Source organism: Cucumis sativus, chromosome 5 (genome assembly GCF_000004075.3).
Source record: "Cucumis sativus cultivar 9930 chromosome 5, Cucumber_9930_V3, whole genome shotgun sequence".
Classification (NCBI taxonomy): domain Eukaryota; kingdom Viridiplantae; phylum Streptophyta; class Magnoliopsida; order Cucurbitales; family Cucurbitaceae; genus Cucumis; species Cucumis sativus.
Genome location: NC_026659.2, coordinates 16,100,103 through 16,172,191, shown reverse-complemented (window position 1 = coordinate 16,172,191; position 72,089 = coordinate 16,100,103). Strand labels below are relative to the sequence as shown.

The following is a 72,089-nucleotide window of genomic DNA, read 5'->3' as shown; positions in this document are numbered from 1 at the left end:
TTGGGGGGTTGAGTTGTTTGGGGTTTGTCATTAGAGTATTGGTAAGGGTGTGAGAAGGAAGTTGTGGTATGTTCTCTGGTGTGCTACGATTTATTTTATGTGAAAGGAGCATAATCATTGTCTCCATGGTGGTCAAGCTCGTTTGCTCATTGTTCTGTTTCAGCTTATTCCATATTGTATCAGTGCTCGTGTTGTTTATTTGCGTGAGGATGCTTATGGTATTATTTAGCTTGTTTTCTTTTGATTTTTGTTTTATCTGCTTGTTCTCGGGCTGTGGGGTTGTTTGGACTTTTTATGTTTTTGTTGCTCTTAATTTTGTTGGGTTTATTATTGTTCTTTCTTTTGATACTCTGGATTCTTCCTGTTTTTGTGAGCATTGTTCGCTCTTGTGAGGTCATCCTTGTTGTATTATGATATTAACTTTTCAAAAAAAAAAAAAAGATAATGCAATTCAACTTTAGATAGAAACATGATTCGAATTTTCATTTCAAGAAAATACAAGGGGACAGAACTCAAGGATTATGTGGATCACAAAACTTGAATTACTAGAATCTAAATTTCCATATGTTAGATATCATCAGAAGCAGTTAGACCAAAAGTTAATTATCAATATGTTAGTTCACAGGAACTGCATAATCAAGCACATAAACATCCACATTGTCATTCATTGTAGGCAGCTTTGATACACAAAAAATATGGATATTTTCAGAAGTTCAAGCATACACAAAAAACATATCCTTGTCAGAAAATAGCCAACTAAGAAAGAGAAGTTCAAGATTTATATACAAAGTGCAGCTGCAAAAGGACAAGCAAGATGCCATAATCTATATATTATGCAGTCGGATATTAATTGGCAAGTACTAACAGCAAAGGTACCAAAATAAAACTGTATCAATTTATCTTGTCTAAAACTAAACAGTATATGTAAATCTTGCAAACAAACAAGTTTTTTGAATCAAAACTGTCAAAAGATTTTGATTCAAGTGATAAGTGGATTGTGATCTTTTGTGTCACCCATCCATTCCTCCTGTTTTAACCATTTAAATCAATAAATAATTTTATGTTCAAACATAAGTTGGACAACCTTTGTTAAAGAACTGCTTCCCAAAACAAATAGCATTAACCACCCTTTTTTAATTCAACACATGGGAATAGAGATCGAATCTCTAATTTTTTGGTCTAAGGTACCTTTCCTAAACTTGTCGAATTCCATTTTCTACACCAACTTTAATTCGACCTCCCACGAATTCTCTTCTTCTAAGGATTAACTTTTCTCTAAGGCTCTGCACTCTACTAAAAAGCCTTGATCTTCTTCCCCCCAATGTTTTCATAAACTTCTTAAGACAGACCTTGGCCTTGGTTAGGCTCGGATCTCCTTGGATTATCACCTTCTTCCCCTGATATGTAAATGTTAACATCAGATTCTTCCAATTCACTCCAGTCGTTCCCAAGGAATACAATCACTGCATTCCAAGTATGGCAACTACCCCTCCCAACTTCAAGGATAAAAACTCATTCACTACCTTCTAGTCTCCCAGCATTAACTCAACATCTTCACAAATTACCTTCCCTTTGACTACAGTGCCCGAGCCCAAAATGACTCCATAATTTGACGTTTCTCTTGTACTCAGTTACAACTCTTTCACTATTTTTTTCTGAAATGAAATTGCGTGTGACTCCACAATCAATTAGTATTATAGCCACCTTCCCTTGTATCATCTCTTTTACCTTCATTTTCCCTAGGTTGGATAATCCCACCACATAATTAATGGATAATTCCACCATCATTTGACTCTCCTCTACGATCTCAGGGGCATTCAATTCTTTCTGATCAATTCCTCCTTCTTCAATAATTTCATACTCCTCGCCTTCTTCCTTCACAACAATCATTCGCAATTCCCTTTGCTCTTTCATCTTGCATTTGTGGTCATGAGAATATTTCTCATTACAGCGAAAGCACAATCCCTTCTTTCTAGATTGAAATTCAGCATCAAATAAGCGCTTCGTCTGTCCCTCTTTCCGTACTTCCTCTTTTGTTGTTCCTCGTAGAGTAATAGTTCTCATCGGCCAATTCATTCCTCCTTTACTTTCTTCTGTATTCGCAATGGTATTAGCCTTGGTGCTATTATGGGAGTTTATCACCTTTTCTCCAGAATATCCAAAAAGATTTGCTTCCTGACGTATATCTTCCTTGTTCTCTACCTTTTGCGCAATTCGTATCATTTGTGCTAATCCCTTCGACTCACATAAATCCATCTCCGCCTAGATCCACAGTTTCAATCCCGACATAAATGTCTCTTTTACCACCTTCTCTAATAGGTCCGACAAAGGAGCTACGCACTTATCGAATAAATTTTGATATTCCTCTATCGTTGTCTTTTGTTGAATTTGCAAGAACCTTACATACAACGATTCCTCCCTAACGGATCGAAATCGCACCAATAATCTTTCCTTCATATTCACCCAATCTACAAAGTTCTCTCGTTCTTCTTGAGAACGGTAAAAGTTCAATGCTAGTCCCTCAAAACTAATAGTGGATACAGTCATTTTCTCAAATTCAGTAAGTTTATGAATGTTCAAATACCTCTCTACGCAAAACAGCCAAGAATCGGGATCATCTCCATTGAATATCGACATCTCCACCTTCTTAAACTTATTGCAGTCACTATTACTTTCATCATCTATTTTCTTTCCTTCCTTCCCTGTTTCGTTCTCCCATCTTGGTCACCCTTCGCCTTCGTCCACATTCTTCGTCGATGAATTGTGCATTGTTGTCGATTCCATAATTCGTAACATCATCTGATTCTACCTCTCCATATTTTTGGATATTTTGGCCAACGTCTTTTCGATCACCAGTATCTTACTAATCTCTTTCTTAATGTCTTGTATTTCCTGGTCAAACGTCTCCATCTCTTCGATCCGAGTCTGAACCATTTGCATTCTTCTTGCCCGAGATCAATGCTCTGATACCAATTTGATGGAAACCACTCTTGGAATGAAATTGCTACTATATTATTAATGATAGAATAGGAATGAAATCCTAATTACATTATGAAATCCCACTCCTGTTATCCTCTCTCTCAAGGAAGAATAGAAATTCACTTTCTCAAACAAAACCTAACTTTCCCGCCCACGATTACTTTTTATTTATACTAACAATAAGGTAACTAACCCTCACATGCTATTCATGTGCACGTGATATATTTTTTTTAATTTCTTTGTCCCTCTTCCGCTGTACAGATGTAATATAGGGGGTCTATCAGATTCCTCCTCTTTTCAAAGCCTCCAATCAAACTCAATGCTAAGTTTGACTGCTCCCTTCAGAGTGACGACCCTCATTTTCCCCCTTCCGTGGTTTGGGGAGGATTCCTCCTCTTTTTAAAGCCCTCAATCAAACTTGATGCTATGTTTAGAACGCTAAGAATAGGTGGTCTAGTTTTGGTTAGGCCAAAAGTGAAATTTTCCCCCAAAAGCACTAATAGTTAGGGAACTCAACACATTCTACTTGACTTAATCGACTTGACTCTCTAATTTTTATGAGCTTTTTTCAATGCATATTGCATATGTTTTTTTTATAGTTGTTGATTGTCTCACATTTTTATGGTTTGCATTTACAAGCCTCTTTTTTCTTTCTTTGGTATGAAATATGGTAATAGGCCTTGCTAGAACCGGTGGGGTAATCTCTCTATGGTTCTACACTTAGTTTCAAAGTTTGATTACTCCCTTCGAAGTGACAACAAGCCTCGTTTTCCCCTATTGTGGATCAGAGAGGATTCCTCCTCTTTTCAAAGCCCTCAATCAAACTCAATGCTAAGTTTAACTGCTCCATTCGAAGTGACAACAAGCCTTGTTTTCCCCTATTGTGGATCAGAGAGAATTCCTCCTCTTTTCAAAGCCCTCAATCAAACTCAATTAGAGTAAAAAAGGAAAAATTTTCATCTCGGGCGCGTGTACCTCACACGCGTCTCTCTAGGATTTCCAAGTTCTCTCACTCGGGTGGTGAAGGAGGCGAACGGCTGGTGAGTGCTGCGGTCAGCAAGGGATCAAATTCGAAGGTAATTCGTTCGGTTTTGGCAGATTGAATGTGAAAACTAATGTCATTTGGTATCCATTTCGAAATTGATTACAATTGATCAATTGAACCATTACGAATGATATTCGTTTTGATTCGGGAGAATTAACGTCTGTCTAGAAATTGTTTAAATCGATTTCCAAGCTGAATTGATTTGAACTATCTTGAAAGTATTGCGTGTGGTACGAATCGATTTATTGGCTATCAGTTCTGGGTTTGAAGACCGTGATTTAATTCACTCGCTGAAGGGATCTCGCATGAATCTCCTCGGTTGAATTTCAATTCTTTTTGAGTTCATTCGTGTTCCCAGATTGGGCCGAAAAGATCATCACGGGTGTTGGGTTGATGTCCTAAGCATGAAACGATGAAGAAATTATCCAGTGACATTGAGGAGGTGAAGAAACGTGTGATGTCAAGCCTTCAACGCGTACATGATATGGCGGCGAACGACCGAAGGGCGGCGACTGCAAAGGCTGACCTAATTTCTGTGAGGAAGAAATGGTCGGACATGAGTGGACCCGAACCGGTTTACGTGAACCGTGAAACATATAAAAACTGAAATACAGGAAATGGACCGAGCGGAGATGGTCCCATGAAGATTGTTGGCCCAAAGGCGTGTGGGCCGATTGTTTTGAATGAAAACGTGATGAAGCCCAGTGAGCCGGTAAAGGGGCTGAAGCCGAATGGTGTGGACACATTTACGAATGGAATTGGTCATGGATTTCTGGTTGATGGGCCATCGTTGAATGATGGGCCGCCCATCTCACACGAAACTGGGATCTCACAGAAGGAGTGCTTACCTGCTGGTGCTTCAAGTGTTCAGCATGTTGGGCAAATTGCAACAGCCGAAGGATATGGACCTGGGCTGGATGCTATTGCAAGTGCCCCAAAGATTGGGCCGGTTGATGGGCATTTGAATGATGGGCCAGCCATTAGAGAATCGTTTGGTATTAATTCAAATGGTGGGCCGCCTGTTTCGATTCGTGGGCATGAGGTGCAGAAATCTAATAATTCTGGAGGTGCAGGCAAAAATTCATGGGCTTCCTTATTTGGCTCAACAAGAGGTTTCTCTATGACCTATACACCTCTGACTACCGTGGGAGAGAAAATTGTGGTGACCCCGTTTGAAGAAGTTATTAGTCAAGGAGTTAGAGTGTGGGAGAACTCCCTCGTCAGCCAATTAATTGATGCAAAATTGCTGTATCTAGTCATCTATCGTCTTATAGAGAAGATTTGGGGTAGAATTGAAATGCCAACAATTACTCTGATGGAGAATGGGCTCATCTGCTTTCAATTCAAACATCTGAAGTCGATAGAGTGGATCTTATCCCGTGGCCCATGGCACCTTGGAGGCAAACCTATGCTCCTCCGCAAATGGACTCCAGGTATAGTTCCTGAATCCTTTGTCTTTGATTCAGTTCATGTTTTGATAAAGTTAGGGAGGATTCCGTTGGAGCTATGGACGGATGCTGGTTTGGCTGTGGTAGCGAGTGCAATAGGAAAACCTCTTTCAGTTGATCTTGCTACTAAAGAGAGGCGTCGTCTTTCTTATGCCCGTATATGTGTGGAATTGAATGTGGACAGTATTATGCCTGCCGAAGTAACAGTCAACCTTAGAGGAGAGGAATTTATTGTAACTGTCACTTATGAGTGGAAACCGAAAAAATGTAACTTGTGTCGATCTTTTGGACACTCGCAGAACACCTGCCCTAAGAAAAGAGGCAATGAAGATAGTAAAAAGGAAGCTGCAAGTAAAGAGGTTCCTGTTAAAGAGGTTGTTCCTACTAAAGAGGTGGTTCCAATTTGTGGGGAGTATGAAGATGTTGTGTTGGAATCCTTCCAACACATGGAAGAAGGAGAAATTATTACCCATAAACTGCCTGAAAAGGTGGAGGTAAATTGGGAGGAATTTACCCCAGTTGACAGGAAAAATAGGGGAATGATCTCTATTTGGGACAGAGGGAAAAGGGCGGAAGTGAGTATCACTAACTCCTTTAACAACCTCATGGAGGTGGATAAAGGAGATAAATGGCCTTTATCTATAGTGGATGCCTCCCCTCCTCCCTTACGAGTAGATGACTCTTCTATGGTCCTTTTGAGTACTGCAGGTGATGTAATTCCTATGGGAGAGGCGGCTCCCATACGACCTCATGGTTAGTTGGTGTACGTGGAACGTGCGGGGCCTTAATAGCCCTATAAAGTGTAGAGCGGTGAAGGACTTCTTAGCTGTGTCTACGGTGGGTTTCTGTTGCATCCTGGAGACTAGAGTTCGAGAGGAGAACTTTGTCTCGATATCTAGAAGATTTGTGATTCGTGGGGGTTCATTAGTAACTACAGCGATAGTGGAGCAGGTCGAATGTGGATTATGTGGAAACGTAACAGTTTTGTGTTCACGACTAACGAGGTTGTCGACCAGTTTATTTTTGGTGTAATAACAGATTTGATCTCTGGGGAGAAGGTAGAGGTTCTGTGTGTGTATGCCTATAATAGTAACATCGAGAGACGTGTTTTATGGAGGCAAATGGCTGAGATCTCTGCTGGTTGGAGAGGACCGGGTATGGTCTTGGGTGATTTTAACACCATCAGACTCCAGTCTGAAGCATTCGGGGGTGCTCCGAACGTGGGGGATATGGAGGAGTTTGACATGGCTATTCGAGAGGCGGACCTTGTTGAACACGCGGTCCAGGGGAACTGGTTTACTTGGACTAGTAAGATACATGGGTCGGGTTTGATGAAGAGACTTGATCGTATCCTAGTGAATGATGAGGGGCTTAGTACATGGCCTAACATGAGGGTTAACGTCCTCCCGTGGGGTATTTCTGATCATTCTCCCATACTTGTCTATCCCAGTAATCAGCGAAGCCAACAAGTGGTCTCTTTTCGTTTCTTTAACCATTGGGTTCAAGAAGCGTCCTTTATGGATGTTGTGTCCTCTGCTTGGACCAAAGATACTAGAGTTTCTCCAATTGTGAATATTGTGAGGAACTTAAGAAATCTCAAGTCGATTCTTCGCAGACATTTTGGTAGGCATATCCGGACCATCAGTGAGGATGTTCGTCTTGCCAATGATACCATGGACCGAGCTGAAAGAGAGATGGAGACGAACTCTCTGTCGGAGGAGGCGAGTAATCACGCGAGCTTAGCCACGGTAAACTTTTGGAAAGCGGTTAGAGTGGAGGAAGCCGCTATGCGTCAGAAGTCGCGAACCAGATGGTTGAAGCTAGATGACCAGAATACTGCCTTTTTTCATCGATCTGTTCGATCAAGGCAGAGCAGCAATGCTTTGAGATCAGTTATTGACCCAGATGGAAATCGGTTGACTAACCATGATCAGGTGACTCAGGTGGTAGTGAATTATTTCAAAGATAGTCTGGGTTCTCAGAATATTAGCTATGGAGAGCTCTCTACTAGTATTGAGGAGATTGTTCAGTTTAGATGGACTGAGGAGTGTTGTCAGGCCCTCCAGTCGCCTATTGGCAGGGAGGAAGTGAGACGTGTTCTGTTCTCCATGGATGGTGGAAAGGCTCCAGGCCCTGATGGGTATTCAGTTGGCTTCTTCAAAGGAGCTTGGACGGTGGTTGGAGAGGGTTTCTGTGATGTCGTCTTACACTTCTTTGAGACCAATTACTTCCCTCAAGGGGTGAATACGACTGCTATTACACTTATTCCTAAAAGGAATGGTGCTGATCGATTGGAGGATTTCAGCCCTATATCTTGTTGCAGCGTTATTTATAAGTGCATTTCAAGAATATTGGCAGATAGGCTTCGTGTGTGGCTTCCTTCTTTTGTTAGTGGAAATCAGCCAGCTTTCATCCCTGGGAGGAGTATTATTGACAATATTCTTCTTTGTCAGGAGCTTGTAGGGGCATACCATTTGCACAGAGGTAAACCTCGGTGCACTATGAAGGTTGACCTCCAAAAAGCTTATGATTATGTTAATTGGGATTTCCTCTTTGGCCTGCTGATTGCCATAGGTACGCCTTTAAGATTTGTGAGTTGGGTTCGAGCGTGTGTGACCTCTCTGATGTTCTCCATTATGATTAATGGATCGTTGGAAGGTTTTTTCCATGGGAGGAAAGGACTTAGACAAGGTGACCTTTTATCCCCGTTCTTATTTGTGATGGTCATGGAGGTGCTTTCTCGCATGTTGAACAGCCTACCTCAGAATTTTCAATTCCACTAGTTTTGTGAGAAGGTCAGATTAACTCATCTTACTTTTGTAGATGACCTGATGATCTTTTGTACTGCTGATAATCATTCTATGAGTTTCATAAAAGAGACTATTAAGAGGTTTGGTGAGCTTTCGGGACTGTTTGCTAATCTTGCTAAAAGCTTAATTTTTCTTGTGGGGGTTAATAGTTCGAAAGCCTCTCGGCTTGCTGCTAACATGGGTTTTTCCATTGGTCATCTCCCTGTTCGTTATCTTGGGCTTCCTCTCCTCTCTAGAAGATTGCGGAGCTCTGATTGTGATCCCCTTATTCAGCGTATTACCAGTCGTATTCGGTCTTGGTCTGCTAGAGTGTTATCTTTTGCAGGTAGACTTCAGCTTGTTCGCTCAGTCCTTAGGAGCCTTCAGGTTTATTGGGCTAGTGTGTTCATGCTTCCTATGAAAGTCCACAGAGACGTTGATAAGATCTTGAGGGCTTATTTGTGGAGAGGTAACGAGGAGGGAAGAGGTGGTGCTAAAGTTGCCTGGGATGAGGTTTGTCTTCCTTTTGATGAAGGAGGTCTTGATATTCGCGATGGATCTTCTTGGAATATAGCAAGCACGTTGAAGATATTATGGTTGCTACTTGTTAAATCTGGTAGTTTATGGGTTGCTTGGGTGGAATCTTATATCCTTAAAGGGAGATCGCTCTTGGAGATCGATGCTGGGGTGAGTCGATCTTGGTGCTTTAGGGAAATCTTGCGTAAGCGGGATATCCTTAAAGATCATGTTAAGATGGAGGTGGGCAATGGAAGGAAGTGTAGAGTGTGGTTGGTTCCATGGATTCAGGGTGGGCCGATTATCCAGCAGTTTGGGGAGAGGGTGATCTATGATGCAGGTAGTCGGTGGGATGCGAGGCTGGTGGATTTCATGGGTCGGGATGGTGATTGAAGGTGGCCGCTTGTTTCTTTGGATTTGATGGACATTTGGGATAGGGTTCAGGGAGTGAGGCCGAGTCCGAGTGTTGAGGATAGGTGGGTCTGGGTGCCGGGGAGTCATGATAGTTTTTTTATCACCAGTGCGTGGGAGACTATTCGTCCTCATAGTAGTAGGGTTGGTTGGTCGGGTTTACTATGGGGTGGGGGAAATATTCCTAAGCACTCCTTTTGTGCTTGGTTGGCCATCAGGGATAGGTTGGGTACTAGAGATAGGTTAAGTCGGTGGGATAGGTCGATTCCTTTATCGCGTTTGCTTTGTGGAGGGAACTATGAGTCTCGTGATCATTTGTTTTTTTCTTGTCATTTTGGGTGGGAGGTTTGGTCGAGGATCCTTTTGCTTATGTCATCTTCTCATAGAATCGGTTATTGGGAAGAGTGTGAGGAGAAAACTGTGGCGCCTTCTCTGGTGTGCTACAATTTATTTCATTTGGCAGGAGCGAAATCATCGTCTTCATGGAGTTGCTATTCGGGAGCCTATGGTTGTATTCCAGCTCATTCGGTCGTGTATTAAAGCGCGTGCTGCTTCTTGGTCGGATGGTGTTCATGGTCTTGTTTAATGTTCTTTTCGTTTGCTTGTCCCCGGGCTGTGGGGTTTCTCTTCTCTTTATTAACTTTGTTGTCTTTCTCTCTTCTTCTTTTCCTTTTAATGTTTGGAACACTAGTTGGTTTCTTTTGGTTTTAGTTCTTGTTCCCGAGATGTGGGGTTGTTTTGGGTACTTATGGGTTGTTTTGTCTAACTACTTGTTCTATGAGTGTTGTTCGCTCTTTTGTCTTGACCTTAGGCTGTGAGGTCCACCTTGTTGTTGTATAATATTATCATTACCTTTTCAAAAAAAAAAAATCAAACTCAATGCTAAGTTTGACTGCTCCCTTCGAAGTGACAACAAGCCTTGTTTTTGCCCTACTGTGGATCGAGGAGGATTCCTCCTCTTTTCAAAGCCCTCAATCAAACTTGACGTTATGTTTAAAACACTAAAAATAGATGGTCTAGTTTTGGTTAGGCCAAAAGCGATGTTTTCCCCCAAAAGCTCTAATAGCTAGGGAACTCAACATGTTCTACTTGACCTAACCGACTTGACTCTGTATTTTTTATGAGCTTTTTTTAATGCATATTGCATATGTTTTTTTTTATAATTGTTGATTGTCTCACTTTTTTATGGTCTGCATTTACGAGCCTCTTTTCTTTCTTTGTTATGAACTGCGGTAACTAGGCATTGCTAGAACCGATGGGGTAACATTTCTATGGTTCTACACTTAGTTTCTAAGTGTGATTGCTCACCTCTAATTTTCAAAACACTTAATTTCTAAGCACATACAATGCTCACCTAGAAAAAAATGAAAATTGTTGTAGTTAAGATCAAAACTAAATAATTATGAAATAAGACATAAGAGATTTGATTTTAACAACCTTCCCGTTGTACTTGGGATCCACTCTGGCTTTGTGCTGGAAAATTGGTTTGGAGCTAATCGTAAGCTTTCGGTTGCTCTTCTAAAACCTTTAGATACTCTTCAAAGCTATAAGCTTTGCTTCCTGACGAAGAATCTTCTACTATTACAATACATAAGAAAATTCTATTTCATAAACCCTGTATCATAATTGAGGCTGATAGAATGATTATTCTATAACCCTACCGATAGTTTCATTCTTAACATTCATAAACACGATGCATGGCAGCTATCCAATTCTATTTCATGTTCTCGAGAATGGCTCGGTTTAACAATAATGTTAATTTTTGTTTTCTATTTTAAAATAATAACGCTGCTTACTAATCTTTTTTTTTTCCATTTGGCATTCTACTTTTTCTACTCAGCTTTCTTTCCCTAGTGATAACAAATAATACGGGTGATAAAAAACTTAATCACTCACTTGTTTCAGCCACTGAAAGCCCTTCTGCTTTAGAAATAGAAGATGGGTTTGAGTAGGTAGATTTACTTGCATTGTATGTGCTGTTCATTGAACTCTCAATTTCATCGAGACCAATTTCTCACTCAAACATGGTCTTGCATTCTCTAGAAACGTCCTACAAACAAAAATGAAGAACAAAAAACTACAATAAGGTCTATGAAAAAGTTACAAAGGAAAATCTCAAAAACTGATATGTAAGTCATAACAACCTTAAGTCTTCTTATCGTGGGTTAAAATGCACGTAAGGTTTTTCCAAGAGTCCGAGCAACTAGCATGTAAATAAGTTAAGTCAACTAAATTTGCTATAAATTTACTCGTATTAACATTATCATTGTTATAGACTTGACAACTTCAAATTTATCAATATAAAATATGCTTTAACAAAACGTACCTTGAGGTTCCTCCAACCTTATTAAAAAAGCAAATAATCCAACAATTTAACAAATTTATAGTGCATATTATGTATATCAATTGATCACAACAAAATAAGATCGAACAAATACCCATGAGTAATATTTAGCCACCAAATGAATAATGATGAAAACCTGAAAACAAAACCGAGAAAAAAAAAGAAACAATTCATCAATAAAACAAATTTAGGGGACTAAAAAGTTGTTTACCTTATTACACACTTCAAAATATTAAGAAAAGTGGAGGGAAAAAACCAACCAATAATCAACAAATAAACTTCAACACAAATAGCCATAAATTTTCTTCTTTAAAGGTATCACAAATAAGTCCATCAGTAATAACAAAATAAAAAAGGGCAATGTGCAATTGAATTCTGCAGTCGTAAAGCTATGCTAAAGGCAGTATGAAATCAAACTTGAGCACTAACAAGAAAATTTGCAAAACAAAAATTACTAGACATCATTAACTAAAGTACCAGCACAACAATGAATGTGTAACCTCCGCAAGAGCAAACCCGAATGGAGAAGAACATGAAGAAATATATAAATAGAAGAAACATAAAAGACAAACATGAAACACATGGAAATATACAAAGGGGATAAATAAAAGTACAATTATAAAGTGATGAAGCACAAATATAGGTATCAACAGAACCAGAATACAAGTCTTACCCTATCTCGACTGTCGAGGAGTGTTAACCAACCGTCGGAAGGTTGGTTTATTTTTTAGAAAAAATTAATGTTGTCTGAATTCTTTTCCAAGCCACTAACCAGCCCCTCCTTATCTATGATCGGCGATCAACTCCTCAACCTCTAATTACATTTAAAAGAGTGATGCGAACATTGTGTGAAATCCCAAACCTTTGATGGATCCCACCATCACTCTCTTTCTATCCCCTTCAAAACCTCATTATTTTCAAGAGAGGCCTCAAAGCTTCTTCCAATTAACATAAAAGAAGAATGAAAGAGAAGGAGAGAAAGGGAAAGTGGTTCAAAAGCTATGGAAAAAAAAGTAAAAGAAAATGGTCTACTCATTGGCACATCTTACACAGATGATAATGTTAGGGCAAGGCAATGAGAGACAGAATGCTTTTGGAGCCTTCTCCTCTACTTTCGAAGATTTTAACAAACTAAAATATGCAAATGTTACAAGAAAGATCTTTGGAGATTTGAAATAATCCAAAATAAAGAAAAAGGAAAACCCCAATATGTACAAATTTCATAATCTAAAACTTGAAAAGTGATTGAATGATGAGATATGTTTGTACAATCAATTATAGAGACAGTGAAACATTAAAACAAAAATGAAACGTACCAAGATAAAAAGAATAGCAACTAGTATTATGACCTTTGTATGTCTTCAAAATACAAACATCAAAATGAATCAAGAGATCTACCACACAAATACTGGTATCAACACAAATAAAGCAATTGTTTTAGTAACAATATTTGAGTACAATTAAACTAAGCATGCTATTGTCCTTGACAAATTTACATTCTTCTAATCGAACAAAATCTGACCTTTAAATAATGATAGAAACTGAAGATGAAAGCAAGTTTAGCTACAACTTCAGACCGTGATATATATGATGGAACCTATAAAAAAAAAGAAGAGTACCTAACTATATATACACAGAGGAGATCTGATGCTTTCTAGCACATCAGAGGCTCAATCAATTTATATTTAATTGAAAAACAATCCCTATATTTTAATGCATACACATTGAATAGCCCCTGTTTCAATCCAATTTACAAAACTACCTCCATAAAATTACATAATGGGGGAAGTTCGACCGGATGCACTGTGCTTTACCAGAACCACATGAAATTATTGGAACATAGTTCATTCAATTAACTTTCTATTCAATAATTGAAACAAATGGAAAGAGGATAATTGAATATTAAATAAAGATGGAATTAATTGGGAACTCACGGAGTAATGCGATTTGTTCGGGGGCTCACCACTGGAGTTGGAAGAGAGACAAGGATTAGAAAGGAAAGGAAGAGGAGCGTCTGATAATCCAGCGGATTCTTTGATGAGTGGAGTACTAGTAGTAGTAGTGGAGGTTCCAAGGACATTGAAGTCAATCCGGTGAGACTGAGGGAATCCAGAAGGTTGAGGTTGAAGAGAGTAGAAATTGCAACCAAAATCGGTGACGATGGTGGAATCGAAATTGCGAGGGAAGAAGAAAAGAGCATCACAAGTCGAAGTAGAGGAGGAATCAACACTGGAGAAAGGAGTAAGATGAGGAGAACCTGCCATTAATGGAAGAGGGAGGAAGTGAGAGAGAAAGGAGAGGGAATTAATTAATTAAAGAGAATTAGGGTTTGAGAAGAGAAAGGGAAAATGGAGTGTACGAACAAAGAAAAAGAAGAAGAAATGGAAAGGACGCGCTAAGAGAAGAAGATGGAGATGGATCGGTGAAATGGGTATGATAGGGTTTCTTCCTTAAAGAAACGGAAATTGAGAGATAGGCCTTAGGGTTTTGAGAAGAGAAAGGAAAAATGGAGTGTACGAAGAAATGGAAAGGACGCACTAAGAGAAGAAGATGGAGATTGGATCCGCGACTAAGAGAAGAAGATGGAGATGGATCCGCGAAATGGGTATGATAGGGTTTCTTCCTTACAGAAACGGAAATTGAGAGATAGGCCAAAGAAGACAAGAGAGCAAGAGAGAAGGGGGAGAAGAGGGGGAAGAGGGAGACTTGGCCGTTAGAGAAGAGGAGAAAGAAACTTTAAATGAGAGAGACTGTACATGTAGGGTTTTTATTAGAATTTTTTTTTTTTTTGAAATCTTGCTTAATTGGATTTAGAGAATTTTGTGTATTCGGTTCACCGACTCGTATTAGCTGTCCATTGGTCCATTGTTTTGTCCTTTTTTTTCAACAAACTAAATGTTTTAAGCCATTTACAAATTAGATTTCGATAAATCGATAATCATATTTTTTTACAATATAGGACTAAAAAAGATAACTAATTTATATATATATATATATATATATATATATATATTATTAAAAATTAATTTTGTAGTTTGTGTAAAAAAATTACCTTAAACTTTGAAATGTTAAAAAAAATTGTTTTGAACTTTTAAAAATTATTCATAAATACATCTACATACGTAGGATGAAGGTATTGGCATGCTTCTCTAAAAAAACTTTCCAAAAAGATGTTGTGTGACTTTTGAAAAGAAAAATTACAAATGGGGTCGTTTTTAAACAAATTAGATATATCTTATATTTCTTTAATTTTTTTCCTTTTTTCACATATTATCAATCACATCTTACTTTTTTCTTTTTTCTTTGGAACCCTGCAAAAATAACAAAAACATTTATAATCACATGACTCATGTCACTACATTTTCTAAATTTTAAAAGTAGTAAATTTAAAAGTTGATAACTCTATGATTATCGTTTGATAGTCATCTAATATCACTAATTTTGTCATATTCGTAATATCCAAATAAGGTTTCTTGGTGAGTCTAGAGTCGAACGTGAGGACTTATACTAAAAATATATTTATATTTTGAAATGATCTTAAGGTGATTAATAACATACGCCTAAGAACCATAGCGGTATCATCCACTTGTAAGGGGGGAGGGGAGTCATCCACTATAGATAAGGTCCACTTGTCTCCCTCACCCAACTTCATAAGGCTGCCAAAAGAGTTAGGCATAATCACATCCACACGTTTACCCTTCTCTCGAACATAAACCAACTCTCTTTTCTTCCTAATAACGAGTAATTTCATCCCGATTACCTACCTCCTTTTCCTTAATATGCCTAATGGGGGAGCTATTAGTTTTACTTTCCTCCAATTATTTAACGTCTAACACCACATCCACAAGACACAATTGTCCGTTCCTCCTCTTTGTTTGAAACCACCTTGCTCACATCCTCCTCTCGATGAACTTTGTTTTCCACAATCTTAGAACTTACCACTAGAATGCCCAAAAGACCGGCACAAATTATACCTTCGAGGCTTCCACTCATAATTCACAGTCATAACGAAATCCTCTCCCCTATGGTGAATTGTAAATTCAGCAAGCATAGGAGAGTCCACATTTGATTCAACACATACTCAAGCATGTGACAACCTTCGTCTTTCCTTAGTAGCTAGATCTAAAGATAGAGGTTTGCCTATAGCACTAGCCACAACAGTCAATCTGACATCTGTCCATAACTCCATTGGAATCCTACCTAGTTTAATCCATATAGGAACATAATAAAAAACAAAGGATTTAGGGACAATACCTGGAGTCCATTTACGGAGGAGCATACTTTTGCCAGCAAGATGTCGCGATCAACGAGATAGGATCCATTCAACAAGTTTTGGGCATTTGAATTGGAAACAGATGAGTCCGTTCTCAAGAATTGTAATCGTTGGCATTTTAATTTTATCAACAATAACAACGAGCTAAACGAAATCCTCTATCCAGGACGCACTAATGAAAACTAAAATGTAAAATAAGTACGAAGTAATTAATTAAAACAGAAGACAAAAGAAACCCAAAGTAAGTTGACAAAATGCCCACAATAAGCTTCAAGATGAGTGAGAGGGAACACCAAGAGAAACATGAATAGCCTTGCTAACTTTTCACTACTAGCCAACTACATAGTTTTTTACAATACGTGTTAGGGAAATCTTTCCCTTTGCAAAACAAACCAATATATAATCAATCATTGGCTCCTTATGGGAAAATACAGAAGCCCTATACATGTCTGTTTCAAGCCTGTGTTGAACAACTTTTAATTCCCTAAGATAAGGAGATTTATCTGAAGGTTCGAGAATAATGACATGTCCTAAACTAACCCACCATTTCGCAACAGTGAACCAGTTTGATCGTTAGGGGACAACTTTTGATAATAAGCGCACAACCATGCCCCAATTCCAATGTTGCCCAAAAGTAAAGGCCTTTCTTCACAATGCTCCATAAAAAAAATTCGACTTTCACATAAAGATCTTATTTCTTTTTTATTGCTCCAAGAGATCTAATAGATCTATTTTCACCACGCAAATCCCTTTTGTTATCATGGAAAATGTGTTGGTTGTGCTCAAACCAAATCTCTGCTAGCAACACTTTTATCAAATTAACCCATATTTTTTTTTAAAAAAAAAGAGGATATGAGTTTCACTATTATTAATATTGAAAAATGAAGAGACAAAGCTCAATGTCATGAGGATTATACAAAGAGCAATAGGATGGAGGATCAACAGACGCACCTGGACATCTCAACTAGGTTGACACCCCCTTAGCGCCCTCATCACATCCAAAAAGCGACAACACAAGATCAAAACCAAAAGCCACAAATAGAAGGCTTTTTTTGTGTTTGTTTTGCCTTTGGACATTACTCCTTTGTTATGGGTTTTAGCTTGGTTGGATATGATGAGGGTGCTATGGGGGTGTCAACCTAGTTGAGATGCCAAGGTGCACCCCCTGATCCATGGTTACATGTTCATTGTATAACTCTCTTGTACTATGAGCTTTTGTCTAATTATTTTATTATTTTAATATTAATAAAGAGGTTGTCTCCTTTTCAAAAAAAAAAAAAAACAAAACAAAACAAAAAAAAGCCACAAATATAAAACCAAACAAAATGATAAAATAATATGTCCAAAACAAAATCATAAATCATAGGTAGCAGGTCGAGAACAAAGAAGAATAAGCCTTGATTGAGCAAAAAATCCCAACAAATATTGAATGTTTGGAGAAGACGGAACCAACATTTCGATACAAAGACATAATCAATTAAAAGGTGCTAAATATTTTTCATGTTATCAACACAAATGGGGCAGACATGAGGTGAGAGGACATGGGAGGGAAGTTTTCTTTGAAGTACTAAAGCACAGTTTAATTTTCCAAACAACGTAATCCATATGGGGATATTTATCCAAAGAGTGAGCTAAATAGCCCAATGAGTGATTGTTTTATAAAACATCGTTTTGAAATAATAAGTATTTAACAATTAACTCTTAACATAAATGAAATCAAACTCAAACAACTTATCTCAAACTTTCCCTTTCAGTTGCTATACCTAGAATCGTCAAGACGAAAAACAATAAACTAGGCATAGAAGCCCTATCCCGTGATACGATACTTACGAGATGAAACTCTAGGCATCAATTGTGCCCTATCTCGTTATAACTACAATGAGATGGAAAACTAGGCATTCGTACAGGGTCTCGTCCCTTGAGATGGGAAACTAAGCATCTTTAGAAGTCTTCATCTCTTATCTAATACCAATGATGGAAAGCTAGGTATTTACTGAATATCCAAATCAAATGACCTCTATGCACAAGAAAATCTCTCCCGAAGGGTTGCTATATATCTTAGAATATTTTAGGTATAGACTAAAACATGCTAATATTATTTTCAAGCTTAAACATTTTGATAACTTAGCACAATCATGATTGCTTATAATTTTCATTACCAAAATGTTTCTAAATTCATGCTTTGGAAATACTTTATAAGTCAGTATCCTCAAATATTCAAACATCAAAGCATGCTTGAAACATTTGATAGTAAATTCATGTTTAGAAATCAACTTTAAACTCATTTTTGTCACTTATAGAGAGTAGCTTGGACCCTTGGCTTATAAATTTGTTCGATCTCCTTCAGATCTAAAATAATGAAAAATAATGGGAAATAATTCCATTTAATTCCCGTTGATCATAAAAATATCAAAACTTTGCTTAAAATTTCCAAATACCATAAAAACAGCCCAAAGACATTAGCTTGCGTACAAAATATTGTGGCAGAAGTTGGCAGGTGCGCGTAGAGCTTGCCTTGCCATGTCTCGTTCTAACCTCATGTGCAGCGTGTCACACTCACAACTTTTCAAACATGGAACAGACTATTGTGCGGCACTTGTTGTAACTCGATGAACACGTCAGTTGTATGAAATTCGATACGATGTAGCCTCCCTACAGGTTTTAAGAGAAATTGGTTTTATTAAACATGAGAGAGAAAGGAAAGCATTGGAAACATCGTTAAAAAAAACTTTGAAGACTGTCCATTGCAAAGAGAGCTTAAATTGCAAAGAGTACCTCTGTGATGAGATTGGTTTGTGGAACCAATTGGGATGGGAAAAAGTTTAGAGATATTTGAGAGAAACTCTTTTCTTTTTGCAAAGAGCAATAGCGTTAGCCTTATTTTTTCTTTTTTTATTAATTCATTTTTTTAAGAAAATTGTTTTCTTCTAGATATTATAACTCTCTTTCCTTCTAGGAATAAAAAATGAAGTAGAAGAGAACCATGAGATTCTATTAATTTACAAATAATTAAATTAATATATATTTCAAATCTACTGATTAATTAAACATTAATCAATTAGTTAATAATTAATGAAATCAATTTAATTAAATAATATTAAACTAAACTATTAATTAATTCTCCAATTAACTAATAACACTAAATTATTTATCTTATATTTAACTTAAATTAATTTGAATCATATTCAAATATAAGTTTCTCTCAATAATTTTAATATGAATCCAATTCACATTAAATTAATATTTGAACTCATTCAAATATTTTATCTCTCATAAATTAATTTTGAATCATCCCCAAAGTTAAATTTATATAGTAAAGTTTGATAAACTTTATATTATAATGTATCACTATACATTATACTAATTCCCAAGTTAAATTTAAACATTTTAAATTACAACTAATACAAATAAATCTCATTACCCTTTACGAGCTAGGAAAGGGACCTAATGGACCTACAGATCAGAAGCTACAACGATCTAAGATTAATTGGCTAAACTCATTAACCACATTAATCAATATTCGTTAGCTGTGTGTACACTCCACTAAAGACTCACAACTGAACTCTTCTCACTAAAAATATATTTCTGTGTCCACGGATATAGACCAATAATAGTAAGTTAGTCCTTCACGAGTGTTTGTAACACCAGTTGGATCAATTTACCGCTTTACCCCTATGTTACCTCTAATCCTTAAAAACCAGTGCTCCTCTAATGAACAACTTGTTTATGGTCCTACTAATAAACAAAAACCCCTCTCATGTCATAGAGAGGGTACGGGCCCTTTGTTTAAGTTTTGGAGACACCATTTAAGCTAACATTCATCTACTTATCCTACAGTAGGAAATGAGTGAATTCCATTTTGTGCAATTATAATCCCAACTCCCCACTCAGTCTTGTCCCCAAAATCACTACTACAAAAACAGGCTCTCTTGACGGTTGTAGTTTTCCTTTCTTGACGTTTTTTCCAAAAACGTCAAGAAAGATGTGATTTCAAATAAAAAAGCGTCAAGAATTTTTATGAAAGGCCAATTTTCAACTTTCTTGACGTTTTTTCTTGACGTTTTTTAATTAAACGTCAAGTAAGATGTACTTTTTCTTGACGTTTTTTAAACATCAAGAAATTCTAATAATTTTTTGACGTTTAAAAAACGTCAAGAATATGTTCGACGTTTTAAAAACATCAAGAAATTTATAAAAAATTCTTAACGTTTTTAAAATGTCGAGATAATTCTAAAAAGTTCTTGACATTTTTAAAAACGTCAAGAAATTTATAAAAAATTCTTGACGTTTTTAAAACGTCAAGATAATTCTAAAAAATCATTGATGTTTTTAAAAAGTTCAAGAAATTTTAATTTGTTTTTGACGTTTTAAAAACGTCAAGAAATTTCTAAAAAATTATTGTGTTAATATTCTTTTACAAAACCCAACGTTTCAATTAGATCACTTCCCCTTTTCTTAATTAAACCTAATTCGCCGCGACTTTGTCCCTTCTCCACCCGAAATCAAAAGCGTCGTTCACCTAACCTTCCCTTCGCGTTCATCTGTGCATTCATCTGCGTTCATCGCCGAAAAAGACTTCCCTTCGCGTTCATAAGCATTCACCTTCATTCATTTGCGTTCATCGTCCGTCACCGTCGTCTGCTTTGCGTTCCCTTCACCTTCGTTGATTTGCGTCCGTCTGTTCACCGTTCGGAATGCGTAAACACATTCTCTGTTCGAAAACGAGTAAACACATTCACCGTCCTTCTGTCGCATTCCACTTTCGCTAAACCTCTATTCGTTTCCAAATCCTTCATGGTTACTCATTTATTTTCTTCCCTTTCTAAAGGTAATAATTTTCCTTTTTTCCTTTGTGATTAAAATTTGTAATTTGTAATTTAAAATTGGAATGCAAAATTAAAGAAGAGGAAATATGCCTTAGAGAATGGAAGAAAGGTTTTGCATTTTAGGCTTGAAAAGGGGGATACAAGTTATTATAATTGTAATATATAATATTTTGAACAAGGCTACCAAGCGTGCGAATATGATTCATTGGTTAGTTTAGGGATTGGAAAGAGAAGGATTGTGGAGTTTGTGATAATATTTTGGTACATTGGAGCTGGAAACAGAGAATATTAAAAAACACATACTGTTATACACAGTATTATAATAATACGAATCACTAGCTTTTCTTCTTCGTTTTCTTTTTCTTCTCCTTTAATTTTTTTTATGGGTATTGTATTGAGTTTTGTGTTTTAGATTGTGAAGTATGGGGTAGCTAAACTCTTAATCCTAGGGATAGATGTAGACAAAGTTTATGAATTATTCTTTGTAATGCATCTGATTATTTGCTCTTAATCTTTTCATGTTTTTATGTGAATAGCGTTCATAATATCTTAATCACAGATTAATTGTTGATTGGCCATGAACCTTAATCTTTGCATGACTAGAGTGGTTATGAACTTGGAAAGAGATAATTAAGGATCCTTGAGGAGGTTGTTGAAAGAAGTTGACCTAAAAACTTTTGTTTGTTAATAAAAAGAAAAATGAACAGAGATTCATCTTCGTCAGGGGTCTTGATGTTTAATTTAATTTAAATTGTGTATGAATTTTTAATTACGAGAATTTTAATATGTTGCAAGAGCACTATAGCCAAGGTATAGAGTGAGGGAGATAAGGTTTATATGTCTTAGAGAATGGAAAGATGGAATTTGTGCTAAAATCATTAGTGTTCCAAATACAATTATGAATTGGGTATACTTGCATTCCCCCTTCTGGATTGCATAGCACATAAATATACTCTCATGGATTGCATAGCACATAAATATACTGTCAAAAACAATAACATAAAACACAAACTTGATTTAGTTTCATTCACACTTGTACACCAACATGTTTCAAGTAATGATCATATATTAAAAATCATTTTCAAATTTGGTAATATAAAATGGAAGAAGTGAGACCTTGAGGTTTTGACCACCAATACTATCTAACTGATGAGTTTATGATTTTTGTTTCTACTGTGTTCTTTCCTTAAGCTTTAACTTGTTTTAGGGGCAAGATGGTGAAGGTCTAGTCCACAACCTTTCCCAAGAATTTGATGATGTTTGGGTTGACCCAATTATTGTTATTGGACACCGTTTTATGGTAATTGGTTGTTATGGTTTTTAAGTGTGTTTTGATATCTTGTGTTAAAAAATAATTGCAAAAAGTCGGAAAAGTTTGTTAAAGATTAGGTGTTTTTAAGTTTGTCATTCCACTTTAATTCTCACCAGTACTTGCTGAATGGAAGCCTCTTGTCTAAGACAATTCGAGTGGAATAACTCTCGTGACTACCACAACATTTGGGAACTCACCAAATGTAAGATTATTCCTTTATCCTAGCATTTGATCTCTCTCTATAATTTGGTTTGCTATCGTAAGTTTGATTAAAATAAATGCTGATAATTCAACTCCAATGTTCTTATTTTCTAAACTCTCATTCAGTCAGTTAGAATCAGAACTCATTTATTTATCTTGTCTCCATAATTTGGATTCAAAGATTCATCACAATAATCTTCTCAACAACATTCTTGAAAAGGTATTGAATTTTCAACTGTGTGACCTTTATACACAAATTTCTTCAAAGAAATTTACATTCTTTAGAGTTTAGAGCTTTGAATTCTAGTACAACTTATGAAGCTTTTGATACTTGTTAGACTTTTTTGCTTGGTGCGGATAAAACCTTATTTACATTCTTTCTTTCCTGCATGTTCTCTTTTGATATTTGTTAGACTTTTTTGCTTGGTTGTCCTTAGTGTTTTCCTCTTTAGCTGAAATTTCTCTATCTTGAAAAAAATAGAGCTTTAAAATTCAACTTTAACTTTATTTGATACTATCTTAGTCCATACTTATTTTGGTATTTCTTTCCTTTCTCACAAACACATCTAAGAGGTTGCCTTCACAATATGGCCAAATTAACAATATGGCAACCTTTTTCATTGCAAAACATATTAGACGTTGGTTACTTAGTTAGCCTTATTGGGTAAATAATTGACATTTAGGTACTTTTTAGTTTGTATATTTATAGATGCCAAATCGATATGTGAATTTTAATTGTTGCTTATTTGAAACATTGCAACCATTTGATAAAATGTTGCTATGTGAATCCATCTTAACATGATATATTATTTTATTTTGGTTTAGGTTGTGGAATCCAAGTTTGTATTTGAAGTCAAATTCATCCAAGATCATTGAGTTCATAATACACTCAAGATTAAGACTAAGTTATCTAGGTCATCCTAGTGAAATAGAAACCTAACTAGTTAATGTAGTAACACCAAGTGGTTACTATTTCACAGTCTAGTCTATTGCAATCTCATTGCATAGGATACCTTCACTCGCATGTCAACTACATGAACACATTGGATCATTGTATTTGTATCAAATACAAAGTGAGTCGTATTCATAATGTTACCAGGATAAAGGTACCCAGTCTTATCCGTATACTATAGACCCTTTAAGCTGATCTCGAACATTGATCCCTGTATGTCTCTACATACTATTCAATACTTATTAAACAGTTTAGGATGTTAGTTTATTGGATTTGAGTTATTAAGACAAAACTAATAATATAATCAATAACAATTATTACAATAATAACACTTTATTAACAATGGTCAATGGATTATATTTACAATCTACGAGTTTTAGGACATAAATTCCAACAAACTCCCACTTGGACTAAAACTCTCGTCTCTTTGGGATGTTCATAATAAAGTAATCCTCTAACATTGAAAATGGTAAAATGTACAAGTGTATTACATAAAATGTGTATATACAAATACAATAAACTAGGGCATCCTCATACCCATTACACATCTGCCACTTTTCCTAGATTACCTAATGTACATAACTCGCAGATCTAGACTTTCTAGAAGACCCTCGAACACTTTAGCCATGAGAGTCTTTGTAAATGGATTAGTAATATGCCCCACTATTATCACAATATAAAGTGATGGGGCATGTTCATGTTTGGAACAACTTCCAAATTATGCAAGAACTTCCTCACCAAAACTGCTTCTTTTGCTGCTTCACAAGTAGCAATATACTCAACTTTCATAATAGAGTGTGTAATGACGCGTGGCTCAGGCTGCTTGATCATGCCAGGACATGCTTCTTGCATGTCCCAAGCCTAAATAACCTCTTTCGCTCAAAACACACGCTCATCTCACCTTGTCATCCTGGCAATCAACCCACCCATGGCCTTGTCTAGAAATATGATTTTTCTACAAGAAACTTAACTCGACTTTGAAGCTTAAATCAATAAGATTCCTTCTACAAACTTACTTAGAATGTCTTCACTAGCTTACCACAAAGTGTCACTAACAAATTCCAAGTATTGAGTTATGTAGCTCAAAATACTCTACATTGTTCAAGTTTTTTTTTTTTTTTTTTTTGAAAATGACCTTTGAGTCTTTCTTCACTTCAATGCCTTTCTTCTTGGTAGCCTTTCTCTTGATACTACACTCAATTTAGGAGATTTTCGAAGTAGAGTTACCCAATTAACACAAGTTGATTGTTAACATAATTCGTCCAAAGTTGTACATATAGTGATCCTTGCATGCTCTTTGGTTGAACCTTTTTTTCTCACCTCTTACGCCCATACTTGCCACTTTCCAACTCATGCAAGACACTTATTTGGCAAAACTTAGGTATCTTGTATGTTGTCCACTTGTACTCTACCGCACATCTTACCTCATATTGCTTAAGTCATCCTTGGACGCATATCCCTTTTTCTATGAGGGTTCTTTAGTAAATTCTTACTGCCAAGAATGCCTAAGACTTTTTTTTCTCGCCTAATCTCCCAAACATCCCTCAATGCCTTCAACAAACCATGCCATCTTGACTAGCATTTGGTTGAATTGCCCCATTGGCCGCATGACCTATGTCCACATAGCCCACCTCTTTGTTGCATGACATTCCTTATCCACGTTCTAACTTCTTTAGAGTTTCTTGACATTTCCTAGATGCTTAGCTTCCTTGCCTAGCGCATACCCTTGGTCATATAGCCTTGTCTTATAGAGGTTGTCTTGACACCTTTCGGCCATACCACATCTCAACCTTTGGCCACCCAACATGTCTCTTTAGAGGTTCGCTTGACACTTTTGGCCGCCTAGAGTATGCAACATGCCCTAGCCAACACTTAGCCAATTTTCGAACACCCTTTAGGCCTTTCTTTGTTACGATGACACTTTTCTTTTATCATCTTAAAAATATTAACACATCTTCCATAACACTTCAACTAAACTATCCAACCTTAAACCATCTTTCTCCTAACATCAACCCCTAATGTCCTATTGAGTTCTTTAGATGAATTAAGGATTATTGGGTATCGGTGTTTACACGCGAGATGTAAGTCTTCCTCCTTGGAATTACGTATAGTAGTGTGCGGAGGGAGAGGAATGTGATGCAGGTCTTCCTCCTCAACCCTAAGGAATTCTTCTTCGCTAACAATGCCCTTTTGATCGGGTAAGGGCTTGTTCGGTCAGGTCGTGAGGTGAAGGATGTTGTTATAATGATGGGGGATTTGGTGGTGAGAGGATAATAGACATGCGAGAGGACTTGGGTAAGATTGATGAGGGGGAGTTTCAATTTTTGGATGAGGACTGGAATTGAAGGATTTGGATTTTGGAGGAGGCAATGAGAGAGTTAGGGGTCAGATTGCAAGAGGTTTAGGGTCGATGGCCACGTCTAGCTTTCGACTTTTTTCCTTTTTATACGAGTTAGACGCGTCATCGTGGACATTTCTCCTCTTGAGTAGTGGTGGCAGCGGAGAAGCCTCTTCTTCTTCTCTGTCATTCCATTCTTCTCCCTTAACTTTATTTAAGGTTTTGAGGTGTCTCTCTTCTTCTTTATTTTGATGGAGTGTTATGGTTTGGTTGAGATTCGCCTGAGAACATGCATAAGGGGTGATTGCAGAAAAGCTAAAAGCTTAGGAACCGTCGGAGGAAGGGCAGATCATTAATTGTATGTAACGCCTTCCTCTTACGTGGTGGCAGCAACGTTGAGAATAGATTTAGGGATTCCCGACGTATCATTAATCGCGTGGGAATATGTTTAGGGATTTCTGACGTTTAACAAATCAGGTCATGAATAGGGTGCTATTCCCGACGTTTTCGTCGTGCGTCAGGAGTTCTCTGTCTTTTTTAACTCCATTCTTTACATAAAGGAAACATAAAGAGAAAGAAAATGAGAGAGGGAGAGGGAGACCGAGAGGAAGATTGAGAAGAAGAGGGCATTGTCATCACCATTGTCGTCCCTGTTGTCGTCCCGTCGTCGTCGCCATCGGTAAGTGGTTTAGTTTAGTTATTGTTTTGTTTTAGTTAATTAGTTTTAGTATTTAGATTTCAAATTTGTTTTAGGTGTTAGATTTTAGATTTCAAATTAGTTTTAGTATTTAGATTTTGAATTAGTTGTAAGTTTTAGTAATGAAATTTAATTTCAAGTGTTGTTAGAATTTTGAATTAGTTGTAGGTTTTAGAAATTTGAATTTGAAGTGTTGAAGTTGAGATTGAAGTGTTGAAGTTGAGGTTGAAGTGTTGAAGTTGAGTTTGAATTTAAAATTTTCAATTTGAATTTAGGAATTAAATGAAGTTATTTTTTTTTAAAAAAAATAGAGGATCTCCCGACGCATGGTTCCTAGACATCTCTCGATGCTATATTGACAACATCTTCGACGTTCATACAACGTCGGAAGATGTCTAGAAACCCTCAACGCACAACATTGTGCATCGGGAGTTCCTCTCCCGATACATTTTTCCTCACTTGTGTTCCGACGTATATTAGTGCGTCAGAAAAGCCTTTTCTGACGCTTTTTATATATCTCCCAATGATTTTATGCATCGAGAGAGTCCTCATTTCTTGTAGTGTTAGACAAAGAGCTTCAATGTGGTAGAGGGGAAAGGCATGACACCTTTAGGTGCTTTCATCAAAGGGAGGATTGAGGTTCTGATTATGGCGCTAAGGTTAACTGCCATCTTCTTCTTAATGCAATAAATCATCATTGTGCACTCTAGTGGGATGGTGTTGTTGTCAACCAGGCAGGCGATTTCGTTTTCAAGTCTTAGGTCTTAATTCTTAACAACCTTTGAGTATTGATGCTCTACCCCAACCCTCATCCAAAACGATAACTAACACAATGGTTTGGAAGTTTTTGTGAAACATCATCTATACTTTTTCTTTAATGGTCGATGAAAAAAAAGTCAGGAAAATGGTATTTCTGACCATTTTAAGTGTTACCAAAATATCACATTTGGTGTAGTATGGTATTGTTTTGAATATTTTTGTAAAATAGTGGATCAAGAAGTTTTACTAAGATAAAGTTTCATGTTGGACAAGAGGATAGTGGATGGGAATTAAGTTGAATGGTCCACTTTTTTTTTAAATCCTTTAAGGTTTTATGAAAACCTTTCACAATACCTTTTCATAATCATTTTGTAAAAATAATATCAAATCATTTAAATATACCGAAAAATTATTTCATTTCGAATAAACCTTTCTTTATGCTTAAAAAATCATTTCATTTTGTCAAGGATCCCGAATCGTTCTCTACGCTTGGTCTCATTACCTCGCGTTTAGACTACTGTATCAACAGCATCTGAGAACATACAAATTCGTCTTTGTTGCTATACCGCTAAGCTTTATACGCTCATTTCAATGCATAAGTCAGCTTCTTATTACCATGTAGTTTGTACACTCCATGGTGGCCTTCACTCTTTATGTGCACACAAAAGTTAGCATCATCTCAAAGAAACATAGTATTGAAATCATAGTCATCAAATCAAGCTTTAATATTATAAATAATGCTTGAAAACATAACTTTTCGTAGAAATCTTTCTGAAACATTCTCATCTGAATTCTTCTTTCAAATCAGTAAAGAGAAATCGTAATAAAGTTTCTTAACATAAATTCTTTTGACTGAAAAGCACTCACCAAACTTCACTAAAGAAGTCCTTCTCACAACCATCTTTTCGCGTGGCTAAACCAACAACACTTTAACATTTCAACAAAACTCTCGTCATCCCCTCCTTAGTTACCTAAATTCTCCTATTTTATAGATCCCTTATACTAACTTAGTCATGCAAATCCTTAATATTTAACCTAGTCATGCTCAAATCCTTAATCTTACATGTTAACCCATGTCAAATCAGATTTGACATTTTCTTTACAAACCTTGCTCCCCGCCTAACCCAAACCGTGAATAAATTCAACCACTTAACATTTCTCGTGAATAACCTTATCGCTTGATTATATTTTTATTATAAGAAACGTTCCACCTGAACTAACCAACTTTTACTCGCATAAAACTCTTATCACGAACTTAAACTCCAAGGCTTCCTCGTAGACTTCTTCTCCACGAAACACTTGGTTCTTCTCGCGAAGACCACCCAAAACTCCTAGTCTAACACTCAAAACTTTCATTTCTTAACTTACGCAAAGACTTTTTCGCTTCTTATCTGTAACGACCCAACTTTTTACCTAAGTCGAGGTCATTAACTTTTGACAAAAGACCTTGGTTAATTAAAATTTAAAACCTCAAAAGAACAAAATTTATTTTGTTTGTTTGGGCCCCAGTTTTAAATTACTAAAATTCACATGAAAATTTAAAACTAAAAAGTTTCAAATCTTTGAATACTTTAAAACTTCAAAATTTTCTAAACAGTCTCACGTTCGAATACAAATAATACTATAAATCACTAAGCGGAAGCAAAATTTTAAAGTGTCCCCTGTGGCGGTCACGCTTCCTTCCTGCCCCTCGCCGGTTTGCTGCCTTTATTACCTTTGCCTGAAAAATTAAACATAAGGAGGGTGAGTATAAAAATACCCAGTAAGAGACCCTCTACTGGTCCCGTCAGGGGAAAATAAATTGTTAACATTCTATTGGGACACCCTGTACAGTCGCAGTCTTGTGATCCCGTAGGATGCACATTTCAGTCTAACGCCCCGAGGGACGTACATTTCAGTCTAGTGTTCTGCAGAAACACATATCAGTCTAATGCTCCCGAAGGTCGCATAAAAATTGGTGATCCCGTAGGACACCTACAAGGCATACATCCCAATAAAACTAACAATTTTTCCCCTCAATCCATTCTAACCATCTTTACGGTAATTTATGACATCTTTCAGTTACTTCAAAATATAAAGTTCTTTCACTCAACATTCTAACAGTCAACCTATCTCACTTAAGTTCGAAGGTCGTTGATAACATTTTAATACATCTGTCAAGTAAACAACAAAGTCACAACACCCCTCATTTTTACCAGCGCAAACCACAGTTCAGTATAATCCACATTCAACCGAAACAAATTCACTAGTTCACATCCAAATCTTTATACAGCACAATCTATTAATATCATCATGTACACATAAGCATAATTTCAGTCATTCACATGTATACTTTCGGCAATCCACATCAATTCACACATCAATGTATTTATATATATGTTTCCAGTCAAATACAACATACACTAAACATTTAGTCTGCAACCAAACGTGTACATCTTAATCATCATCCATACAGTCCAACACAACTCAAAAACTTTAGGTGAGTCCAGTAGAAAGTCCCTTACCTCAAAGTTAGGGAAGCTCCCTTAATCAACTATCGTCCACGAAACAATCCAAATAAGGGCAAACCGAAATCAAAATTCACAAATTGGTTGTGAATTTAAGTGATCCAAGGTTACCTTTCACACCTTCAAGAATAATTTATCAAATTAGTCAATTAACCCATCCGTAACGTTTGAACACCTTGAAAACATCACAACCCATACTTAAATTGTTTTGAAAACGACTACAATTTCATAACTTCAATCTTACCAACAATACTTCGACGGATCTCAGTAAAAATAGGGGCAGCGGCAATCGATTCTAAACAAAAACCATCGTGCAAACAGATTAGAGTGTACGTCGGTTTGTGAATCGCGGTTAGAAGAAAAAACACGTTGCTGGAAGAAGAGGAAACGCGCGGCTAGAAGGAGGCGTGCGCGCTGCCTCAAAATCGATCGACGATCTGACGCGGCGACTGGGCTTCACGAACGGAGAAGAAGAGAGGAAAGGAATGGACGACGGCTGGACTTGGCTTCGACGGAGACAGAGGTCACGCGGCGGGGCTGGGCAGAGGGTCACGCGGCGGTGGGCGGAGGCCATGGATCTGAACGGCAAGGGAAGGGGAGAAGATGATGGTCGGCTGGGTTAGGGTACAGGAAAGAGAAGAAGAAAAAGATGGAGAGAGGGGTGTCGCACGCGTGAGAGAGGGGAGAGAGGAAAAAGATATTTTAATTTCTTTTTCTTTTCCTTTTTTTTTATGCTAATTAATAATAATAATAATAATATATTATTATTATGAAAGACTTTTCCAACACTTTTTTTTTTAAGACAAAACAACAAAATGACGTCGAACAAAAATTAAGAGTAAAAATATCGAATGGTCCGATTAAATTAATTACCTTAGAGTTCGGGGTGTTACATTATCGCACAACTTCTTTCGCGAACTACCCACTTATCGCAAAAAAGTATACTTAACCGTAAAAGATCTTATCACTTAATCTTTCCATGGATTTATTTGAACACCAACTTCTTAATTCTTAGCCGAATTTTACTTCCTTACTCAAATTAGAAATGGGTCGCACAACTTCCTTCGCGAACTACCCACTGAATCGCAATAACGTATACTTAACCATAAATTTTTTTATCGCTTAATCCTTTTCGTTGATTTATTCAAACGCCAAATTCTTAATACCTAGCCAAATTTTACTTCATTACTCAAATTAGAAATGGGTCTCACATTTAGAGCCTATCGCTTCTTTAAGATACATGATCTTACCGATTCAGAGAAATTAACCACAGGCGTTATTAGTTTTGATGATCTGGCATTGGATTGGTACCAAGCACAAGAAGAGTTGGAAGTTTTTAAGAATTGGGCTGACCTGAAAGAACGAATGCTTGTACAGTTTCGATCAATTCGAGAAGGAACTTTGGTTGGAAGATTTTTCTCAATCAAACAGAAAATGAATGTAGAAGAATACCGCAACCGATTTGATCGATATTTAGCTCTGGTAGCATTTCTTCAAACGGTAGTGTTAGAGGAGACTTTGATGATTGGGCTTAGCCCATGAATAAAAATGGAAGTGGAAACCGTGGAACCGATTGGGTTGGCCCAGATGATGAAATTTGCGTTGAAGATTGAGAATAAGGAACTAGTGAGAAAAGAGTGTGGGTTGAGCAGTGCATTTCATGTAAAACTGCAACTCACCCTATCTATTGTGGAAAACAACAATACAATGATGACTAAGGAAGAAACCAGCAATGGAAAGTCTGCTGATGAGAGCTATCACCCTGAAAGGAGTTACTGATAGAACTAAGACATGCACAACAGAAAAAGAATCGAAATTCTACCCTAATTGGGCTTAGTTAACGAGACTAAACCAAAAAATAAGGTTTTTAGAATACTTACATTTGAAGCTGCGTTTTATTCGAACAACCACTAAGTTTGACTTAGTATCCTCTAGACTCATAATCGAGTTGTGGGACCCGTTGGATGAAAGAACCGGACGAGAGAAATAGATGAAAAAAAATGGGCGTGGTAAATTTTCTTTTTTTTTTAAGTAAATAAGAAAAAGAAATTCCATTTGGTGTGAAAGCCCAAATATAATAGCCAACCCATCAAATGAGTTCAAAGGCCCCATTTATAAGGATTTTTCATTCAAAATTGTATGTCCATGCAATACTAAAGTCCAACAACTCAAAGTCCACTTTCTCTAGCAAGGACTTGATAAAAAAAGAGAATATGAGTTAATAGGAAAATGAAAGGGAATTCCTTGGAAAGTTGGTTTGTGTGTCATTAAAAGTCAAGGTGGAAAACAAAGTACAACATATGGCTAAATGTGAGAGTAGGCGTGCAAGTATAATAAATACCTACCAAGATGTTTATTAATAACATGTGTTTGATACATAATTACAACACTTTGACCAAACAACCAATGCTTAACTATTTTCAAAACGTCTGGTCATCTCGCTGCAAATCCTTCAACCTTCTTCTCTACTTGGCCTAAACACCTCATCTTGGAAGATGAATTTTTGAAAGAATGTCTAAAAGACTAAGGTTTTATGAAATCCTTTTCGCAATACCTTTTCATAAACATCATTTCGCATAAACAACATCAAATAATTTTATCTCGCATAAACCTTTCTTTATCCTTAACATACTCATAACATAACAATTTCACATAAACACACATTAGTTAACATTCATTCCTTTCACCAAGGATTTTGAATCGTTCTCTACACTTTGATGTAGAACATCTCCCTTCTTGATGTTTCTTGAGTTTTATCCTAGAGGAGGGGTTTGAATTACCATTTTTATAGTTTAGGATTAGTTATTTGAATTACCAATTTTGTATCTTGAGTTAGTTATAACTAACTCAACTCCAAGTTAAACTAACTCAACCCCAAGTTAGTTTAACAACTCTTGTAATCTCCAGCCTATAAAAAAGCTTCTCATTTTCATTAATAAGACATAAAAAAAGAGGCATTATACATAAAGATTTCTAGCTTTGCAATTACTGCATCAATTGGTATCAGAGCGTGATCCTAGCTCACTCTTCCCTAAAAAAACTTGGATCCTACCACTCTTATCCATGGACGCGAAAGCCTCCTTCAACCAACGCTTGCAGTTGGTAGAACAAGCTATTGAAGAACTTCGAAAAGGGCAGTAGAATATACAGCAATCGTTAGTAGAATTAACAAACCTTTTTACCCAATTTCATGTCCAACCTTTAGAAGAAGCAATTCAGCACCCAAGAAACCCAATTTCAGCAAACCAAGAAAGACAAGAAAAACCAATAAACCCTGTTGTAAACCAAGAACTACTAAGAAATCAACCTATTCACATCCACAATAATCGATTGTATGGAAACAACGTACTTGGAAATTTCTTAAACGATTCTGACTCTTCCGATGAAGACAACTTGCTGAACATTCATCAAGAACCTCAACAAAGGCTTGGACTTCGACCATACTTTCAAGAAGATCAAGAAATACGTATGAAAGTGGATCTCCCTACCTTCAATGGTCAAATGGACGTGGAGAAGTTTCTTGATTGGATCAAGAACGTAGAAAATTTTTTCGACTATGCCAATACACCCGAACACAAGAAGGTTCGATTAGTTGCTCTCAAACTTCAAGGTGGCGCAAGCGCTTGGTGGGATCAATTACAAAACAATAGACGATTATTCGGTAAACAATCTAAAGATTAGCTGAATATCTTATAAAAAGATGTTGCCATAGGCTTAGTGGTGACAGGTGAGAAAGTAAGCTGTGTCTTTTATGACTCTTAAACGTTGAAGTCAATCAATGAGTTCCAAATGCAATATTGGAAGTTTTCTTAAATATTTTGATGCTTTTGCATGTTGTGAAAGAACTTGGTTAGATGTGAGAAAGGGGTTTATGAGATTAGTTACTTACTATTCCCTTTTTCACTGTCATTGCTACTCAGTAGATATGCTATGGGCTCGTGTTTCTGTAGAATATAATTCAGATGCTCTTTCTCTAGAATATAATTTATATGTTCTCTCTACAAATTTGAAGTAATTTCTACTGTTTTTGCTAATAATTTATATATTATAGAGTTAAATTTAACACAGTTAATCATCTTAAGCATTTGACTCTGGTGTTCTTAAGATATAAATTCAAATCCCTATAATTTTATCATCTTGATCTTTTCAATCGTCTCACATACCGTCTTCATTTCATAATCTTGCCTACTAGCTGCGTATCATCAATGAAATTACCATAGGAGTCCACATGTGGTAATTATGGATCTAGCACGATATACTGCGTATCATGTTGTTGGAGATCATTTTAAATGATTAACCAGTCTATTGGTGGTTTGAGTCTTTCCTTTTGAATCTATAGGTTGTTCAATGGTCTAATATTAACTATGTTTAGATTTATGGTAATTTTCATTCTTTTACAGCCTTAATAACCAAGGAAATGTGTGCTTTGATAATCTTTTCTTTCTCTTCAGCAGGTTGGTAATGTAGAAAGGATACATGTATACTATGCCCACGGACTAGATAGCCCAACCTTTGTTCGCCGGTGTTATTGGCTCCTAGATAAGTATGTTATGGTTGAAAGAAAATTGTTAAATTGCTTGCTACCAGTTGTTTCAGTGGGGTCTATCCCCATCATGCCACAAGCAAAGAAAAATGAAATTAGACAGTGGCAGTATATCGTGTTCTACTTATATAATTTATGACTTGCTTCTGCTTTTTGTTCAGGACCTTTGAACACATTGTCCTTGTTCATTACCGTGAAACACAAGAGGTTAGGTTCAGCACAATGCATCTGCAGTTACTGAAATATTATCTTGAGACAAACTTTTATCATTTGGACTACTACATCTATTTAAGATTTGCTGATTTTTCCTCCATGGTTGCAATATTAGAACTTCATCCAAAATAATGTTGTCATGTGTGTCTTTATGGTGATTCATGTGTTGAGAGTTCTCTTTCTTCTGCTATCCATAAATTTATGGAATGGAAAGGCAATGATCATGACACTATTTTTTGTCAGATAAACACTGGTTTCATATGCTTCAACTCTGTGGTGCTTCACAGCACACGGATAAAACTTCCAAACAATCTGCACCCAATATTACCATAATGCATTTGGACACTTCATTAACAACTTCTTACAATTAGCCTTTCTATATTGAAAATAATTCGTTATCTTAACTTCCTGTTGCTGCTAGTTTCAGAATTTTCCATCCACATCGTTGAACTCAAATTCTGGTTCTGTCTCTAACCCATCAACTCTGTGGCTTTTATCGGAGGAACTTGATTCCAAGGCTACTCATGTTTATTCTCTTGGTGAAAATGAATTGTCAGGTGATACTGGCCGAACCTGTCAAAAATAAATGAGTCATAGTTTGTTTGATCATTCATTTTCTAATCTTTCTTCTTTATATTTAATTAGTTGTTTAATTTCTTAAAAAAGAATTCTGGTTTATTTATAGTATATTTGGTAGTATGCATGCCTCAGCTCCTTTAATGCATGTCTCTTACAGTATATTTGGTAGTCTTTTATAATGTTACACCCTTTTTTTTAATTCCTAAAACCTTTTAACTTTCCAAATTTTCATTCATTCTTTTAGAAAATTATTTTCATTATTTTTTTATGGTTACAAAACCATCCATTAACTACATTAATTAGACAATTCACTCCAATAATAAATAAATAACTTTTTTGGATCTAAGGTCTTTTCTCATTCTACAAATTTAATTTACTATATAAAGATTATTATGCTAATTGAAAAATATATTTCTCTCAAGTATGCAATGACAGAAAATTAGGTTATAAATATAAAAAAAAAATTAGGTATTATAATTTTTTTTAAATTTTTTTTTTTTTTTTTTAATAAAACCTTGCATTTGGGGATTCACATGTTGTTACTTGTCGAACCAAAAAAGATAAATTCGCGGTGAAAACTCTTTAAAAACCCAATTCGTGGAAGGAAAATTTGAACTGTGGCGTTGAGTTATTTTGTTGTTGAAGAAGATCAGTAAAAAACCCACAGCATTAAAACTTCTTTTTGTTTCTTTAAGTATATTTTAGATTGCAGCGTATTTTCTATTTGGGTTTAGTTAGGGTTTCTCTTGTTTATTCCAAGATATGCATGGATAGTTCATGTTCGACTATTTGGAAAGAGGGATTTATGTAGCACGGGTATTATATTCTGGTTTTGGAAGTGTCGAGATAAATTAAGGACTTTTTTAATCTTCTTCAAACAAACCTATACGAAGGCGAAGAATAATTTGTGCTTGTATTTTAGTCGGAATAAAAAGAAACATGAAGAGAATGCCCACGAGGAAAATGACCATGAGAAAAAGTTGTGTATTCCTCCATCCATAACTGAGCTCTCTAATGTGTATTCCTTCCTCCATAACTGGCTTACTTTGGACTGTTTGGATAGAAAGAAGAATCCTTCGAAGCCCTAGACTTGTCTCTACCGCATTCGAAAATGCCAAGTTCTCTCTGAGGATCTCTAACTTCTGTCGTGTTCACCGTCCGTCCGTCCGTCTGCGTTCACCACGTCTGCGTTCACCGCGTTCACCACGTCCGAGTTTATCTAATATATTTTTCCAAATCTTAAAGAAGAACTTTTGATTCCATTGGAGTTTATCATTAGAGGCATTACTATATTGGCTGCCTCTCAGTGGGCGATAGGTTTTCCAATGGTCATTTGAGACTGGTTGATAATAGCAAAAGTTAGAGCTTGAGAAGAAGGAGCGAAGAAAGTAGTGAAGACAAAAGAAGAAAGAAAGCTGAGTGAAAAACGAAAATTGACAAGGTAGAGATGTGACATGAAAATGATGATGAGAAGTGAAGGAGGCACGACACAATACTGGTACACAATAACAAAGCCTTGATAATTAAAAAAAGGATGGTGCCAAAAAAATTTAAATACAAAAAAAATGAAGGTTCTTGCAAGTGTATTGAGTGAATGGGAGAAAGAAAGGATAAAAAAGGTAGAAAGAGAGAAAGAGAAGTCAAGGGTAGAGATACATAGCTTTGTATATAGAAACTTTATGTTTATACTCCATTATACGTTGTGGAGAATATAACATCCTGATATGTTTGATTCAATTTGAATGATGCAATTATTTATTTTTCTGCAATAATTCTACTTCTAGAACCTAAATTTTGAAAGCCTACTAATTTTTCAGAATTAATTCGAGACCCCACTTTTGCTCCCCTTCCTACCTACGGTTACTTTTTGCTTAAACTTTAAAAGTTGTTTGAAAATTTTTGCTGAAACTTGTAAAATTTGTTTGAAGTTCGTATATCTCTCACATATTGCAAGGTTTCTTAATTATTTTATTGAATTTCCTACATAAATGCATTCAAACATGAGTTGACATAAATGCATTTTGCTATCAAGAGAGTATACCATACATGCATGTGTAGGACTTTTATCCCTTATATTTTATAATTTGTCTTACTACTGTTATTGACTGATATACCAATATACATGTGTAAAGTATTGATCATATAATTAATATTAAATTTATTACATTCACTCATCAATTTAAGTTTTTTAGTCAATGTATGTTCATGATGTACCATGGTCATATCATAATAGAATAGATCCAAGATTATATATGTTCAAACCAACTGGTGATTTAATTATCAAAGATATTATGATTTTGTCCAGTTTTTTTTTTCAGTCACTACTAGAAAAATGGATTTTAATCAAGACATTGTGTCGTTGAAAATAAAAGAAAAAAGAGGTGGGATGAGGTACATTGTGTTGTTGAAAATAAAAATATGGATTATTTCTTAAAACAATCATATTGACACAATTTAATTTATTTCAACACAATTTTTGCGTCATTAATTAACGACAATTTTTTTGTCATTAAAAAAATTTTCAAATGAAAAAACCTCAAATTTAAAAAAAATTCGAAGTGGGCTACCGAGTCGTTATGAAGAACCCTTGCCCTCCAATTTTTTGCCACTTGCCGTCGTCGATTCCACACTCCAACCACTGTTGTCGTTGCTCCCACAACAAGCCTTCGCCGTCAAACCCACCAATCTAGCCACTTTCGTCGAATAAATTTATTTAGAAATATAAGTTTTAATGACACTTGAAATCAAGAAAAAGGGATATGAGGGAATAAAATGTGTCGTTAAAAATAAAAATACAAAATTTTTTGTGACACAAATTGAGTTTTCTTGACAAAATTTTGGCATTGTAAATAATGGCATAAATTATGTGTCATTAAAAATTACCCTAATAAAAAATCAATGTTTTCCTTCAATCATACGCTTTTTGATTTAAAACAAATAATTCGAAGCTTTCATCCCACTTGTGAACAATGACCGAAAAAAACCTTACTTCATCCCACATCGTCGCTGTCTTTAGCTCTCTCGCAAATGCTCTCTGGCGACGTTCCCCCCTCTCTCGCAAATACTCTTCACGACTTTTCCTCTCTCTCAAAATTAAGCTCTCCGCCCACCATTTGAAGGAACTCACCAAATTTGCAAGTAATTGAAGAATTCGTGGTCCATGAGATAGATTAAGTCCATTTATGAGTTAGTTTGATTATATTATGTCACATATACATGTATTACAATTAAGGGACACTTGCAAAAATGGCAAAATAAGTTATAATAATTAAGTCCATAGAACACATACCTTATTATTTGAGAAAGTGACAAAAACAAAGACCAACTCACACATCAAGAGGTAAAATGTCACAAATGCCCTCGTTATTGATGTACATTTGATACACCTTATACACGTCTGATACACCTAATACCTCTTGATACATTAAGTCCATTTATGAGTTAGTTTGATTAGATTATGTCACATATACATGTATTACAATTAAGGGACACTTGCGAAAATGGCAAAATAAGTTATAATAATTAAGTCCATAGAACACATACTTTATTATTTGAGAAAATGACAAAAACAAAGACCAACTCACACATCAAGAGGTAAAATGTCACAAATGCCCTCGTTATTGATGTATATTTGATACACCTTATACACGTCTGATACACCTAATACCCCTTGATACACTTGATACTTCTTACTGATACACTTGATACATTTGATAGATACAATTCATGCACTCGATACTCATTGATACACTCGATACTTTTTGATACACACTTGAAACATCTTCATACACATAATACTTCTCGTTACACTTGATTCTTCTTGATACACTTGATTAGTTTGATACACTTAAAGACTTCACTTATAAGTTTGATACACGTGATACACCACTAATAAACTTGTTATACTTCATTGGTACACTTAACAAATTTGATATGTTTGATGTACATGCACTACAAGAAATTTACCCTTTGTCGATGACAAATATCGTCAGTAAATCTTCAAAAACTAATCAACTTTTCTTTTGCCAACGAAATTAAGCTGTCAACACACACCGTCACGTAGGTCTATTGGAAGATCCTCTATCGATGGCAAAAAATAAACTGTCAGCAAAAATAGGAACTATTTTGAGATAAGGTTTGTGCGTACACGTGTGTGCGTTTGTGCATGTGTGTGTGCTTGTGTGCGTGTGGATAGGTGTGTGTGTGCATGCGTGCGCTTGTGCATGTGTGTGTGCGTGGGTTCGTGCGTCTGTGGGTGTCTGTGTGTAGGTGTGCGTGTGCGCCCGTGTGTGTAAGTGTGCATGTGTACGTGTGTGCGCAGTGCTTCTATGCTTGTGTCCGAACAAGTTAATATTTTTTAATGTTGAGTTTCTTCCAATTTTAAAATAATAATTTAATTATCTTGATATTTAAGGCATTAATGTTATTTTGAGATAAAGATAGTGAACAGGTTGATATTTTTTAATTTTGAAATTCAATTAAGGTTATTTTAATACAAAATCTATCGTTGAGACTCTCAAATTCCGAAAAATAATAATTTTGTTATTTTGAAATTCAATTTTGTTATTTTGAAATTCAAATTCAATTAGGTTATTTTGAAATTAGTATGATTGAATAAAGTTATTAATATGTTGAATTAATTAGTTGAGTCTCGAGATATTAAGAAAAATATTATGATATGAGTTGATGTATCTATTTCAAGTAAAAGATAATTAAAAGCTGAGAAATGCATAACATAAATTAATTACAATGTAGAGACGAAATAATTACAGTTGAAGAATGTTGATATTTTGGTATTTTATAAAATACCATGCACGTGCAAAAAATGCTAGTTGCTAAAATTCAAAGGAAAAAGTAGTTTTGTCATTTTTCAAAATGACCCCTAAAAACGTTGTTATGTCTCTTATGACAAAGAGTGTAGATCTACTGATCCATATTCGATTTGTTTTTTGTTGGTAAAATTGGATAAGACCGCATTATATTGAAATAATTACACGAATGACACTTTTAAGCCAATATTGATAGAAATTATAATTTAATCAATGTTATTAAGTCAAATGAACATGGTTTAAAACTCTTTCTAAACATAATTAATGTATTTGTTTTTTAACTTTAATTAATTTACACATCTTTGTGCGTGTGTGCATATGTGTGTGTGCGTGTGCGTGTGTGGATGAGTGTGTGTGCGTGCGTGTGCGTGCGTTGTGCACGTGTGCGCGTGTGCTTGTGTGCGAACAAGTTAATATTTTTTAATTTTGAAATTCAATTAAAGTTATTTTTGATACAAAATCTATCGTTGAGATTCTCAAATTTCGAAAAATAATAATTTTGTTATTTTGAAATTGAAATTTAATTAGGTTATTTTGAAATTAGTAAGATTGAATAAAATTAAAATCTTGAATCAATTAGTTGAGTCCTGAGATATTAAGAAAAAAGGATGTATCTTTTTCAGGTAAAAAATAATTAAAAGCTAATAAATGCATAACATAAATTAATTACAACGTAGAAACGAAATAATTACTGTTTGAGAAGGTGAATATTTTGGTATTTTATAAAATATCATGGACACGTGTAAAAAATTCTATTTGCTAAAATTTAAAAGAAAAAGTAGTTTTGCCATTTTTCAAAATGACCCATAAAAACGTTGCTATATCTCTTATGACAAAGAGTGTCATCTACTGGTACATATTCGACTTGTTTTTTGTTCGTAAAATTGGATAAGACTGCATTATATTGAAATAATTACACTAATGACACTTTTAAACCAATATTGATAGAAATTATAATTTAATTAACGTTATTAAGTCAAATGAACATGGTTTAAAAGTCTTTCTAAACATAATTATTGTAGTTATTTTTTAATTTTAATTCATTTATACATCTTTGTGCATATGTGCGTGTGTGCGTGCGTGTGCGTGAGTGCGTACGTGTGTGCGTATGCGCGTGTCCACGTGTGCGTGGGTGTGTGTGTCTACGTGTGCGTGGGTGTGAGTGTCCACGTGTGCGCTTTTGTGCGTGTGCGTGTGCGTGTGTGTGCGTATACGCGCGCGTGCGTGTGTACGTGAGTGGGCGTGTGCGCTTTTTGTGCTTTTCTTCCAATTTTAAAATAATAATTTAATTATCTTGATATTCAAGTCATTAAAATTATTTTGAGATAAGGTTATTTTAATATAAAATCTATCGTTGAGATTCTCAAATTCTAAAAAATAATAATTTTGTAATTTTGAAATTCAATTTGGTTATTTTGAAATTCAAATTCAATTAGATTATTTTGAAATTAATAAGATTGAATAATGTTATTAAAATGTTGAATTAATTAATTGAGTCCTGAGATTTTAAGAGAAAAGTTATGATATGAGTTGATGTATCTATTTCAAGTAAAAATTAATTAAAAGTTGATAAATACATAACATAAATTAATTATAACGTAAAAACAAAATAATTATAGTTGGAGAAGGTGAATATTTTGGTATTTTATAAAATACCATGCACGCGCAAAAAATGTTGTTTGCTAAAATTGAAAAGAAAAAGTAGTTTTGCCATTTTCCAAATTGACCCCTAAAAACGTTGGATTTTTGTGTATTCCCTTGGGTTTTCTTGTTCAATATTTAGTCAAATTGCAGTATACCTAAAATTTGTGTTTGTTACGTCACAAGATTTCATTCACTATTTGTGTCTGTATTATTTTATATTTTATACAGGAGACTCCGTTTGAGTGTTGAGCTAGTAATGGGAGGGACTACCGTTGACCCCAAAATTACAAGGTTTCATGTTGCTTACTGGATCATTAATGATTCGTCTCTATCACATATGAACGATCGCATATCCCATCTAAAATATCGATCACCCTTGGTAAAACAACCGTTTAGATATTCTACACGATTGTTTGCTTAAGGATACACGATCATTTTGTAACTATTTTTTTTATTATCCTTTTTTCTTTCTATACTAGAATCAGAATCAATTGTTTGATGATATTAACAACATGTATGATGATCTTCGTGATGATTCTAGTCATCACAATCTGGACAAGAATGATGACCATCAAAATAACAAACATGTGATCATCCATGAGAATCCATCTGTTCAAGAGTAACATCTTCAAGAATCTACTGTAGAAACTCAACAGTTAGTGTTTGTAAACTTACTGGTATAGAAGTAGATACGATGGATAATGTATTTGTAAACTGAGAAAGGTGTTATGTATATATATATATATCTTGACTGTCTGGTGTGTTGTTATAGTATCAACTGATTTTGTGATAGATTGAATAGATTGAACGTAAGTGTGTTAAGTTGGATTGATGATATGATGGAGTAGTTTGACTATACTAGGAATGGATTGATTAAATGTTTATAATGGACTAAGGGAAAATTGTTAGCTTTGTCGATTGGGTAGTGTGCCTTGCAGGTGTCCTACAGGATCACCACCAGTTGTGCATTCTTCGAGACCACTAGACTGACATGTGCTTTCTACAGAGCACTAGACTAATATTTGTGTCCTTTAGGGCATTGGACTGATTATGTGTATTCCTACATGATCACAAGACTTTTAAAGTGCAGGGCACCTCCAATAGGAAGTTAACAATTTTATTTTTCTTCTAACAGGATCAGTAGTGGGTCCCTTACTGGGTATGTTTATACTCACCCTTTTATGTTTAATCTTTTTCCGCGAAACTGCCATAGGGAAATGTCCTTCAAATTGCTTCTACTTTATATTTTTTTTATTTTGGTTTTCTTTAGTAATTGAGACTGTTTTGGGTTTCATGATTGAACGACTTTTATGTTCTTGAACTTTCTTTATTATCGATACTTTTACACTTTCAAAATTTTATTTGAAATAGAGCCCGAATAAAAACTCTTTAATGTTGTTAAAAAATAATTTTTTTAAAATTATAAAGTCTTATGGTTAAAGGACGAATCTAGTCTTAAAGTAATAACTTCAGCTTAATTCGAAAAATTAGGTCGTTACAATCTATTTTGCAGAAAAGAAAATCATCGATTTTATTTTGGTTAAGAAAAGCTGTTTTTCTTCTACATATTTATAACTCTCTTTCTTTCATTGAGTAGGAGACGGGGTAGGAGAAAATCATAGGATTCTATTAACTTAAAAAATATTAAATTAATAGAAGTTTCAAATCAACTAACTAATTAACCATTAATCAATTAGTTAATAATTAATTAAATCATATTTAATTAATATTTCATTTAAATCTTATTGAATGAATATCTCTCCAATACCTCATAGTTTTATATTAATTTAATTAAATCAAATTTAATTAAATAATATTAAACTAAACTATTAATTAATTCTTCAATTAATTAATAACTAAATTAAATATTTTATATTTAACTTAAGTTAAATTTGAATCATATTCAAATATAACTTTATCTCATAATTAATAGTTTTAATATGAAACAAATCCACATTAAATTAATATTTGAACTCATTCAAATATTTTATCTCTCATAAATTAATTTTGAACTTTATCTAAAATTAAATTTATATAATAAAGTTTCATTAACATATAAACTTTATATTATAATGTATCATTATATATTATACTAATTATACTAATTTCCAAAGTAAATTTGAATATTTCAAATTAGAACCAATATAAATAAATCACATTATCATTTTGTATCATCCATTACTTTCTATTCAGTCATACTAATTGGATCAACCTAATACATAAAACAAATATAGAAAAATTAAAAAAAAAAAAGCATGCACAAATAGAGACAAATAGACATTGATAGCTATCTCTATCTCTATCTATCTGAAACAAGCACCATAAATTGTTATATTTCTCTATCGGATGGACAAAAATAGCAGTCTATTTATATCTACCTGAGATACAAACATTAAAAAAAAAAAAAAAAACCTTACCAATAAAATTCTTGACTTTTCATGTTATTCTAAATGCAACACGTTCTCAGCCCAAGAAGTCAAACAACTCTTCATTGTAAAAGTAGCTTTACTTCTTTCATCAAACCACTTTTGCAATACATCTCTAATTGAACTAAGCATGGTAGCTACAGGTAGTTCTCTAAGAAGAAGAAGACCTTCTAAAAAAATCAACAGTTACATGAGCAACTAATGGATGTATATTAGTTGCATCTTTAGCAAAAGATAAATACCAAGCCACATCATTGTCTTTCTTTACTGGCACCACAGTTGGACCTTGCTTTTACCAAAATCAAGTAAAACAGATAATTCTACTTATCCATCCAATTGAATCTGTTCACATATTAAATCAACTAGAGAATTAAAGCTGACTCGGACACCTACCAAAATTTCAGCAACTAAGTAATTCTCATAAATATTACATCCATTCCATTGACCTCCGTAAAAAACAACAATAGGAAAAGACATTATAATCTGTAAAAAAAATAAATAAAATAAAATTAAGTATTTAATTGTGATAGAAAGAAATAGATAGACATAGATATACATTTATTACTGAATAAAAGAATAAAATGTACAAAATGATAATACTAAACACAATGCAAGAATAAGTAAACGATCGTGCAATGAAATAATATACATTAAACGATCCTATTAACCGTGATAAACGACCATTTAACAACGGTAAATGATAATATTGATTAAAATAAATTATCGTGTTGACATGGGTACACGATCATATGATATTGGTGATCGTATTGAATAGTGTAAACAATCGTCTTGTTATCGGTACACGATCGTGTTAATATTTGTAAGTGATTCTATTGATAGTGGTAACTGATCCTGTAATTCCATGTAAATTATCGTCAAAAACTTTAAACTATCGACCTTTATAATGAAGTACATAATTCTTACATTAATACTTAAAATTTGTTGTAACGACCCAACTTTTCTAACTAAGTTGAAGTCATTAATTTTGACAAAGAGACCTTGATTGACACAAAATATAGTAAAATTCACTTGAAATCATACGATCAAAGAAAACAAACTTAAGTTTGGGCCCTATTTCAAATAACCAAAACTTTAAAAGTACTATTCACAAAACAACAGTTTGTAAACTCAGTTCCATCACAAAATTTTTAAACAACCTCATGTACAAAGGAAAAACAAGAAACATAAAGCGGAAGCATTTGAAGGACCTTCCCTTATGGCAATCACGTCTCCTTCTTGTCCCTCGTCGGTCTACCTCATTTGTTACCTTTGCCTGAAATAGTTAAACATGAAAGGATGAGTATAAACATACCCAATAAGAGACCCGCTATTGGTCCCGTTAGGGGAAAAAGAAACTGTTAACTTCCTATTGGGGTACCCTGCACAGTCACAGTCTTGTGATCCCATAGGATACACATAATCAGTCTAACGCCTCAAAGGACGCATAAATCAGTCTAGTGTTTCGCAGAAACACATATTAGTCTAATGCTCCCGAAGGATGCACATATCAGTCTAGTGCTATCGAAGGATGAACATATCAGGTGGTGATCCCGTAGGACACCTGCAAGGTAACTACCCAATAGAAATCTAACAATTTTCCCCTCAATCCATTCTAAACATCTTAACACTAATTCATAGTACAATCCAGCTACTTCAACATATAATCCTTTCACTTAACACCCTAATAGTCAACCTATCTCACTTTAGCCCAATGTCCGCCAGTAACATATCAATACATCAGTCAATCAAACTATATAGTCATAACACCCCTCAATTCATCAGTACGCAACCATACTTTAGTATAACCTACACCCAATCTAAACGACAATCACAAGTTCACATCCACATTCCATACAAACACAATCTACAATTGTCGTCCTGTCTACATCCATACATATATATATGTATTCCCAGACAATCACAATATGCATTCAACATCAAGTCTACATCAATCCATGTATATATTTTTTTTTCAGTCATTCACAGCATACATTCAACACCAAGTCTACATCCATACATATATATATCGTTTCAACATCTTTACTCAATCGGAGGTAACTATACAGACAGCACAATTCAAAACTATAGGCAAGTCCAGTAGTAGAGAATTCCTTACCTTATAACCTTACTTAAGCTTCTTTTTCAAACTAAAGTGCAACGAACCGACCTAAACATAATTGAAGAGAAATCAATCACTTCCACAAACAATTTAATCCATTCAATTCACTCTATATGTAAATTCCATAACTTACCCAAATTGTGGAGAATCAAATTCTAACGTCGGTGCAACAAATAACCAAACAATTCAGATCTAAACATACATGGCGTGACGGAACCGGAGTGACTCGGGCTAACGGTGATGCGACGATAGGACAAAATTTGCTTGACGTTCGGTGTAGGTGGAAGACGGTGGTGAAGTTGATTGGAGAAGGAAAAGAGAAGGAAGAAAAGAGATGGTGGTGTGGCCGTAGGTTGAAGAGGAAGAGAAAGGAAGAAGATGAATAGGAAAAGAGAAAAAATAAGATTAAATATTATAAATATATATATGAAATAAAAAATAAAAGTAGAATAACGATGAAATTTTGAAAAATGAAAATTTGGATAAAGTAAAATTTGAAAATAAAGATTTGATACAAATCCAATATTTGGAGAAAAAAAAGTGTGTTAAGATAATGTAGGAGAAAATCAATATTTATGCTAAAATTTTGCATATTTCAAAATTAGTTACAGTTTAACTAAAAAGCAGGCGAGGGGATTTTAGGGTTAATGAAAATTCAAAACACGTGAAATGCTCATGTTTGCTATTCTTCTAATAAAATTTTGCTATTTTCTCAAATGAGTGTAATCCAACAAAATGAAGTTGTGTGTGTGTGAACAAAAATGAGGTAAATAGCTTTGATGATGATGGCAAATGGGTAAAGAAAATCTTATCTTATTCTTCACTTTTCATTTAATTGACAAAAAGTAACCAACCATATGAAGGGAAAAACAAAATGCTCTCTCAGTTACTTTACTCATTTCTTTGTTCTTTGTGTGGGAGATATTTGAAATGGAGATGAAGATCAAAATGAAAGAGAGATTATGCATACACTGTGAGAAGCACACAGAAAAATTGAAAATAAATTGAAAAGAAGAGAGAGATAAGTCTGAGGGAGAAATATTCATTTCCTTTTCAAAGTGAATTGCAAAGAAATTTTCTCAATTTGAAAAGAAAGGAGAAATATACAAAGTCAGCCACCGCTTCTTCTCCCTTCAGTTAGCAGTTTTCGTCTCCCTCTCTTCTATTATTAAAATAAATAAATAAAATATCACAACCCGACTTAACACAAACTATTTACTCCAACTTTTTCAACTACAAATTTAATTTCTCAACTTTTAAACTATTTTAAACTTACAAATCTACTTTATTCATTTCTTCAGATTTATATCTATTAAATAAAAAAAATCAAAATTTATAGACACTTAAAACATAAAATTGAAAGACCTATTAAACAATTGAAAGGTTTAAGAGGTAACTAGACAAACTTTAAAAGTTCTAAGGGAAAGAATCTTTTGTTTAACTATTACAGTAATTAATTTTGAAAATATGTTATTTTAGTAAGTTCAAGATCAAAGACAAGCTAAACAATAAAATGTTGCGACAAGAAAACAATCTAATCATAATTAGAAACATGGATGTATGTATTTGTACACCAAATCACAAAAAATAACTCCAGATTTCGATATAGAGACAATTAAAAACTTGAACAAATTTGATAATTAAAGAAACACGGAGATGGCCATATGACCCCTTGTGCATAGACTTTTTACATTACATGCAATTCCTAGGATCAAAACAAACATAAATATTAAAGACTTAAGAAGCACATACACTCAAGTTTGGCTAGTGTATCAATAAACAATATGTATGGAACACTCGGAGAACACGTGTTGAACACTAGTTAGTACAGTAGATGTGTTAGACAACAAGTATTCCAATGTAATAAAGGTCAAGATTGGTCACACACACATATTAAACTCTTGGCTTTGAATAAGTTTTGAGTGAAGGACAAGCTTATTTTTAAGCATATAAATACATAAACTTATTGACTTTGAATTTCTATATAAATATGATACATACTTTTTAAATTATATATATTAAAACTGTGTTCTAGCGCTATCCTATATTTTTTAGAAAAAAATGGCACGTCACCATGTCTATGATTTATTGACCCATGTCTAGAATTCATATACGTGCTTGTTTGTTGAGAACTTCACATCTTCATTAGATGGGAGGATAGCCATATTATAGTGGTTGTATATGTAATATAGAGAACCAAACCTAGTACTCGAGATTTGTATAATAACAGAGAACTTACATTTCCACCGGCTGACTTGAGTATCAAGGATAGAGTTTTAGGTGGTGGTTGAGCGTGAGCTGATATGCAAACATTATACCCTTCAAATAAAGCTCCAGGACATGCTTTTGCCCTGAGAACTGTAGCTTTTAGGCTGGCTCGATACTTCGATATGTAGTCATCATCATTTAGTATGTAAGGCAACTCGTCTACAGATCAATAAGGAATTAATCAATCACAAAAATTAGGTAGGATGAAAAACATAAGTGGAAGAAAATACATTACGCTTTGATACTAGCAAGCCATTCGAACTTACCAACAAATCTACCTTCCCGGTAGCTTTCCTTTAACCAACTGGAGGAGAAAATCCAAGCTCTGAGTAATTTGCAATTAACTTGCAATTTTAGTAACAAGATATAGTAAAAATTATGAGCAAGAGCACACTGACACGCTTGAAGCCACATGGTAATGCATATGCTCGATAATCATTGAGAACATTAACAGGAGAAAATAAAGTTAAGAACAGTAGCGTGAAGAACAAAAAACATTCTACAACATAAAATCTTCAAAAACACATTGCTTAAAATCAAGTTTACTAATATAAAAGGTAAGATATTACGTTCCACTCTCCACACTACTGAAGTTCAACATTTCACATGAAAGAAATGAAATACTACTCTCAAATATAACTGAAAAAAGCATAAATGGGTAAAGAAAAAGCATAGAGAAATGCAAAAGAATCCTTGGCTTTGATATATTGAAAGGTAAAGAATATCAACCATAGATGCCCGGGAGAAGAACTCCTACAAATACACACTTAACGCAGATTATCATTCGCTAACATGAGACCTTCTAGAGGAATTCTATTAGGATACTTCCTAACAAGAACAAGATCTTAATTTATTATAATGAAGTATAAGAAAATACAAGATAAAACCAAGTATAAGGCACTTGGAACCTCCCTCTTGAGTACTCTCACCCAAGCCCTAGATCACTCCCCAGAATTCTCCCCTCACTTACCCTCCCTCAATTTATAATAAGATGTAACCACACTTACATAATAACTACTAGTAACTTTCTAAATATCTAATTACCCTTATACCCCTAACCTTATACTAATCTAGGTATCTAACATTACCCGATCCTTCAAAACACCTTGTCCTCAAGGTGTGCTTACAAACATGATCAAGGCCCCTTTCTCTTTTTTTCTCTTTTTAATTGCAAACAATCCCCAGCATTCTGCTCTTCAATGTTGAAAAAGAAATCCTCCCCTTCGGCTTTGAAAAACTCTCGATTCCAATAAGGTCCATTGACTTCAGCCCACAAAGCAGCCCAATGTACTTGAATTTTCCTTTTCCAAAACACATTGTCTTAGTTAACCCTTTGCATATCACCAACAAGTGTTTAATTTTCAAACTCTTCATCTCTATTGGGCTAGGCCATAATCAAAGTGTTGCGTCAAGACCAAAATCATACTGCCGCCGGTTTCATTCCTAGGACCCACCTACATACACGTTTTTCTTCCCTCCTATTTTTGGAACTCTCCACCCATTTCATCTACAAAATGATGTGCCCCCAATGTTTTATTTAGAATAAGTTGAAGCTTATTTAGAGTAAGTTGAAGCCCACTTGAAATAGTAAAACCCAAGATTGTTACTTTTGTCTTAATCCTCTTTCCTACCAATTTCTACCACGTCATTGGCACCATCATGTGTGCAACAACTTCTTCCTCGTCACGTGATTCACCCCTATTCCAGACCACCTTCTCGAGCCTCTGTAGACCGGCAACTGTCGGCTTCTTCTTTCTCCATTGCAACCAGCCATTTTGTGTTTCTTTGAGCAACAAATTTTTCTTCACTCGAGTCTTCATTTCGAGCCTCACAGGTAATCCTCGTCGACCTTCCTCTATAGTTTCTTCTTGGTCACTCTTTGCCATCCTCTTCACCTTCGTTGTATAACCGTTGCAATCATGTTTTCCTCGATTCTTCTATGGATTTAGCAACTTCTTGGAATCCATCGATTTATGGACCTGAAGATTCCAATCCGTTCTAAATAAACACAATCCAGATCAGTGCCACTGAACACAGGCATTTCAACCTTCTTGAATTTGCTATGATCGTTCGAGTTTTCATCCATTTCAAACTTGTTTGTTTTACCTTCTACCTTGATTTCCTTCAATGTCTTACCTCCACCTTCGATGATACTCTCAATCGTTTGTCCTTTGCTCGATGATCCTTCCATTCTTCCGGAGATTGTCGAATTATCCTTCTGCTATTCATTTGATGCATTTAGCAACCGTTCTTGTTTTTCCAACTAGATGACTAGTCTTTCGATGCTTTTTGGCAAGCATAACAAGTTTTCTTCAATTGCCAGCAACTTGTGTAACTGAACTTGTATCCCTGAGATTTCCTTATCAGAGGTCTCCAACTTCTCTTCGATCCGTTTTTGTGCTGCTCTATCGTTCTCCCAAGTAAAATCGCTTTGATACCAATTTGTTAAGATACTGTAAATATACGGCAAGTGCATCTTACTTTATCGAATTACCTCAACGAATTACAGTATAGAGAATAAAAAATCACTCACATCTACTTCCTAAAGGCACACTCCAGTGAGGATCACAACAAAGAACAAGAAAAACTAAGAACAAACTGCAACCATGAAAATGACCAAAACAAACAATAAAAAGAACTTGACTTGGACCCTCTACTTCTCCCGAGCATGAAAGACGGCAGCCTCTACTTCTTTGGAATATTTTGTCCCCTTTCTCCCTCCTCTTTCCTCCCTTTTATTTTGCTTTACTAACAAACTAATGGGAAAGATCTCCTCCAATATTCTCTCCTCCTATAATCTCTCCTATATTCTCGTGTGGGTCAATATTACCCTTTTTAATTCTTCTACTGTATTTAAATAATATTGGAGACATATGCTTCCTAACAAGAACAAGATCTGAATTTATTATAATGTAACTATAAGAAAATACAAGATAAAACCAAGTATAAAGCATTGGAACCCTCCCTCTTGAGTACTCTCACCCAAGCCTTATATCACTCCCCAGAATTCTCCCCACTTACCCTCCCTCCATTTATAATAACATGTAACCAGCCTAGTTACCACACTTAAATAATAACTACTAGTAACCACACTTACACAATAACTCTAATTACCCTTATACCCCAACCCTATACTAATCTAGGTATCTAACAAATTCCATAACATAATGTATTAGGGGAAGAAGGAAATCGAGGATAAAAACACTAGCTAGCCAACAAATATCTTTCATTAGTGAGCTTGAGCCATTTTACACGTAAAATGGGAAAAGTAAGCCTGAAACCCAAATTAGCCTAATGGTTGTCTTAACAACCACTACCCACCATCATGATAGAAACAACTGAAAAGGAAGAGCATGATACAATCCAACTCAAATATAAGAATTGATTTTGATGTTTAACTAAAAGTAAACAGGCAGTAGAATAAGAAACTATGCCCTTTTAGATCTAGAAGGTTCACAACAATTTCCAGCCTAAACACAACTACGAGCCAATGGAAGAATAACGGCAAAGGCCTTGTGTGCATGGAATCGCTAACTTTGGTGCAAATGAGATGATTATCGGTATTCAAAGGCCAAAAGGACACATAGAAGAGTGTTCGTCTAAGGTTGGAAGACTAACCCTGAAAAGAGAGCAATACAAAAATTTAGAGTTTTCCGCACTTTTCCTGTAATGACATGAGTGCTTGTACTCCCATAAGCAGTGAGAGAACCACCAAGCTCCTCAATCATCTAAATCAGAAAACAAATGCACATTAGAGCAGTCACAATTTGGAATAAATAGAACTTTTTATTGTTAGAATCTTAGAATATTTACGAAAAGTTTATGGGAATATTTTTCTTAATTCCTAAATATTTTCCTTTTTTATTCCTCTGTATATTCTATTTATTCTCCCTTGTACCTATTGTATTTTTCATCAGAAAATAATAAGAAGAAAAATATAGTGGTTTTTCTCCTGGTACACAGGTTTCCACGTAAAGTTGTGTGTTTGTTTGTCTCCCTTTCAATATGGTATCCGAGCAGGTGGTCCAAGAAGGTCTTGTCTTCAAGCCTCGCATTGTCGTTTCCTCCCCAATTAAAATCCATTTCCAGTTGTTGGGCCTTTCAAATATTTCAAGCCCACAAGTGAGGAGAGTGTTGGTGATATATAATTGAATTTTCTTTCTTTTTTTAAAAAAGGATACGAGTCTCACTATTATTAATATAAAGAAAGAGACAAAGCTCAATGTACATGAGGATTATACAAAGAGCAAAAGGGGAGAGGGAAGATCAATAGGCGCATCCGGGCATCTCAAACTAGGTTGACACCCCCTTAGTGCCCTCAAAACATCCAAAAAGCGACAACACAAGATCAAAACAAAAAGCCACAAAAACAAAGACAAACAAAATGATAAAAAGAATCTTTCCAAAGCAAAATCATAATCAAAGGCAGCATGCTGAGAACAAAGAAGAATAAGCCTTGATTGGTTGAGCAAAAACTATTTGAAGAAGAGGGCTGATCCGAAAGTCCTGATCATCAAAGACTTCAAAGTGGGGATGCTGTAAAGGCTGGCCAATATAACACAATATCCTACGTCGAAGATCTTCTTTTGCATTACATTTTCTAAAATTTCCAATCCACTCTGTTAAAGGCCTTTTCAAGGTCTAATCTAATGATCCATCTTTTCTTTTTTCAGATACTATATACCTCCACAGTTTCTTTTGCTATTAAAATAGGATCCAAGATTTGGCACTCTTCCAGAAAGCCACATTGTAATGGAGAAGTATGTTAGGATTCTAACAATAAAACACAAAATATCCTAACCAAATGGCTAAACAGAGGCAGCACCCTGTAATTCTTTATTTATGTAAAAGCCAAAACACAGTCAACAGTAGTAGATATGAAAAATAAAGGAAGAACAACATAGAAAACTTACCCAGCTCCTTTATACGGGGCTGGATACCCTCAGGCTACAGCAGCCTTTACTCTCCTTGAAATAACCAAAAAACACCTAGCCTCCCCTACCCCAACATTACATATTTATACCTCTCTCTCTCATCCCTCCTGGTGGGCCCCACCTGCAGGATCCTCTCCCATTATTCTCTCATCATTGGTTGCTAAGGAATTTCCCTTTCTACCCTTCCTTTCATAGGTATAGATAATAGGAGGTCTTACAAAGAAATACCTGGCCTGACTTTCTTTAATCTTTCTGCGAGAACCTTTCCAAACAACTTATAAATTAATGTTGAAACAACTTATAAGCCACACTGTAATGACCTTCCTTCTCTTGACCGAACTTCAATAATCGACAACTTATATTTATCCACATAATCAGCAAAACTCTTAATCTGCCACTAGCTTCAAACAAAGACCCAACCAATTCCTTTTGAACTCCATAGTGCCTTTATAATACAACTGGCAATCTCTTCTCTTTTGGTCTCCGGAATCAATGCTCTATCTGGATTAGCTTTCTTCAAAAGATTTTTAATAGCCAATTGTTTCGAATGGCCCATGAATCCTCTAGTGTTCCATGATATAATCTCCATCTTTGCTACCTCTGCCTTATATCAATTCAGTTTCACATGCTGCCAAGAAAGGAACCAACTCTTGAGGGGGAAGGATACTTGCTGATCTGCACAAAATTTCTTTTTATGGGGAGGAAAACAATTTAATAAAATCTGAATCGAGAGAGTCACTGTCCTCTTGTTTCTCTGTCTCTGATTGAATTATTTCTTCCTCAACTGGTTCAAATTCTGCACTACTTACACTGGTGACTGATTCAACTTCCATGAATTCATCTTCTAGGTTCTTAACTTTTTTGAGACAAGAAGTATCTTGCACAAAATTAAAGAATGAACCAGAAAGTTTGGAGGAGGATTGAGAAAATTTATTACTTAAGGAGGAAGGCAGTACTGACCTTTTGCCAACTGAATTTGGAATTTGTATCTTCACACAACTTTCCTCTAATAAATCAGAATTAGCCAAGCTCATCCAAATGTTGCGAAAAGAAGTTCTCCCTTTGGTATAGGTCTTGAGGTGCTTAGAAAAATTTCTGGCATGAATTGGAATAGCTTTCATTGCAGAGGATATTTTAGTCTTGGGAGAGGCTGGTAATTTTGGTTGAGAACTGAAAACAGGAGATGGCCCGCAAGTGAAGTTCCTTGATGGAGGAGAGGACTCTGATTCTTCCTCCAATTCGTCAGAATACCAAAAGCCATTGGAATTCTGATTAATAAAATTCTTGGGGCCTACCATCTGTGTGTCAGCTTTTAAAATATCTGCAGATACATTAAGTTTGAAAAAATCTGGTTGGGGAGGGCTAGGTGAGCTATTTTTTTAGATAATAAAATGCTGGGTGCCTGTCTTTTCTTCTTTCGAGGTCTGTTTTTCTCTCTTTGCCTTCTGAAAATTATTTTTTCCGGTCGAACAAGGTTTTCTTCTTCCTCACCCAACTTCCTAAGTGCTTCGAAAGGATTTCTTGAGATGGATGGGGCATTCTGTTTGAGAAAATTCAGGTATCTGGGAGACCATCACTTTGGAGCCCTTCATCTAAAATCACTGAATTTATTCTACATAAATCAATAGGATTGGAAAAATCACTTTGAAATAGATCAAATTGGATTATTACAGGAGCTTCTAAGGGTTCAAAATCCCCAAAATTAAGGGAAAAATTTCCTCAGTTCTCACTCTTTAATTCTATAGTTGCTGGTAAGAATCCGCAAAGATTTTTCCGAACTTTAATTCTTGCTTCAGAGAACTTGATCAGATTGAGTGTTTCTAAGATTATACTTTCTAGTCCACCAAAGTAGCTTAAGCTTAAGGCTATAATTGAATTTTCTTTCAACCACCAGCTTAAACATTTTGGTGAATCGGTGGTTTAATATTTATATTAATATTTTATAAAAAAAGTATACAACTAATGCCATATAAAATAAATAAAGAAATACTATAAAATCTACATCCATAAAATATGCATGTGAACACATATCAGAAGATGGATATTCGTAAGTTAGAAAGACCGATCACAAAATGTCATAATTAAACAACAACATTAATATTATGGGTAGTTTCAAGCTTCATTTGTCTATTTTAGGTAGGGATATTGAATAACTCTTAAAAATAATATAAAGATTGAATCCCTAAACTTCATGTGCTTGCTAGTATACAACCTAAAAGTTCAACAGTTAAAGAAACTGATTAATCATTTTTGGCAGGATGTCAGATTCGCCTTTTGAAATCCTACATGAGTAGAGCCAGCCAAATAAGCCAAGCAAGATATGCCTCTTAAGGAATATGGAGAAGTTCAATGACTGGGTATGTATATGATAAGCCTTAACCTCAATTTTATTTATCAATAATGGAGGGAAGGAATCAGAAGCTTCTCTAGCTCTCCCAATTATTCTAAGAAACCTGATACAAGCTATGCCAAAACATACCCTCCCCAAACAATCATAATAGCATTTATATGAAAGCATAAAAGACTCATGGCCCCTTAACTAGCAACATTCAGACCAACAAATACAGCTTCCCATCCTCCTCTCCTGAATCCTTTCTTGTGCCTACGGGTGTACACCTTCACTACCATGGGCCTATCAGTATTTAGAGATCGTAGAGGCTGTATGAGCCAAGGAGCTGGAAGAGTAGGATTAGGGAAGTGTGGAGTTTTCCGCTCTTTGTTTGGCCAAAAGTGTTTGTCCGAAATCCTACAGCTTCAACTAACTTTGGAAAGTCAGTCGAACACATTGAAATTCCCTGAATGTGCGAAATCCATGGATTTTATTACACATCCCAAAGGTGAACGACTTTGAGGCATCTTGGTTATAATCAATTGGTTCTCGAAGTACGCTACCTTCATCCCCACTACAAAACTATGTTCTGTCGAGCTGATAGCACACTTGTTCTTTAAGAACGTCTTGAAGTTATGAGGAGTTCCATCAAGCATTGTGAGTGACAGGGATGGTAGATTCATTGGTACTCTCTGGACCGAACTATTCGCCTTCTTGGGGACACGCCTAAATATATCCTTAAGCTGCCATCCTCAGACGAATGGCCAAACTGAAGGATTCAATTGTATGCTTAAGGAATATCTACGATATTTTGTTGATTCTGGACAAAAGAATTGGGCCTAGTTGATGGATGTGGCTCAATTTTGTTTTAATGCACAAACTAGTCTATCCACAAGAACGAGTCCTTTCGAAATCTTGAGTGGAAGACAACCTATACTGCCTCATATTGTTGATCATCCTTATGCAGGAAAAAATCCTCAAGCTCATAACTTTACGAAAACGTGGGAGAAGACTACGAACATCGCTCGAGCATACTAAGAGAAAGTCTCGAAGCGTATGATAAGAAGCATCATCCTCTCAAGTTTTGAGCGGAAGACCAACTCTTCATAGAGTTTAAAGCAAAGCAAATTTGATTTAGAGGACATCAACATCAACATCTCACCAGAAAATACGAAGGGCCTGTTGAAGTTTTGAAGAAATTTGGAAATGCATTATATAGGGTATCGTTGCCTGCATGGATAAAAAATCATCTAGTAGCTCATGTGAGCAACTTGAAACCTTACCATCAAGATCCAGATGACCAGTAGTGCAACAATGGTGTATGGTCATCTAGTGACCTAAAGCAGAAAGACGATAAAGAAATGGAAGAAATCGTTCCTAAGAGAGTGAGGAAGGGTATACCCATGAAGAGGATACATGAATTCCTACTGAAGTGAAAGAACCTCCATGCGGAAGAAACACGTTAGGAATGTGCTGAAGGGTATACCCAGTCGACAGGGACGCCAATTGTTTAAGAGCGGGAGAATGTAACAAGCATGCTTGTCCAGGGCGCTGTTTGCTTATGGCCGCATGCCCAAACACCCAAAATTTACATTGTTTTTATGTTTGTATTTAGTTTTACTTTTTGCTTTCCTTTTTATGTCATAAACCTTGGGTGTGACTTGGCTTTTTCTTATGCAAGCCTACCAGAACTAAAAAAGTCTAAAATGTACTATAGATGGGACATAGTAGTTGAATCCCTGCCCAAGCCTTGTTGCACTCTTCGCAATCAAAGTTTTTCTTTGCAATTGACAATCTTCAATGCTTGCTTTAACGATATTTTCATTGAATTTCTTTCTCCTCACGTTTTATAAAACATTTTCTCAAGAACGTGAAGAGAGGCTACATCGTATCATGTGTTTGTCCGTGGTTTTTGGATTTTGATCAGCTAACTTGTTGTCTACGTAAAACAAGTGCAACATAATCGCTCCTCTCGTGTTTGAAAGCTCGCGATTGTGACACAAGAAATGCACTAGCCAAGAATGCACACGAGGAGGGCTACACGAAATGCCAAGCACGCAACCAAGTGAGGTTCACAATGTGCTTGTGTGTGAGGTTAGCACGCGGGCATGCCCAACGCGCGTGAAAAGCCTCTTGTGAGATTCACACACACTAGCCAGCGCCCAACCAAGGCCCTGCCGCCCACCCATTCGTGTCAGGCAGTGTCATATTGCGTGTTGAGCTATTTTTGGTAATTTTTTGAGTTTTTTAAGTATACTTTTGATATTTTCTTGGCAAAAGATAATTAATTGTACTATTTTACCATTATTTCAGGACATGAGAAGATCATACAAATTTATAAACCAAGGATTTGAGCTTGTATCTTTGAGTGGAAAATGTTTTATTTAAAGTGATTTCAAGCATGTTCTTAAGTCATGATTTATGACGGATTTATGCTAAAATGTTTAAGTTATGTTATGAAAAGTCTTTCAAGCGTGTTATTGTTTAAAGGTATTTATTCAAGCATATTGTTTACTCTTCAAAATGCATAATATTCAAAATGTTTTCCCACTTTCTAGGTAGAGATCGTGTCCTCTAAGCCTAACTTGAACCTGTCTACTGAAGGATTTCATTTTGTTATCGTATGTGTCCTGTTATTTTGTACTAATGGTAAATTAGTCTTTTGTGCTATCAGACTTATGCTTTTGGAAAGGTTTTATAAGGTTTTGTTCTAGATAAATAAGATTACGTTTTTTCTATGTAAAACTTGTCTAAGGTTGTTAAATGAAAAAGGTTTAGCCCAATTGGTTTTAGTAAAACTTATGTGTTATGTTTCCGCTGTTGTTTAGAGTTTAAAGGTTCAGGCTAAGGGTCAGATAGTGTCGTTCTTGACGTGGGTGCTATCGATTGGCTTCACGCCATATCTCGAGCCACGCAAGTAGGTGCTCGTGGTGGGGTGTGATAGCCTAAGTTGGCTTATTAACGGTTAAAATGTAAACATGTCCATAACAAAATAGTTGGGCAAGGCCCATGTGGACCGACTGGTAAAGGTTGAAGAGCAAATGCTCTACCTAATGAAAGTTCCTAACTCAATTCGCTTCTTGGAAACCCGCCTTGAAGAAATTTTTTAGAAAGCTGATGCTATTAATTAAACCACCACCCAAAATCTTAAGCTAGTGATTAAAAGTAAATTTAATTATATATCACTAACAATCCCCCACTTATGGGTTCGAAATATCTAAAAGGTCCAACAAGTGAAAATCAATTTTAATTGGGAAGGAAACACCAATACAGGGACTTGAACATAAGACCTTTTGGACCACCTGCTCTAATACCATATTAAACCCCAAATTCACCCAAAAGCTTAAGCTAGTGGTTGAAGGTAAATTTAATTATATATTACCAAAGTATGAGGTTTCATCACAATACCAATTGGCAATGAGAGGAGTAGCTCATCTATTTTATAAGGAGTCTAAGTTTCCTTGGTTTTTCAATTGTGGGAACATGCCCCTTCAAGATGGTGCCTCTTTGGTTTCACCTATCTTGAACCAAATATCCGTTTAGGCTTAATGAGCTCTAATACCATATTGAAAGCAATATATACGAAACCAAAGCTTACGTGAAAACGTAAGAATCGAAAGAAAAGCATTGTGTTTGTAGTTTTATTATTTTTATGATAATTACAGACGTACAATTGGTGGTTTAATATATATCACTAACACTATTGCTGCAATGATCGATCATCTCGATGGATTACCCATTTAAGAGTTGTTGACAAGAGTTGACACTCTAGAATCAAAAGTTGTAAGAACTAGATGTTGTAATAAATGTCCTAAAACTCGTTGTAATCATAATCTATTCATTAAAGTCGTTATTGATACTATAATCTTAAAGCCAATAAACTAAGGACCCGAAGTTATTATTAAGTAAACTTGAACTTTATGTAGAGACATAAAAGTTGATCAAGTTTAAGTATAGAGCCTAAATAGTATAGATTGTACGAATACAGTTAGGCACCTTATTCCAGGACACAATGAATGCAGTCTGCTTTGTATTTAGTATAAACGATGTGATCCTAAATCCTAGAGACATGAAAGTGTGGACATCCTATGTAAAGAGTTTACAAAAGACTAGAACCATGAAATAGTCACTTTTAAGTTATAACACCGTTAACTTTGAAAAACTTACTATTTCATTGATAGATATCAAATATAACTTAATCTTAATACTGAGCTAACTATAAGCTTCTGTTCTCACCAGCATGCTTGTTTAAGGCGTTGTTTATCTATGGCCACATGCCCAAATACCCCCAAATCACCTTTTCTTTATGTCTTGTATTTAGTTTAGTCTATTGCTTTCCTTTTTATGTCATAGACCTAGGGTGTGAGGTGTCACACATTTTCATTTGCAAACCTGTCAAAGCTCAAAAAGTCTAAACTGTACTATAGAAGAGACCCAATAGTTGAATCCCCAACCATGTCTTATCGTATTCTTTATAATCAAATTTTTATTTGCAATTGAAAGTCTTCAACGCTTTCTTTAATGATGTTTTTAATGATATTCTCTCTCACATTTTATAAAATAATTTTTTCAAGAACGGGAAGGGAGGTTATATCATATCGTGAGTTTGTTCGTGATTTTCGGATTTTACATGACTGACTTATTGACTGAGCAAAACAAGTGTTCTACAATTGTCCGTTCCATGTTTGAAAGATTGCGATTGTGGCACGCAGAGTGTCACAAGTGTGCTTGTCCAAGGCATTATTTGCCTATGGTCGTATGCTCGTATATCCTCAAACCACTTTATCTTTATGCTTTGTACTTAGTTTAGTCAACTGCTTTCCTTTTGTTGTCACCGACCTAAGGTGCGTCGTTTCGCAATTTTCATATGCAATGTTGTCAATGCTAAAAAAGTTTAAGATGTATTGTAGGGGAGGCATGGTAGTTGAATCCCCAACTAAGCCCTATTGTGATTTTTGCAAATCTAAGCTTTCTTTGCAATTGACAATATTCAATTTTTTCTTTAAGGATGTTATCAATGTTTTTCTTTATCTCTCACGTTTTATACAACCAATTTCTCTCAAAAGATGAAGCGAGGCTACATCGTACCATGAGTTTATCCGCAACTTTCAAATTTCACAAGGTTGCCTTGTTCATCAATTTAGAACAAGTGTTGCACAATCGCCCGTCCCGTATTTGAAAAGTTGCATTTTGTGACAAGTGGTATTAAAGCTTTCTTAGCTCCTTGGCTAAGCGAGATGCAATTATGTCGACAATGAAACAACTATCAAAGTTGCAATCTGAGCGACTGACTGAGATTGAAGAGGAATTCTTGGATATGAAAGAATTGCCAAAGGAAGTAAGATTTCTCCAGACCTAACTTGAGATGTTTAAAGAAAAAGTCAGAGAAATAGACGCATTGAATGCCTAAATAGACAAACTACCCATAAATGAATTGGCGTTGAGGGTTGATTCGTTAGAACATAAAACCACCAAAGTAGGTAGTTTTGAACGTGGAAGTAGCTCTTCAAGTTCTATCGCACAAATGGAAGAGCGTGTCGAAGAGTTTGACTTTTGACAAGCTCCAACATAATCAGTTATATTTCAAGAAAGAGAAAAGTGTTTTTGCTAAATAGCGTATCAATTTTCTGGGTCACATCATCGAATGTAGAAAGATTTGAATGGATGAACATAAGTTGTGAGCTATTAAGGAGTGGAGAGCCCCCACTTCCGTGAAAGAGTTACGTTTCATCCTTCAATATATTCTAAAATAGGGTTCACCTACTATCCTCTAGACTCAGTACCGAGAGAAAGAAATAGATGGAAAAAGAAATGGGCTTGGTAATTTTTTTTTCTATGTAAATAAGAAAAAGAAATCCAATTTGGTATAAGAGCCCAAATTCATTAGCCAGTCCATCAAATGAGGTCAACGACCCTATTTATAAGGATTTTCCATGCAAAATTGCATGTCCATGGAATACTAAAGCCCAACAACTCAAAGCTCTATTTCTAATATGAAATTCGATGGCTATAACACATATACTTGTCAGTTTCTCTCTCTTCTCCCAATTCGAACAATTCGACTTATTCCATCACACTATTTTAAGTTTATTCCATATGAGCTAGCAAGGGAACCTAATGGACCTATATATCATGGACTCCAATGATTCAAGATTAATTGACTAAATTCTTATAGACTGAGTTAATCAACATTCGTTAACTAACGGGTCATTCATGTATGTACTGGAACGATTCAGAATCACCTCGTTTGTACTAACTACAAAGCGGGCGGCATCCACAGTTTCTCTGAAAAAATCTGGGTTACTACAACGTCACCACGATGTACAATTTTCCTGATAAGATGGTACTTACGTTCGATATGTATTCCCCGTTTACGGCTTTTAGGTTCTCTTGAATTTGCAACTGCACCACTGTTGTGACAGTATAAAGTGATTGATAGATGCATATTTGGAACGACTTTCAGATCTGTCAAGAATTTTCTTAGCCATAATGCTTCTGTTGTTGCTTCAAAAGTTGCTACGTATTCTACCTCCATTGTGGAATCAACTATACAAGTTTGTTTTATGCTTCTCCAAACTACTACTCTTCTATTTAGAGTGAATACTAATCCTGATGTAGACTTTCTAGCATCTTTATCAGTTTGAAAATCATAATGAGTGTATCCAGTAAGGATCAAATCTTTTGTACCATACACGAAAATGTAGTGTTTTGTTCTTCAAATATATTTTAGAACATTCTTAACGGTTGTCCAGTGATCACATCCAAGATTGGACTGATACCTACTGACCATCCCTACTAAGTAACAAATGTCAGATCTAGTACACAACATTGCATATATCAAACTTCCAACAGCGGAAGCATAGGAAAATTTTCTCATATCCTCAATTTCTTGAGGTGTCTTAGGACATTGTTCCTTTGACAAATGAATTCCGTAGATGTATAATAGCATACCCTTTTTGGAATTCTACATTTTATATCTAGACAACATTTTGTCTATATAAGATGCTTGAGACATGGCTAGTGTTTTGTTCTTGCAGTTCTGTACAATTTGGATCTTAAGAACGTATTGTGCATTTCCCAGAACTTTCATTTGAAATTGCATAGCTAGCCATTTCTTGATATTAGTATGAAATCCTATGTCCTTTTCCAATAAGTAGAATATCATCTACATACAAGACTAAGAATACTACAATGGAATTGACGACCTTTTTTATAAACATAAGGTTCGTCAACCTTTTGTATCAAAGCCATAAGATTTGATCATAGTATCAAATCTTATATTCCAGGATCTAGATGTTTGTTTTAATCCATAAATGGATTTTTTAATCTTACAAACCTTTTGTTCTTGATCTTGATCTATAAACCCTCTAATTGAGTAATATAGATACTCTCTTCAAGATTGTCATTCAAAAAAAGTTGTCTTGACATCCATCTGCCAAATTTCATAATCATAAAACGTGGCGATGCATAAGACTATTCTAATTGACTTTAGCATGGCAAAGATAGAGAAACTTTCTTCATAGTCTATGTTAGAAAGAGACATGCGCAGTGGAAAAATGGAATACAAAATTACCCTAATTGCACCTATTTAACTTGCAACCCTAAATTAAAAGAATTAGGGTTTAGGAAATATTATACCTTTGTATCTATTCGAATATGAACGTCTATACCTCTCACAAAATTCCAAAAGTTTTTGAAACCAAAATGTAACACCTTAAACTTAGGATTTGGAATTCGTATCTCCAGCATTCTCTGCATCCCCTGCGACCTGGCAGCATCATCCTTACTATTCTTAAAAACTTATTAGAATGAAATTCCTCTTCACAAACCAACACGAAATCTTTCATCATGCTTTTCCTCACTCACATATATCCTAGGAAAATTTCCAAGAGGTCACCCAACATAGAATTTCTTCAAGCTAAGCACGCTTAACTATGAAGTCCCTATAATCGAGCCACCGAAAAAAAAAGGTTCACATTGTTGGTATAGGTAATAAGTTTCAATTCTTTTAAGTCTTTCTTAACATGACTTTCATGTCCTCAAGGTGCACCTTGTCGGTATACTTGTCGATTTCTCTCTCTTCTCTCAATTCGAACAATTCGACTTATTCCATCACAATGTTCTAAGTTTATTCCATATGAACTAGCAGGGAAACCTAATGGACTTATATATCATGGGCTCCAACGATTCAAGATTAACTGGTTAAACTCTTTTAGACCGAGTTAATCAACATTCGTAAACTAACGGGTCATTCCACTAAAGTCCCGCAGTTGCACTCCCCTCACTATAGATATATTCTTGTCCATTTAATATAACCATGATCAATAAGTTAATCCTTCACATGTTATTCGTAACCTCGAATGGATCAAATTACTGTTTTATCCTTGAGACTACATCTTATTTCTTAAGTTTCATTGATCCACTATTGAACAATTGGTTTAAGGTCCAACCTATAAACTTAATCCCTCTCGGGCTAATGTGAGGGTGGGGCCCCTTGTTCAAGACTTGGATTCAGTGCTTAAGAGAACAACCTATCTACTAACCCTAAAAGGTAGAAGTGAATTTTGTCTTGCATCCTATGTTCCCAGCCATTCATCTGATCTTACCCTTGAAATAGGAGGCTTATTGGGAGAACGTTGATGAGATACCCTCACCTATGCAGATGTAACCCTAAAACAAGTAGAAGTGAATTCAGTCTTATGTAAGTACTTTACAGTGCTTAAGAGAACAACCTATCTACTAACCCTAAAACAGGTAGAAGTGAATTCTGTCTTGCATCCTATGTTCCCAGCCATTCATCCGATCTTACCCTTGAAATGAGAGGCTTATTGGGAGAACGTTGATGAGATACCCTCACCTATGCAAATGTAAGGATAATCTCATGTGAACAGGAGTTCATAGTTAGCTTAGGATTAAGATTAAGCTACCTAAGTCATCAATAAACGAAATAGTCAGTTCTAAACAGTAAACGGTGTTATAACGTAAAAGTGACTATTTCATGGATCAGTCTTATGTAAGTACTTTACATAGGATGCCCCCACTTTCATGTCTCTACATGAACAATTTAGGATCACCTCGTTTGTACTAATTACAAAGCGGGTCACATCCGTAGTTTCTCTAAATAAGGCACTATAGACTATTTAGGCTATACACTCGAACTTGATCCACGTTTATGTCTCGACATAAAGTTCAAATGTATTAAAAAATAGCATTAAGACTTAGTTTATTGGATTTAAGATTATAATTTTAAATTTTTCAATAACGATTTTATTGAACTGAATATGATAACAAACTACGAGTTTTAGGACATAAAATCCCAACATATGTATTTTTGCCTCTAATAATAATGTTGAAAGATGTTTGTTGTGGTTTCATATAGGTGATATCTCTTCTGGTTGGACATAGTTAGGTTTTGTAATGGGTGACTTTAACGATATCAAAATGCATTTTGAGGCTTTTGATAGGTCTTCTGTTCCTATGGATATGGAGGAGTTCGATATGGCTATTTGCGAGGCTTATTTAGTTGAACCTACAGTACAGGGTAACTGGTTCACCTGGACTAGAAAGGTTCATGGGTCTGGTTTGATAAAATGGTTTAATCGTATTCTGGTTAATGGTGTTGGATTACTGCATGGCCTTCGGGTATTTCTGATCACTCCCCTCTTATTTTATCCCAACTTTTAGCAGAGACAGTGGGTAGTTTCTTTTTGTTTCTTCAACCATTGGGTTGAGGATTCTTTGTTTATTGATGTTGTCTCTTTGATTTGGAGTCGCCATGTAGGAGTTTCTCTGATTGTGAGTTTCGTGAGAAATTTACATAACCACAAGCCTACCCTCCATAGACAGTTTGGTAAGCACATTCAGACCTAAGTGAGGAGGTTCGTATTGCTAAAGAGTCCATGGATAAAGCTCAGAGAAAGGTTGGGCAAAATCCTATGTCTGATGTTTTGAGTCGCCAAGCAGGTCTTGCCATTGAGGCCTTTTGGACGGCTGTTAGATTGGAGGAAGCCTTCATGTGTTAGAAGTCCAAGAGGTTTGTGAGTTGCCTTAGAACTTGTGTTACCTCCTCGATGTTCTCCATTATGATTAATGGCTCTTTCAAGGGTTTTTTAATGGGAGGAAAGGTTTGTGGTAGAGTGATCCTTTATCTCCTTTCCTTTTTATCATGGTGATGGAGGTCCTCTCTCGTATGTTGAATCGGCCTCCTCCGAGCTATCAGTTTCACAGGCATTGTGAGAAGGTTAGCTTAACTCATCTAACCTTTGCTAATGATCTTATGATTTTTTGTGCTGCTGATGATTCCTCTCTGAGTTTTATTAACGAGACTATTAGAAAGTTTGGTGATCTCTCGGGGCTATTTACTAATCTTAGTAAAATTTCTATGTTTGTTGTAGGGGTTAATAGTGATGATGTTTATCGTTTGACTACCAGTTTGGGTTTTGTTCTCAGGCATCTCCCTGTTCGTTATCTTGGGCTTCCTTTACTTTCTGGGAGGTTACGACCTACTGATTGTGCTCTCTTATTCAACGTATTACTAGTCAGATTCATTCTTGGTTTGCTAGAGTTTTATCATTTGCAGGTAGATTGCAACTGGTTTGATATGTGCTTGATAATCTTCAGGTTTACTAGGCTAACGTGTTTGTGCTGCCTGTGAGTGTGCATCATGAGGTTGATAAAATCTTGAGGTCTTATCTTTGGAGGGGTAAGGAGGAAGGTAGAGGAGGTGTTAAGGTGGCGTGGGCTGAGGTGTGTTCCTTTTGAGGAGGGTGGTCTTGCTATTCTTGATGGGTCTTCTTAGAATGTTGTGAGTACTATGAAGAATCTTTGGTTGTTGCTGACTAGTTCGAGTTTTCTATGGGTTGCTTGGGTGGAGGCATATGTTCATAAAGGAAGGTCATTGTGGGAGGTCGATTCTTGTGTTGGTCGGTCTTGGTGTCTTTGCGCTATCATGTGTAAACGAGATAGTCTAAAAGAGCATGTTCAGATGGAGGTTGGGGATGGTAGGCATTGTAAACTGTGCCTGGATCCGTTGTTGCAGGGTGGTCCTATCCTTCAACAAGTTGGTGAGAGAGCGCTTTATAATGTAACGAGTAGATAGGAGGCTAGGCTCTCTAAGTTTATTGGTTCGAAAGGGGAGTGGAGGTGGTCGAGGGTGTCTTTGGATTTGATTAATTTATGGGATAGGGTTCAAGTTGTAAGTTCGTGTCCTAATGTTGGTGATAGGTGGGTTTGGGTTCTTGGTCGTCATAGTGGTTTTTTGATTGCTAGTGCATGGGATACTATTCATCCTCGTAGTGTTAAGGTTCGTTGGACAGGTTTCTTGTGGGGTGGGGATTGAGAGTCTCGTTATCATTTGTTTTTTCATGTCCTTTTGGTTGTGATATTTAGTCTCGGGTCCTTTAGGTTATGGCTTCCTCTCACAGGATTGGGTATTGGGGGGTTGAGTTGTTTAGGGTTTGTCATTAGAGTATTGGTAAGGGTGTGAGAAGGAAGTTGTGGTATGTTCTCTGGTGTGCTACGATTTATTTTATGTGAAAGGAGCATAATCATTGTCTCCATGGTGGTCAAGCTCGTGAGCTCATTGTTCTGTTTCAGCTTATTCCATCTTGTATCAGTGCTCGTGTTGTTTATTTGCGTGAGGATGCTCATGGTATTATTTAGCTTGTTTTCTTTTGATTTTTGTTTTATCTGCTTGTTCTCGGGCTGTGGGGTTGTTTGGACTTTTTATGTTTTTGTTGCTCTTAATTTTGTTGGGTTTATTATTGTTCTTTCTTTTGATACTTTGGATTCTTCCTGTTTTTGTGAGCATTGTCCGCTCTTGTGAGGTCATCCTTGTTGTATTATGATATTAACTTTTCAAGAAAAAAAAAAGATAATGCAATTCAACTTTAGATAGAAACATGATTCGAATTTTCATTTCAAGAAAATACAAGGGGACAGAACTCAAGGATTATGTGGATCACAAAACTTGAATTACTAGAATCTAAATTTCCATATGTTAGATATCATTAGAAGCAGTTAGACCAAAAGTTAATTATCAATATGTTAGTTCACAGGAACTGCATAATCAAGCACATAAACATCCACATTGTCATTCATTGTAGGCAGCTTTGATACACAAAAAATATGGATATTTTCAGAAGTTCAAGCATACACAAAAAACATATCCTTGTCAGAAAATAGCCAACTAAGAAAGAGAAGTTCAAGATTTATATACAAAGTGCAGCTGCAAAAGGACAAGCAAGATGCCAGAATCTATATATTATGCAGTCGGATATTAATTGGCAAGTACTAACAGCAAAGGTACCAAAATAAAACCGTATCAATTTATCTTGTCTAAAACTAAACAGTATATGTAAATCTTGCAAACAAACAAGTTTTTTGAATCAAAACTGCCAAAAGATTTTGATTCAAGTGATATGTGGATTGTGATCTTTTGTGTCACCCATCCATTCCTCCTGTTTTAACCATTTAAATCAATAAATAATTTTATGTTCAAACATAAGTTGGACAACCTTTGTTAAAGAACTGCTTCCCAAAACAAATAGCATTAACCACCCTTTTTTAATTCAACACATGGGAATAAAGATCGAATCTCTGATTTTTTGGTCTAAGGTACCTTTCCTAAACTTGTCGAATTCCATTTTCTACACCAACTTTAGAACGAGTATATACATCAAGTAATTTCATGTTCAACTCAAAATTGGACAACCATAGTATTACTCCAAAGCAAACAATACTAACTGTTCCATTAAATATTTTTTTATAGCTCTTGATTGTCTCACTTTTTTGTATTTTGAATTTACAAGCCTCTTTTTTCTTTCTTTGGTATGAAAGGTGGCAACTAGGCCTTGCTAGAACGAGTGGGGTAACCTTTCTATGGTAGTACACTTAGTTTCGAAGTTCGAAGTTTTCCTCCTACAGTGGATCATCGATATTGATTCTTCTACTGTTAATTCGACCTCCCACTAATTCTCTTCTTCTAAGGATTCACTTTTCTCTAAGGCTCTGCACTTTACTAAAAAGCCTTGATCTTCTTCCCCCCAATGTTTTCATAAACTTCTTAAGACAGACCCTGACCTTGGTTAGGCTCGGATCTCCTTGGATTATCACCTTATTCCCCTGATATGTAAATGTTAACATCATATTCTTCCAATCCACTCCAGTCGTTCCCAAGGAATACAATCACTGCATTCCAAGTATGGCAACTACCCCTCCCAACTTCAAGGGTAAAAACTCATTCACTACCTTCTAGTCTCCCAGCATTAACTCAACATCTTCACAAATTACCTTCCCTTTGACTACAGTGCCCGAGCCCAAAATGACTCCATAATTCGACGTTTCTCTTGTACTCAGTTGCAACTCTTTCACTATTTTTTCCTGAAATGAAATTGCGTGTGACTTCACAATCAATTAGTACTATAGCCACATTCCCTTGTATCATCTCTTTTACCTTCATTTTCCCTAGGTTGGATAATCCCACCACATAATTAATGGATAATTCCACCACCACCTGACTCTCCTCTACGATCTCAGGGGCATTCAACTCTTTCTGATCAATTCCTCATTCTTCGATAATTTCATACTCCTCGCCTTCTTCCTTCACAACAATCATTCACAATTCCCTTTGCTCTTTCATCTTGCATTTGTGGTCATGAGAATATTTCTCATTACAGCGAAAGCACAATCCCTTCTTTCTAGATTGAAATTCAGCATCAAATAAGCGCTTCGCCTGTCCCTCTTTCCGTACTTCCTCTTTTGTTGTTCCTCGTAGAGTAATAGTTCTCATCGGCCAATTCATTCCTCCTTTACTTTCTTCTGTATTCGCAATGGTATTAGCCTTGGTGCTATTATGGGAGTTTATCACCTTTTCTCCAGAATATCCAGAAAGATTTGCTTCCTGACGTATATCTTCCTTGTTCTCTACCTTTTGCGCGATTCGTATCGTTTGTGCTAATCCCTTCGACTCACATAAATCCATCTCCGCCTAGATCCACAGTTTCAATCACGACATAAATGTCTCTTTTACCACCTTCTCTAATAGGTCCGACAAAGGAGCTACCCACTTATCGAATAAATTTTGATATTCCTCTATCGTTTTCTTTTGTTGAATTTGCAAGAACCTTACATACAACGATTCCTCCCTCACGGATCGAAATCGCACAAATAATCTTTCCTTCATATTCACCCAATCTACAAAGTTCTCTCGTTCTTCTTGAGAACGGTAAAAGTTCAATGCTAGTCCCTCAAAACTAATAGTGGATACAGTCATTTTCTCAAATTCAGTAAGTTTATGAATGTGCAAATACCTCTCTACGCGAAACAGCCAAGAATCGGGATCATCTCCATTGAATATCGACATCTCCACCTTCTTAAACTTATTGCAGTAACTATTACTTTCATCATATATTTTCTTTCCTTCCTTCCTTGTTTCGTTCTCCCATCTTGGTCACCCTTCGCCTTCGTCCACATTCTTCGTCGATGAATTGTGCATTGTTGTCGATTCCATAATTCGTAACATCATCTAAATTCTACCTCTCCATATTTTTGGATATTTTGGCCAACGTCTTTTCGATCACCAGTATCTTACTAATCTCTTTCTTAATGTCCTGTATTTCCTGGTCAAACGTCTCCATCTCTTCGATCCGAGTCTGAACCATTTGCATTCTTCTTGCCCGAGATCAATGCTCTGATACCAATTTGATGGAAACCAGTCTTGGAATGAAATTGCTACTATATTATTAATGATAGAATAGGAATGAAATCCTAATTACAATATGAAATCCCTCTCCTGTTATCCTCTCTCTCAAGGAAGAATAGAAATTCACTTTCTCAAACAAAACCTAACTTTCCCGCCCACGATTACTTTTTATTTATACTAACAATAAGGTAACTAACCCTTCCCTTTACTAACCCTCACATGCTATTCATGTGCACGTGATATTTTTTTTTTAATTTCTTTGTCCCTCTTCCACTGTACAGATGTAATATAGGGGGTCTATCAGATTCCTCCTCTTTTCAAAGCCTCCAACCAAACTCAATGCTAAGTTTGACTGCTCCCTTCAGAGTGAAGACCCTCATTTTCCCCCTTCCGTGGTTTGGGGAGGATTCCTTCTCTTTTTAAAGCCCTCAATCAAACTTGATGCTATGTTTAGAACGCTAAGAATAGGTGGTCTAGTTTTGGTTAGGCCAAAAGTGAAAATTTCCCCCAAAAGCACTAATAGTTAGGGAACTCAACACATTCTACTTGACTTAATCGACTTGACTCTCTAATTTTTATGAGCTTTTTTCAATGCATATTGCATATGTTTTTTTTATAGTTGTTGATTGTCTCACATTTTTATGGTTTGCATTTACAAGCCTCTTTTTTCTTTCTTTGGTATGAAATATGGTAATAGGCCTTGCTAGAATCGGTGGGGTAATCTCTCTATGGTTCTACACTTAGTTTCAAAGTTTGATTACTCCCTTCGAAGTGACAACAAGCCTCGTTTTCCCCTATTGTGGATCATAGAGGATTCCTCCTCTTTTCAATGCCCTCAATCAAACTCAATGCTAAGTTTAACTGCTCCCTTCGAAGTGACAACAAGCCTCGTTTTCCCCTATTGTGGATTAGAGAGGATTCCTCCTCTTTTCAAAGCCCTCAATCAAACTCAATTAGAGTAAAAAGGAAAAATTTTCATCTCGGGTGCGTGTACCTCACACGCGTCTCTCTAGGATTTCCAAGTTCTCTCACTCAGCTGGTGAAGGAGGCGAACGACTGGTGAGTGCTGCGGTCAGCAAGGGATCAAATTCGAAGGTAATTCGTTCGGTTTTGGCAGATTGAATGTGAAAACTAATGTCATTTGGTATCCATTTTGAAATTTATTACAATTGATCAATTGAACCATTACGAATGATATTCTTTTTGATTCGGGAGAATTAACGTCTGTCAGAAATTGTTTAAATCGGTTTCCAAGCTGAATTGATTTGAACTATCTTGAAAGTATTGCGTGTGGTACGAATCGATTTATTGGCTATCAGTTCTGCGTTTGAAGACCGTGATTTAATTCACTCGCTGGAGGGATCTCGCATGAATCTCCTCGGTTGAATTTTAATTCTTTTTGAGTTCATTCGTGTTCCTAGATTGGGCCGAAAAGATCATCACGGGTGTTGGGTTGATGTCCTAAGCATGAAACGATGAAGAAATTATCCAGTGACGTTGAGGAGGTGAAGAAACGCGTGATGTCAAGCCTTCAACGCGTACATGATATGGCGGCGAACGACCGAAGGGCGGCGACTGTAAAGGCTGACCTAATTTCTGCGAGGAAGAAACGGTCGGACATGAGTGGACCCGAACCGGTTTACGTGAACTGTGATACATATAAAAACCGAAATACAGGAAATGGACCGAGCGGAAATGGTCCCATGAAGATTGTTGGCCCAAAGGCGTGTGGGCCGATTGTTTTGAATGAAAACTTGATGAAGTCCAATGAGCCGGTAAAGGGGCTGAAGCCGAATGGTGTGGACACATTTACGAATGGAATTCGTCATGGATCTCTGGTTGATGGGCCATCGTTGAATGATGGGCCGTCCATCTCACACGAAACTGGGATCTCACAGAAGGAGTGCTTACCTGTTGGTGCTTCAAGTGTTCAGCATGTTGGGCAAATTGCAGCGGCCAAAGGATATGGACCTGGGCTGGATGCTATTGCAAGTGCCCCAAAGATTGGGCCGGTTGATGGGCATTTGAATGATGGGCCAGCCATTAGAGAACCGTTTGGTACTAATTCAAATGGTGGGCCGCCTGTTCCGATTCGTGGGCATGAGGT

At 35.8% G+C, this 72,089-nt stretch overlaps 1 protein-coding gene and 2 long non-coding RNA genes across 4 annotated transcripts; 1 reads left to right on the top strand and 2 right to left on the bottom strand.

Annotated features, from left to right (window-relative positions):
- Positions 1-28,427: 28,427 nt before the first annotated feature.
- Positions 28,428-30,098, bottom strand: LOC116403681. 2 transcript variants are annotated; one of them, XR_004216481.1, is made up of 3 exons: positions 29,642-30,097; positions 29,395-29,517; positions 28,428-28,610 (listed from the first exon to the last, which is right to left on the bottom strand). It is a non-coding gene; the product is annotated as an uncharacterized LOC116403681 (long non-coding RNA). The 2 variants fall into 2 exon arrangements; XR_004216480.1 differs by having other exon boundaries at positions 29,395-30,098.
- A 3,730-nt stretch (positions 30,099-33,828) lies between these two features.
- Positions 33,829-34,401, top strand: LOC116404053. The gene is made up of 2 exons (XR_004216981.1): positions 33,829-33,940; positions 34,102-34,401. It is a non-coding gene; the product is annotated as an uncharacterized LOC116404053 (long non-coding RNA).
- A 10,275-nt stretch (positions 34,402-44,676) lies between these two features.
- LOC116404015 (PAX-interacting protein 1-like) lies at positions 44,677-48,490 on the bottom strand. Its single transcript, XM_031886162.1, has 4 exons — positions 48,285-48,490; positions 47,990-48,177; positions 45,748-45,798; positions 44,677-44,904 (listed from the first exon to the last, which is right to left on the bottom strand). Exons 1-3 carry the CDS (start codon positions 48,430-48,432, stop codon positions 45,757-45,759), a joined length of 378 nt encoding a protein of 125 aa, XP_031742022.1. The 5' UTR covers positions 48,433-48,490; the 3' UTR covers positions 44,677-44,904; positions 45,748-45,756.
- Between the last annotated feature and the right edge of the window lie 23,599 nt (positions 48,491-72,089).

Excerpts from the sequence above, each read along its gene's own strand:
- LOC116404015 (XM_031886162.1), bottom strand. The coding sequence starts at position 48,432 with ATGTGGCTTCAAGCGTGTCAGTGTGCTCTTGCTCATAATTTTTACTAT. Across the intron at positions 48,178-48,284 it reads CCGGGAAGGTAGATTTGTTG|ACGAGTTGCCTTACATACTA; the intron begins GTAAGTTCGAAT and ends ATTGATCTGTAG. Across the intron at positions 45,799-47,989 it reads TCAAGTCAGCCGGTGGAAAT|GTCGGTTCGTTGCACTTTAG; the intron begins GTAAGTTCTCTG and ends AATTATGTTTAG.